The sequence below is a fragment of the Somniosus microcephalus genome, chromosome 1 (genome assembly GCF_052327205.1).
Source record: "Somniosus microcephalus isolate GS21.2 chromosome 1, FLI_Smic_1.0, whole genome shotgun sequence".
Classification (NCBI taxonomy): Eukaryota; Metazoa; Chordata; class Chondrichthyes; order Squaliformes; family Somniosidae; genus Somniosus; species Somniosus microcephalus.
In genome coordinates this window covers 405,557,551-405,629,639 of record NC_140987.1, presented here as the reverse complement: position 1 = coordinate 405,629,639, position 72,089 = coordinate 405,557,551, and positions in this window count along the sequence as shown.

Here is a 72,089-nt window from a genome sequence, read left to right as displayed (position 1 = left end):
GGTATAGTTTAGTCCTTTACTACATCTCTATGTGGAGAAGCTTCCTCCTCCATCCATAAAGTTTTGTGGCTGACCTTGAAAATTCTCTTTGCAGAATCAAAGGTAGAAAATGGAAAAAAAAAGAAAATAAAACTTATATTTGTATCATGTCTAAATACTTTGTTGAAACATCACAAAGGGCTTATGTAGTGAATTACATGGTACATTCTGTGCTCCCATGCTCCCAGTATGTGCTACACTTGAAGGAACAATGATGTACTCCCTTATTTCAATAGCATCATAATAACCCATGCCAAAATTTCTCAGAGCCAGAAATTCTGTGTTACTGAATTCCACCCCAATTGTCACTTCCACACACACAAATAACATTTGTTTTGTGCCCAGCATTTTAGGGCTAATGTCTCACCCAAATGATGTGACCTCTAACAATGCAATACTCCTTTAGTACTGTATGAGAGTGTCAGTCTAGGTTATGAGCTAAACTTCTGGTGTGGGGCACAAAACTACAACCTTTTAATGTACAGGCACGAATAATAGAAACTGCACCAAGCTGGCAGATGTAGCACCAACAAAGAGCTAGATAAATATTCTTTTCCGGATTCATTGGCACCAAAATTATCTAATTAAACACAATTGCAATTTTGGCACAGGGTTCAACACTAAGTGCTAGTAACAGTGAGACACTCCCTGCCTCACTTCCTTCCCAAGCCTCCAATTTACAGTCACAGAGATGCAATCTAGTTTTGTGACAGATTAGTAAAATAGCCGTGTTTGGAGCATTGACAGGCGTCATTCTGAGGAACTGAGTGGGGGAGAAATTCGGTGGAGCCGCAAACGGGGCGCCAAGCTCGCCTGGGCGCCGGAATTAGCGCAGCGATCGGAGCAGTTGCGACCGCAGGAAATTCAGCTTGAATGCCCCAAGAGGGACACGGGGTGAGGCTCGAGGCGCTCCGCGTCCCTCTTAGGGCGCTGAAACTGAATATCGCAGCGCAACGTGCCGCAGCGCCACATGCTGCAGCACGGCACGCTGCAGTACTGCAGGCCTTCCTCCCATTCTTAAGGGGGAGGGCCAGCGCGATCGGAGATAGCGAGTGCCAGCAAAAGAGCCCGGCACCGAGGAGAAGTGCCGGGCTCTCGGAAAACAACCAGCACTGCCGCGGGGGGAGATCAGGAGGCCGGGGACGGAGGTGCTGGCAGGCGGCCGTCGAAAAAAACGGCCGCCCCGCACCTCCACCTTAATTTGCGCCACTGCCGCCACAGGTAGGCCCCGTGAACCGGGCGCGATTTGCAAACGATGCTACAGAGGTGGGCGCTACCGAATATCGAGATCGGGGCGGTAGCGGGGCGCTGCGTACACCGATGACGTCATCGGTGGCGGCGCAGCGCAACAGGCTAACGCCGCCATTAGCACCCCAGCTAAATATCGCGGGAGGCGTGGCCAGTGGCGCTAAACCCACTGAGTGCCCTCTTTAGGTGCTAACTGGTGGCACAGCCCACCGAATTTCTAGGCCTATGGCATTTAGTAAATAAATCTAACTTCCCTGTATGAATAAATTATATGATTGAGACACCAAATGATCTGTACCTGCACATGAGTGATATATAACCTGTCAAACAGATGCTGCCTACAGTTCTCTGATTTCCCGCAGGTGGAATTTCCACTTTTTTATTCGGAACTGAAGTTTTTTTTATGTTATTTGGCTTCAGAACCTGTAATATTCTTAGACTTGCATGCAGCAAGACCTGGACAACATTCAGGCTTGGGCTGATAAGTGGCAATTAACATTTGTGCCATACACGTGACAGACAATGATCATCTCCAACAAGAGAAAGTCTAACCATCTCCCCTTGACATTCAATGGCATTACCATCGTCATATCCCCCACCATCAATATCCTGGGGGTCACCATTGACCAGAAACTTAACTGGACCAGCCACAAAACTACAGTGGCTACAAGAGCGGCGAGTGACTCACCTCATGACACCCCAAAGTCTTTCCACCATCGACAAGGTACAAGTCAGGAGTGTGAAGGAATACTCTCCACTTGCCTGGATGAGTGCAGCTCCAACAAGACTCAAGAAGCTTGACGCCATCCAGGGCAAAGCAGCCCACTTGATTGGCACCTTATTCACCACCTTAAACATTCACTCCCTCCACCACCGGCGTACCGTGGCTGCAGTGTGTACAATCTACAAGATGCACTGCAGCAACTCGCCAAGGCTTCTTCAGCAGCACCTCCCAAACCTGCGACCACTACCACCTAAAAGGAAAAGGGCAGCAGGCGCATGGGAACATCACCACCTCCAAGTTCCCCTCCAAGTCACACACCATCCTGACTTGGAAATATACCGCTGTTACATCATCATCACTGGATCAAAATTGTGGAACTCCCTATCTAACAGCACAGTGGGAGAACCTTCACCAGTCCTACAGCAGTTCAAGAAGGCAGCTCACTGCTACCTTCTCAAGGGCAATAAATGCTGGCCTTGCCAGCAACACCCACATCCTGTTAATAAAAAAAAAAATTCTAGTCTCGCCTGGCAGTCAACGAACACCAATATATATCTTCTATCATAAAAACAGAAAATGCTGGAAATATTCAGCAGATCAGGCAGCAACTGTGGAGAGAGAAACAGAGTTAACATTTCAGGTCACTGACCTTTCTTCAGAACTGGCAAACGTTTGAGATGTAACAGGTTTTAAACAAGTAGAGACGCAGGGAAAGGGGAGTGGGGAGGAAAGAACAAAATGGAAGGTCTGTGATAGGGTGGAAGGCAGGAGAGATGAAATGACAAAAGGAATGATGAGTCAAGGCATAAGGGGGTGGTAATGGGACAAATAAAGAAACTTAAGATGGGTCTAGAGGAGCTGTAAATGGCAACAGCAGAATCATTGGGGCAGTAATTCCTCCCCAAACGTGTGAGCACGGAAGGGGTACTCACGTGTCTGGCCGGAGGAAATGCCGGTTTTCAGCATGCACAGCGCATGCGCTGAAAACCGGCATTTCCTCTCCTCTAACCCAAGAGGTGAAGAGGCTAGCGCGTGCGCTGTAGGGGGCAGTGCGTGCGTCTTGGATTTCCTCTGTTTTGGGGGATTTGCGCATGTGTAAAGGCCTCCGGTCTTTACGCTTGTAAAAAGCACACGTAAGTATTTATTTTTACAGGTAAGTGGTGTTTTAGTGCAATTTAGAATTTTTTTCCACAGGTTTATTATTTTAAAGAATCTACAATAAGGTAAGTTTAGCTTTTGGCCCTTTTTATTAAAAATTTATTTTTTTCAAAAAAAAAAATTATTGTTTAAATTATTTTTTTAAACTTATTTATACTTAATTTAATGATTGGGATGTTTTTTTAAAATTTTATTTAAAGTTTAAGTAGTGTTTTGGGGTGCAGTACTTTTCATGAGTTTGACAGTTCTTACTCTCAAACTTATGAATGAAGTTTCCCCTCCCCTGATTGGCTGAACAGTGCTCACCTGATCCCAGCCGGCACATCGCACTAACTACGCCGCTGGGTCAGGTTAGCACAGCGCGCCGACATCAGAACCGGGCCACTGACAGGAAATCCACTGCGGGCCAGGTTTCAGATGTTGGCGCGCCGGGTAAGTGCACATCGGGGGCTTGCACGCGAGGCAAGCCCCCGACACCAAGTTCTGGGCCATTATCAGCACTTGCTATCTAAAAAAATGGGGGCAGAGGTATGATCTGAAATTGTTCAACTCAATGTTGAGTCTGGAAGGCTGAAAAGTACCTAATCGAAAGATGAGGTGCTGTTCCTCGAGCTTCCGTTGAGCTTCAATAGAACAGTGTAGGAGGCCGAGGGCAGAGAGGTCAGAGTGGGAGTGGGGCGGATAATTAAAATGGCAAGCAACCAGAAGCTCAGGGTCATGCTTATGGATGGTACAGCAAAGCAGAGATTGGACACAGTCCTTACACAAACAGGGAACGTAATCTGCTCTTACACCAGCAGGGATTGGACACTGTACTTACAGCAGCAGGGATTGTACACTGTTCTCACACCAGGAGGGATCAGATACCATCCTTACACAAGCAAGGATTGGACACTTTTCTCACACCAGCAGGGATTGGACACTGCCCTCACACCAGGAGGGATCAGATACTGTCCTTACACTAACATGAATTGTACACTGTCCCTTACCCAGTAGGGATCGGACATTGTCCTTATACCAGCAGGTATCGGACACTGTTCTCATAACAACAGGGGTCAGGCAGTGTCCTTTCATCATCATGGATCGGACACTGTCCTTACACCAGCAGGAATTGGAAGCTGTCCTTACACCAGCAGGAATTGGACATTGTCCTTACACCAGCAGGGATTGGACACTGTCCTTACACCAGCAGGAATAGGACAACGTCCTTACACCAGCAAGAATTGGACACTGTCCTTACACCAGCAGGGATCAGACACTGTCCTTACATCAGCAGGGATTGGACACTGTCCTTACACCAGCAGAGATCAGACACTGTCCTTACACCAGCAGAGATCAGACACTATCCTTACATCAGCAGGGATTGGACACTGTTTTCACACCAGCAGAAATCGGACACTGTCCTTACACCAGCAGGGATCAGACACTGTTCTCACACCAACAGGAATCAGACACTGTCCTTACATCAGCAGGGATTGGACACTGTCCTTACTCCAGCAGGAAGTGGACAATGTACTTACACCAGCAGAGATAGGACACTGTCCTTACACCAGCAAGGTTTGGACACTGTCCTTACACCAGCAGGGATCAGACACTGTTCTCACACCAATAGGAACAGACACTGTCCTTACACCAGCAGAGATTGGACACTGTTCTCACACCAGCAGAAATCCGACACTGTCCTTACACAAGCAGGGATCGGACACGATTCTCACACCAGCAGGGATCAGACCATTAGATCAGCAGGGATTGGACACTGTCCTTACACCAGCAGGAATTGGACACTGTCCTTACACCAGCAGGAATTGGACACTGCCCTTACACTAGCAGGAATTGCATGCTGTCCTTACACCAGCAGGAATTGGACACTGCCCTTACACCAGCAGGAATTGGACACTGCCCTTACACCAGCAGGAATTGCACGCTGTCCTTACACCAGCAGGAATTGGACACTGCCCTTACACCAGCAGGAATTGCACGCTGTCCTTACACCAGCAGGAATTGGACACTGCCCTTACACCAGCAGGAATTGCACGCGGTCCTTACACCAGCAGGAATTGGACACTGTCCTTACACCAGCAGGGATTGGACACGGTCCTCACACCAGCAGACATCGGACACTGTCCTTACACCAGCAGGGATTGGACACTGCCCTCACACCACCAGACATCGGACACTGTCCTTACACCAGCAGGGATTGGACACTGTCCTTACAGCAGCAGGGATTGGACACTGTCCTTACACCAGCAGCGATTGGAGACTGTCCTCACACCAGCAGACATCGGATACTGTCCTTACACCAGCAGGGATTGGACACTGTCCTTACACCAGCAGGGATTGGACACTGTCCTCACATCAGTAGGGATTGGACACTGTCCTTACACCAGCAGGAATTGGACAATGTCCTTACACCAGCAGGAATTGGACAATGTCCTTACACCAGCAAGAATTGGACACTGTCCTTACACCAGCAGACATCGGACACTGCCCTTACACCAGCAGGGATTGGACACTGTCCTCACACCAGCAGACATCGGACACTGTCTTTACACCAGCAGGGATTGGACACTGTCCTTACACCAGGAGGGATCAGATTCCGTCCTAACACCAGCAATCATTGGACAGTGTTCTCACACCAGCAGGGACTGTACACTGTCCTCATACCAGCAGGGATTGGACAATGTCCTTACACTAACATGAATTGTACACTGTCCCTTACACCAGTAGGGATTGGACATTGTCCTTATACCAGCAGATATCGGACACTGTCCTTGTACCAGCAGGTATCGGACACTGTTCTCATACCAACAGGGATCAGACAATGTTCTTTAATCATTATGGATCGGACACTGTCCTTACATCAGCAGAGATTGAAAACTGTCCTTACATCAGCAGGGATTGGACACTGTCCTTACACAAGCAGGAATTGGACAATGTCCTTACACCAGCAGGAATTGGACACTGTCCTTACACCAGCAGGGATTGGACACTGTCACTTACAGCAGCAGGAACTGGACAATGTCCTTACACCAGAAAGGTTTGGATACTGTTATTGCACCAGCAGGCGTCGGACACTGTTCCCACACAAACAGAGATCAGACACTGTCATAGAAACATAGAAGATAGGAGCAGGAGTAGGCCATTCGGCCCCTCGAGCCCGCTCCGCCATTCAATGCGATCATGGCTGATCATCCAAATTCAGTACCCGGTCCCTGCTTTCTCCCCATACCCCTTGATCCCTTTAGCCTTGAGAAATATATCCAACTTCTTCTTGAATATATTTAATGAATTGGCCTCTACTGCCTTCTGTGGTAGAGAATTCCACAGGTTCACCACTCTCTGGGTGAAGTCCTAAATGGCCTACCCCTTATCCTTAGACTGTGACCCCTGGTTCTGGACTCCCCGACCATCGGGAACATCCTTCCAGCATCTAGTCTGTCTAGTCCTGTTAGAATTTTATAAGTTTCGATGAGATCCCCTCTCATTCTTCTAAACTCCAGCGAGTACAAGCCCAATCGATCCAATCTCTCCTCATACGTCATTCCTGCCATCCCAGGTATCAGCCTGGTGAATCTTCGCTGAACTCCTTCCATGGCAAGAACATCCTTCCTCAGATAAGGCGACCAAAACTGCACACAATACTCAAGATGTGGTCTCACCAAGGCCCTGTACAACTGCAGCAAGACATCCTTGTTCCTGTACTCAAACCCTCTCGCTACGAAGGCCAACATACCATTTGCCTTCTTAACCGCCTGCTGTACCTGCATGCTTACCTTCAGTGACTGGTGCACAAGGACACCCAGGTCCCGTTGCACTTCCCCTTCTCCCAATCTATTGCCATTCAGATAATAATCTGCCTTCCTGTTTTTGCTACCAAAGTGGATAACCTCACAATTATCCACATTATATTGCATCTGCCAAGCTTTATAACAGTCCTTACATCAGCAGGGATTGGACACTGTTCTCACACCAGCAGAGATCGTACACTGTCCTTACATCAGCAGGGATTGCACACTGTCCTTACACCAACAGGGATTAGGCACTGTTCTCACACCAGCTGGAATCAGACATTGTATTGATTTGTATGTGGGTTCAATGACGACACATTCATGAAAGAGAATGTTTTTTAATCTAAAGCTTGTTCATCTCAGTTAACAGCATTACAGGAGACACCATCTTAGAGATCCATGTAAAACGAAACTAAAACTAAACTGCTTGGCCTAGAAATTGAGTGGGGTTAGCGCCCATTTTGAGGCGCTAGAGGGCCTAGCGCCGCAAGTACAGCCGATTGAGAAATTCACTTGGGCGCTGCCATCGGCGTTAGCCGGTTGCGCTGCGCCGGCACCGATGACGTCATCGGTGTGCGCAGCGTCCCGGTTGCCGTGGCAATGCGCCCGAACGCCGAAATTGAGTTGCGGCCGCCTCGCCCGTGGCAGCCGCAACCAACGATTTTTCAAAAGTTCGCTACGGGTCTTAGCGCCGGCGCATTAAGGTCGCGCGGCGGCCGGCCGCTTTCCCGGCGGCCGCCTGCCCGCACCTCCCTCCCCGGACTCCTCCAACACCCTCCCGCGGCACAGATGCGTGTGGGCCGCGAGCCCGGCACTTCTCCGAGGTGCCGGGCTCATTTTTCTCCACAGATCAACGGCCAGCGGTCGGGTGCAGGCAGCTCCTCCTTAACGGAAGGAGGAGGCCTGCACTTCCCCAGCCTGCCGCACCGCATCGGGTGCCGCAGCGGCGGATTAGCGCCGCAATGCGGCAGTCAGCGCCCATTGCGAGGCGCTGACACCCTCCAGTAGCGCCGGCAGCCGTCTGGGCGCGGCGCTACTGAATTTTTGGCGCGCGCAGGGGGACTTAGCGCCGGCGCTAAATTTCCGGCGCTAAAGCCCTGGCGCGGCGCCAACTCAATTTCTAGGCCCTTGTCTCTCACATGCCCTCTGCTGGTCAGGCATAAATAATCAATCAGGCAAATATGCTGGTAAGGCATAAATAATCAAACAGGCAAATACCATCACTATTTGCTGATATCATTACATCTCGCTTTCTTAAAACAAAAGTATTTTACTTTTATCTAACAACATGTTTTCTTTGTATTACTCTGCATTTTAACTGTAACAATTAATGAACTTACATTATCATTATCATTATCAAAGTTTTTTAACCTTGTTTTGTGTGTTCACATGAAATATGTAAATGCACTAGAACTTGAAGAAAGAATAAGATAACATTACTTCCTTCTATAACAATAGTCCTTAAATTTGCTCAATGAGTCTCTCAGGAGGCTGCACGCGTCTTGAGGATTTTCTGATTGATTGTCCTTGAATCTGAGTTGTTACCTCAGATGATGATTTCTCAGCTGTGTGATCAGGTTGTTCACCAGTATCAGTCTCTTGACTTGCTGTGGCTGGTCCCATGAGAAGATCTCGACGATTTCTTCTCAGAACAGCACCCTCATCTGTCTGAATGGTGTATGATCTTGGTTGAACTTCACTCAGGACAGTTCCCTTCTGAGTCCATGTGTTTGTTTTGTCTTTGAACCTTACTTGGTCACCAGTGTGGAGTTCAGGTAGGTTTTGTGTTCCTCTGTCATAGTAGTACTTTTGCTTTTCTTTCTGTTGTTCTTTGAACTTCCTCACTTTCTCCCCCTCTTTTGTTTTCAGGAGGTTCTCTGGGATGGGTAGGTTTGACCTTAGCAGACGTCCCATAAGGAGTTGGGCTGGTGACATACCACACTCAAGCGGCGTTGTGCGGTATACAAGCATGCTCTGGTAGAAGTCAGTTCCACTGTCTTTTGCCTTGTACATCAGTCTTTTCACTGTCTGGACCGATTTTTCCACTAGTCCATTGGACTGTGGAAAGTGAGGACTTGACGTTGTGTGTACAAAGTCCCACTCTTTGGCAAAGTGTCGGAAACTTGCATTGTAAAACTGGGGTCCGTTGTCTGTGAAGACCTCGCTTGCCACGCCATGTCTGGAGAATATGGCTTTCATACATGTTATCACAGCATCTGCAGTGGTGGTGTACAGTCTACCAACCTCTGGATACAGGGAGTAATAGTCTGTGACTACAAGATAGTCCTTCCCTTGACATACGAATAGGTCAGCGCCTACCTTCTGGTAAGGTCTGTCTGGCGCTGGGTGTGGCTTTAGTGGTTCTACCGGATAGTTTGCTCGATATTTCAGGCATATTGTGCAGTTTGACACCTCATTTGTCACATCTTGGTTGATTCGTGGCCAGTACATCACCTCTCGTGCTCTTTTCTTACACTTTTCGATTCCCAGATGTCCTCCATGGATCCTTTTTAGCATCTCTTTTCTCAGACTCTTTGGGATAACTATTTTACTTCCTTTGTAGATGATGTCTTCGACCACTGATAGTTCCGCCCTGCAGTTCCAGTACTCTGCCATGTCAGGTGAGCAGTCTTGCTTCATGTTGGGCCATCCATCCAAGATGCTTTTCCTCAGTCGTCTCATTGTTTCATCTTTGTTTGTCTCAGTCTTTATGAGCTCCATTTTTGCATCTGCTATGGGCAGTGCACTTGTGAGCATGTCCACGTAGGCGTTCACTTTTTCATCCATTTTGGTGTTTGCGGGCTCACTTGCGTCAACAGCTCTGGACAACGTGCCTGCTGTATACATCAGCTTACCCGGTGTGTATGCAACATTCAGTGTATAGCGTTGCAGCCTGATCATCATTCTTTATATTCTAAGTGGACAGCTATTTAGTGGCTTTTGGAACAATGCAATCAAGGGCTTATGGTCAGTCTCTACACTGATTGCTTGTCCTGACACAAACTGGTGAAATCTTTCACAGGCGTATGTGATGCTGAGCAGCTCCTTTTCTATTTGAGCATATCACGTCTCCGCGTCTGTGATTGAGCGCGATGCATATGCAATAGGTTGCCAGTAGTCATATTTTTGCAGAAGAACAGCACCGAGCCCACTCTGTGATGCATCTGATGATATCTTGATGGGTCTCGCTGGGTCATAAAACCTCAGAACTGGTTCCTCTGTGAGCAGTTTCTTTAGATCGCTCCATGACTTCTCATGCTCATGATTCCATTCCCATTCTATGTTCTTTTCAGTTAGTCTTCTCAGTGGCGCCATCTTTTCTGAGAGGTTGGATATGAATTTACCCATGTAGTTGATCATTCCATTAAACCTCTGCACGTCCTTTTTGCATTGTGGCTTTGGCATATTCTCAATGGCGGACACCTTTCTGGGATCTGGTCTGATGCCCTCACTGCTAAGGATATCTCCCACGAATGTCAGTTCTGTCACCCCGAGCTGGCATTTCTCTCTATTCAGCTTCAGGTTTGTTTTCCTTGTTGCTTCCAGCACTTTTTTCAGTCTCTCGTCATGCTCAGCTCTCGTGGTTCCCCATACTATGATGTCATCCATTGATGTATCAACTCCCTCCAGGTGCTCATAGATCATATGGATAGTTTTGTGATACACTTCAGGAGCTGAGGCAATGCCAAATGGTAACCTTAGGAATCTGTATCTGCCAAATGGACTGTTGAACGTGCACAGTCTTGAACTTGCCTCGTCCAATTTCATCTGCCAAAATCCTGAAGATGCATCTAACTTGCTGAAATACTTTGCATTTGCAAACTGTGACATGATTTCCTCACGTGTAGGAAGCTTGAAGTGCTCTCTCTTTATTGCTCTGTTTAGATCTCTTGGATCCAGGCAAATTCTGAGCTTTCCATTCTTTTTGTCCACAACAGCAAGGGAACTCACCCACTCAGTTGGCTCATCTATCTTCTGAATCACGTTCAGGCTTTCCATCCTGTCCAACTCTGCCTTCAGTTGCTTTTGAAGAGCAAACAGGACTTTTCTGCATGGATGTATGACCGTTGGCATACTTTTACCTACTCTGATCGTGTGTTCTCCTGGAAGGCAGCCTAGACCCTGAAATAGGTCGTTGTACTCTTTCATGAGTTCATCATAGACTGTCTCTCCTTCGCTTTCCACAACGAGGACACTCTTTACCAGGTTCAGTCTCTCACAGGCTATTAAACCTAGTATGGCTTGCACATCCTTTGGCACCACGATTAATGCTAGCGTGTGCTCTCTGTCCTTGTGTGTCACTTTGACAATGCATTTTCCTTTCACTGGTATATCAGTACCTGAGTATCCTGTCACTTTCACTTTTATTCCATGTATCTTTGGTCTGGGTCTAATTTTCTTAAAATCAGTCTCTGATATCACATTAACTTGTGCTCCAGTATCCAATTTAAATGGAATGTGATGTAACAAAGGAGTCTCACACATCAAGGAACTTTAAAGTAAGCTTTAAGCAACTTATAATTAAACTATATACAAGAGCGGTCTTCACCATGCCTCTAGGTGAAGCCCTTTTACCATACTGAGCAGTTCAGTATTTATACTAGTCCAAACACAGGAAGTGACGTATGCACAGGAAGTGATGTATGCACAGAGTTCACAGTTCACAGGAAGTGATGTGCACATAACTTCCCAGAAGTTATTATTATTATCACATTCTTCCCTCCTGCGAGATTAGAAGGCTGTGGTCTTCCTTTTATTCTGCAGCCGCCGAACGAGGAAGAGTCGCACCCGTTTGGGTTCCCGTCGTAGAGGGTCGCTGGTCCGCTTACATGCTGTTGGCCATTGGTCAGAGTCTGTGTGGCCTGGATTACCCTGTGAAGGGTCGGGGAGATCATGGCTTCGTGTACGAGTCCCAATAGGTGCAGAGTCGGTCTGTCTCTGTTCAGAGGGAGGTGCAGAGCTGGTCTGTGGCGGATCAGTACTTTGGTGCGCGGTACTGGGAGGGTCGCAACTTTGAGTACGGGGTTCTACCGGCACCAAGCTAGTTGGTGTCAGATCAGGATCCTGGGGAGGGGTACCCGGTAGGTTCCAAGAGGCTCCTGGTAAAATACCATCACTCGATGTCCCACTAGGTCCTGGTGGGCAGGGAGCCAGATCCCGTAATGATACGGTAGATTCTCGGCCGTCGGGATATCGTATGTATGCATAGGTGGGGTTGGCATCGGTTAGTTCGACCTCATCTACGAGGGGGTCATTTTTTGACGTCCGAACGTATCTTCGGAGTAGTACAGGTCCAGGAGTAGTTAGCCATGACGGGAGGGATGTCCCATAAGATGAGCGATGCTGGAATCCAAAGAACCGCTCATGAGGTGTAGTATTTGTGGCTGTAGAAAGAAGGGACCGTATAGAGTGCAATGCATCCGGAAGCACTGTTTCCCATTGCTGGTTTGGTAGGCCCCGAGATCTTAAAGCAAGATGTACGGAATTCCAGATGATACCGTTATACCTCTCTACCTGCCCATTTCCGATGGGATGATATGGCGTCGTTTTGCTTGTAGCAATTCCCCGTTCTGAGAGGTAGTCCTTGAGTTCCCTTGACATAAAGGATGGACCCCGATCCGAGTGAATGTAAGCCGCCATGCCACAGAGAGAAAATACCTGCTCAAGGCAGCAGATTACTGTGGACGCCAGCACATTGGAGCAGGGGAAGGCAAACGGAAAACGTGAATATTCATCAATCATGGTGAGCAAATATGTGTTCCGAGTTGAAGCGGGTACTGGGCCCTTAAAAGCGACGCTAAGTCGTTGCATCGGTTGGGTTGCGTGTATGAGCATACCATCTGAGGGGCGGAAGAACTGAGGTTTTAATTCTGCACAAAGCCGGCATTCTGAGCACATTTTCTTTACATCTCCAGTAGAAAAAGGGAGATTCCGTGATCGTACGAAATGTAGCATGCGCGTAACGCCAGGATGACACAATCCATTATGGACATCTATGAGAGTAGAGGACGACATAGTGGAGCAGAATGCTCGTGTGAGGGTATCTGGGGCCACATTCTCCTTGCCAGGTCGATAGTGAATGGTGTAACCAAAAGAGGCCAGTTCCATCCTCCAAAGCTGTATTTTATTATACTTAATTTTGGTTCGTTTTCGATTATCGAGCATGAAGGCGACTGATCGCTGGTCCGTGATTAATGTAAAGTGTTGGCGAGCTAGGAAATGGTTCCACTTCCGTACCGCCTCTATGATGGCTGTGGCTTCCTTCTCAACCGGAGGATAATGTAGCTCGGCACCTTGCAAGGTCCTGGACATAAATGCTACAGGACGACCTTCCTGATTTAGAGTAGCCGAGATCGCCACCTCCGAGGCATCACATTCGACTATGAAAGGGAGATTCTCATCGATGGAGTGAAGAGCCGCTTTCTCCAACTGTTTTTTGAGAAGGTTAAAGGCTGCAACAGCCGCTGTTTCCAATGGAAATGATCGAGCATGCAGCAAGGGTTGGATTTTGTCTGAAAAATGAGGAATCCATTTAGCGTAGTATGCAAACAGACCGAGAGCCCGACGTAAAGAAGCCGGATTCTTAGGTGACGGGAGCTCTTGGAGCGGGCGAAGTCTTTCTGGGTCTGGCTTAATGATACCATTGCCTACGCAGTAGCCAAGGATGTTGATGGTCGGTTGCGACTCAACAGATTTAGATTCATTCAAAGTTAAGTTACGGTGATGGAGGGCATCCCGAAATTTTTGGAGGTTGGCGTCGTGTTCCTGTTGATCGTGACCTGCAATAGTAATGTTATCAAGATAGGGAAAAGTGTCCCTTAAGTTTTCCTGCTTAACCAGGCCATCCATTGCCCGTTGGAAGACAGCCACTCCATTAGTAACCCCGAATGGGAGGCGACGAAATTGGTACAGCCGTCCATTAGCCTCAAAGGCCGTGTACTGCTTATCTGAGACCTTCAAGGGTACCTGATGATAGGTACTTTTTAAATCGTAAGTTGAGAACACTTTGTATTCGGCCAGTTTATTAACCATATCATCAATGCGTGGCAATGGGTAGGCGTCCAAGTCAGTATATTGATTGATGGTTTGCGAATAATCAATGCATAGTCGTTGTTTGTGAGGTTTTAGAGGGTTCTTGACGATGACGATTTGAGCCCGCCAGGGCGACGAACATGGTTCGATGATATCCTCTGCTAAAAGTCGAGAGATTTCAGCCTCAATAAAAGATTGGTCTTCCTGACTAAAGCGCCGCGATTTCGTTATTATTGGTTTGCATCGAGGAGGAATACTGGCAAATAATGAGGGTTCATCAAGTGAAGCTGCTGATAATGCACAAAACGGTAATTTAGACAGTATATTAGAAATAGTAAGTCCAGGTTTGGATCCGCCGAACTCAATGGTGAGTTTCTTATGCTGTTTTTGAAAATCCAGCCCTAAGATGAGATCACTACATAAGTCCTTGAGCACCGAAAGTCGGGTGGAGGGATACATGCGACCATTAAGTGTCATATCAATAATACAAAAGCCGGAGATTCTGGTATTAAGTGATGACTGAGCCATCGCAATTGCCTGGTCCGATGGGAAGATATGTAGTTTCAATTTCGCAACAATCTGTTCTCTATTAAAACTATCAGTACTTCCTGAGTCAATTAAGGCATCTAAGGTATGCCCATTAATTGAAACTTTTGTAGCTGCATGAAACAGGTTCTGTGGGCAAGCAGCTGTAATTGGTGTGGTTGCACAGAGAGTGGCTGAAACTCTAGGTGTGCTTCTTCGGGAGAGAGCTCGAGATGAAGCTTGATAGGTCCTAGCCGGAGCATCTTGATAGGCCCTAATTGGGGCAGTTCGGTAGGCCTTAGCTGGATAAGCCCTCGTAGAGGCTCTTGATTGGCAAACTTTTGCAAAGTGTCCCTTTTTATCGCAATGACTGCAGATCGCATTGCGAGCAGGGCAGAATTTCCTAGGGTGAAAAGAATCTCCACAAAAGAAGCATTCCTTCCTAGATTGCCGAGAGGCTGCTAAAGTGGGGTCATACTCCTCTTCTTCATCAGAAGTATCATCAGGGTTAGATTCCTCCATGATAGGGTTCACCTGAGGCCACTTGAATCGTCTGGTTGCAGTTACAGCAGCAGATCTAGATCTGGGCAGCTGATAGAGGTTTGCATTTTTCTTTGCCAAATCCAGAGAACAAGCCAGGTCAAAAGCCTTTTGTAGCTCGTGTTTTACTTTCTAGTAGACGCTGGCGTATAAATGGAGAGGCAATCCCGCAGATGAAAGCATCACGAATCATTTCTTCGCGGTACAGCTCAGCCGAGGCTGCCTGAAAGTTACAATCTACGCTGAGCCTGCGAAGTTCTTGAAGGAATTCATTAATCGATTCCCCTGGCCCTTGTCGTGCTGTGGCCAGTAGATGTCTAGCATAGACCTCATTTGCGGTCTTGGCATATAGTTTTTTAAGTGCCCGGATCACCTCATCGTAATTATCCCATTCATCAACATATTCAAACACTGTTGGGGTCACATAGTTGATAAGTATCCTCAGTTTAGTAGAAGCATCCGCTTTACATTCATCAAGAAAATTCTCAAAAGTACGGTACCAATGCTTCCATACCCTGCCAGCTGCTGGTGCGTTTGGGTCCAAGTCCAGATGAGTAGGTTTAAGGATGTTTTCCATGATGGGTGGTTCCCTGGATCCTTAACTCCGAGTTTGTCCGAAGGTCTAGTATTTGTGAGTGTAAATACTAAGTTGCTTAAATTGTTGTAACAAAAGAGTCTCACACATCAAGGAACTTTAAAGTAAGCTTTAAGCAACTTATAATTAACTATATACAAGAGCGGTCTTCACCATGCCTCTAGGTGAAGCCCTTTTACCATACTGAGCAGTTCAGTATTTATACTAGTCCAAACACAGGAAGTGACGTAAGCACAGGAAGTGATGTATGCACAGAGTTCACAGTTCACAGTTCACAGGAAGTGATGTGCACATAACTTCCCGGAAGTTATTATTATTATCACAGAATGTGTATGTCATTCACTTTTAGTGTCAACATCCAGTCTCTTTTTTCTTTTTTGTTTTCAGACACGACATCCACATAGAACTCCTCTATCTCGCTCTCATCTACTGCATGGACCTTGCTTTGTTGCGCTTGGTTCTTACAGCAACGGGCATAATGGTTGTTTTTGTTGCAACTATTGCATGTTTTACCATATGCTGGACACTTTTTTGGTGTATGCTGTGTACCGCATCGACTACATGACTTTCGATTGCCCCTTTCATTTTTGCTCGCTGGCCATGCCTCTTTTTTCACATTGGCGCTCTTTTTGTTAAACGGTTTGTGTCCGTTCTTACTCACTGCATCCACGTTGCAGCTACTGTCACTGAACAGCTCTTTTGCCTGCGACTTCACAGTCTCTGTAGCCCTACACAGTGCTATGGCTTTTCCCAGGTCTAGATCTTGCTCTCTTAGCAGTCTTTCCCTTAGACCATTATCTGGAATACCACACACCAGTCTGTCTTTTATCAGCGAGTCTGTCAGTCCCCCAAATTCATATGTTTTGCTTCGGTTTCTCAGTTCAGTCACATACTGATCAATAGTCTCTCCCGTTTTCTGTACACATGTGAGAAATCTGTGCCTCTCAAACGTCACGTTACGTTTAGGTATGCAGTAGGCCTCAAACTGTTCCATTATTTTATCTAGCTTCATTTTGTCTCCATCAGCAGCGAATGTGAAGTTATTATACACCTCCAGCGCTTCATCACCCACGACATGCAAGAACACTGACGCTTTCATTTTATCACTTTTCTCGTCAGCTCCGATTGCCGCTAAATACAACTCCAAACGTTGTTTGAATCTCCTCCAATTTTCAGCCACATTACCTGTGAACTGAAGCTTCGCCGGTGGGTGTAAACCTTCCATTTTTTCACTTCGTTAGCTATTCTCCAATGGTAAGTAACGATGTTCTCTTTTGGCTTGCTAATATGTGGAGAGCTGATTTAACTTCAGATTTTTCCCTTTCATCTCTTTCAATCACTTCTGACACCATGTATTGATTTGTATGTGGGTTCAATGACGACACATTCATGAAAGAGAATGTTTTTTAATCTAAAGCTTGTTCATCTCAGTTAACAGCATTACAGGAGACACCATCTTAGAGATCCATGTAAAATGAAACTAAAACTAAACTGCTTGTCTCTCACATGCCCTCTGCTGGTCAGGCATAAATAATCAATCAGGCAAATATGCTGGTAAGGCATAAATAATCAAACAGGCAAATACCATCACTATTTGCTGATATCATTACAGACATGACTCTTACACAAGCCGGGATTGGACACGGTTCTCACACCAGCAGGGATCGGACACGGTTCTCACACCAACAGGGATCGGACATGGTTCTCACACCAGCAGGGATCGGGCACGGTTCTTACACCAGCAGGGATTTGAAAACTCTCCTTACACCAGCAGGGATTGGAAACTCTCCCTACATCAGCAGGGATTGAACACTGTACTCACACCAGCAGGGATTGGACTCTGTCCTTACATCAGCAGGGACTGGTCACTTACACCAGCAGGATTTGGACACTGTCACTTACACCAGCAGGGATTGGGCACTGTCATTGCACCAGGAGGGATTGGATACTGTCCTTATACCAGCAGGGATCGGACACGGTTCTCACACCAGCAGGGATGGGACACGGTTCTTATACCAGCAGTGATTGAACACTGTCCTTACACCAACAGGGATTGGACACCATCCTTACATCAGCAGGGATTGGACACTGTTCACACACCAGCAGGGATTGGACAATGTCCTTACACTAACACGAATTGTACACTGTCCTTATACCAGCAGATATCGGACACTGTCCTCATACCAACAGGGGTCAGATAGTGTCCTTTAATCATCATGGATCGGACACTGTCCTTACACCAGCAGGATTGGACACTGTCCTTATACCCGCAGGCATCGGACACTGTTCTCATACCAACAGAGATCAGAAAGTGTCCTTTAATCATCATGGATCAGACACTGTCCTTACACCAGGGGGGATTGGAAACTGTCATTTTACCAGCAGGCATCGAACACTGTTCTCATACCAACAGGGATCAGACACTGTCCTTTAATCATCAAGGATCGGACTCTGTCCTTACAACAGCAGGGATTGGACACTGTCATGACACCAGCAGGGATTGGACACTGTCCTAACACTAGCAGGAATTGGACACTGTCCTTACTCCAGCAGGAATTGGACACTGTCGTTTTACCAGCACGGTTTGGACACCGTCCCTACGTCATCAGGGATTGGATATTGTCCTTACACCAGGGAGGATTGGACATTGTTCTCTCACTAGCAAAGATCGGACACTGTCCTTGCACCAGCAGGTATCAGACACTGTCCTTACACCAGCAGGGACCAGACACGGTCCTTACACTAGCAGGGACCAGACACTGTCCTTACACCTGCAGGGACCAGACACCGTCTTTACACCAGCAGGGATCAAACACTGTCCTTACATCAGCAGGGATTGGACACTCTTCTCACACCAGCAGGGATTGGACTCTGCCCTTACATCAGCAGGGATTGGACATTGTCCTTACACCAGCAGGGATTGGACACTGTTCTCACACCAACAGGGATTGGACACTCTTCTCACACCAGCAGGAATTGGACACTGTTCTCACACCAGCAGGGATTGGAAACTCTTCTCACACCAGCAGGGATTGGACTCTGTCCTTACATCAGCAGAGATTGGACACTGTCCTTACACCAACAGGGATTGGACACTCTTCTCACACCAGCAGGGATTGGACTCTGTCCTTACACCAGCAGAGATCGGACACTGTCCTTACAACAGCAGGGATCAGACACTGTTCTCACACCAGCAGGAATCAGACATTGTCCATACATCAGCAGGGATTGGACACTGCCCTCACACCAAGAGGGATCAGATACCGTCATTACACCAGCAAGGATTGGCACTGTTCTCACACCAGCAGGGATTGTATACTGTTCTCATACCAGCAGGGATTGGACACTGTCCTTACCTCAGCAGGGATTGGACAATGTCCTTACACAGCAGGTATCGGAGACTGTTCACATACCAACAGGGATCAGACACTGTCCTTTAATCACCATATATCAGACATTATCCTTACTTCAGCAGGAATTGGACACTGTCCTTTCACCAGCAGAATTGGACACTGTCCTTACACCTGCAGGAATTGGACACTGTCCTTACACCAGCAGGAATTGGACACTGTTCTTACACCAGCAGGAATTGGACGCTGTCCTTACACCAGCAGGGATTGGACACTGTCCTTACACCGGCAGGAATTGGACAATGTCCTTATTCCATTAGGGATTGGACACTGTCCTTACACCAGCAGGAATAGGATGCTGTCCTTACAGCAGCAGGAATTGGACACTGTCCTTACACCAACAGGTATTGGACACTGTCCTTACAGCAGCAGGAATTGGACACTGTCCTTACACCAACAGGGATTGGGCACTGTCCTTACACCAGCAGGGATTGGACACTGTCCTTACAGCAGCAGGAATTGGACACTGTCCTTACACCAACAGGGATTGGACACTGTCCTTACAGCAGCAGGATATGGACACTGTCCTTACAGCAGCAGAGATTGGACACTATCCTTACACCAGCAGGAATTGGACACTGTCCTTACACCAGCAGGGATCAGACACTGTTCTCACACCAGCAGGAATCAGACACGGTTCTCACACCAGCAGGGATCGGACACTGTTCTTACACCAGCAAGAATTGGACATCGTCCTTACACAAGCAGGGATCGGACATGGTTCTAACACCAGCAGGGATCGGACACGGTTCTCACACCAGCAGGGATCGGACACTGTTCTTATACGAGCAGGGTTTGGACACTGTTCTTACACCAGCAGGGTTAGGACACCATTCTTATTCCAGCAAGAATTGGACACTGTCCTTACACCAGCAGGGATTGGACACTGCCCTTACACCAACAGGGATTGGGTGCTGTCCTTACACCAGCAGAGATCAGACACTGTCCTTACACCAGCAGGGATTAGACACTGTTCTCACACCAGCAGGAATCAGACACTATCCTTACATCAGCAGGGATTAGACACTGTTCTCACACCAGCAGGGATTGAACTCTGTCCTAACACCGGCAGGTGTCGGACACTGTCAATTACAACAGCAGTGATTGCACAGTATCCTTACACCAGCAGGTATCGGACACTGTTCTCATACCAACAGGGATCAGACACCGTCTTTAAATCATCCTGGATCGGACACTGTCCTTACATCAGCAGGGATTGGACACTGTTACTTACACCAGCAGGAACTGGACGCTGTCCTTACACCAGCAGGAATTGGACACTGTCCTTACACCAGCAGGGATTGGACACTGTCCTTACACCAGCAGGGATTGGACACTAAGAACATAAGAACATAAGAAATAGGAGCAGGAGCAGGCCAATCGGCCCCTCGAGCCTGCTCCGCCATTCAATCAGATCATGGCTGATCTGATCCTAACCGCCAATCCACTATCACAGAACCATCTCCTGAATCTAACAGAATTAGACACACAAAATAGGAGCAGGATCAGGCTACACGGCCCCTGGGCCCGCTCCGCTACCCACAGGGCCATGACCGATCCGAACCTAGACTCATGTCCAAATTCCTGCCCGCTCCCCGTAACCCTTAATTCCCTTTACTTCTAGGAAACTGTCTATTTCTGTTTTAAATTTATGTAATGATGTAGCTTCTACAGCTTTTTGGGGCAACATATTCCATGGACCTACCACCCTCTGAGTGAAGTAGTTCCTCCTCATCTCAGTTTTGAAAGAGCAGCCCCTTATTCTAAGACTATGCCCCCTAGTTCTAGTTTCACCCATCATCGGGAACATCCTCCCCGCATCCACCCGATCCAACCCCTTCACAATCTTATATGGTTCAATAAGATCGCCTCTCATTCTTCTGAACTCCAATGAGTAGAGTCCCAATCTACTCAACCTCTCCTCATATGTCCATCCCCTCATCCCCGGGATTAACCGAGTGAACCTTCTTTGTACTGACTCGAGAGCAAGTATGTCCTTTCTTAAGTATGGACACCAAAACTGTACGCAGTATTCCAGGTGCAGTCTCACCAATACCTTGTACAACTGAAGCAATACCTCCCTATTTTTATATTCTATCCCCCTAGCAATGAAAGCCAACATTCCGTTGGCCTTCTTAATCACTTGCTGCACCTGCAAATCAAATCAAATCAAATCAAATCAACTTTTATTGTCATTGTTAGTGCACAAGTGCAGTACAACGAAATGTAGGCTTACAGCTCCCGAGAGTGTACAATTTGGATTAGGACACTTAAACATTCAACATATATTTATACATTTGGCTTGCAGTATATTAGCATAAATATGACCATAATAAAGTGCATTGGCAGATGTGCAGGCTTTAGTGTTTATTTGTGGAGTTCAGTAGGATGACAGCCCTGGGAAAGAAGCTGTTCCTAAATCTGGTCGTACGGGTGCGAATGCATCTGTAGCGTCTTCCAGATGGTAGGAGGGCGAACAGACTGTGGCTGGGGTGGGTAGGGTCTTTGATGATGGACCGTGTCCTCCGTAGGCAGCGTTTCTGATATATATGCTCTATGGTCGGTAGCCGGGTGCCGGTAATGCGTTGGGCAGTTTTGACTACCCGCTGCAGGGCTTTCCGGTCATGGTAGCTACAGCTGCCATACCATACCGTGATACAATTTGTCAGGATGCTCTCTATAGTGCAGCGGTAGAAGTTAGAGAGGATCAGGGGTGACAGATTACATCCCTTCAGCCTCCTTAGGAAATATAGGCGCTGCTGGGCCTTCTTCACCAGAGAGGAGGTGTTGAGGGACCAGGAGAGGTCTTCCGTGATGTGGACTCCGAGGAACTTAAAGCTGGCCACCCTTTCCACCTCCGCCCCATTGATGTGGATGGGGGTGTGACTTCCGCTTTTGGACTTCCTGAAGTCCACGATTATTTCTTTTGTTTTCTTGGTGTTAAGGGCCAGGTTGTTGTCGGCGCACCACTTCACGAGATGCTGGACCTCCTCCCTGTAGGCTGACTCATCGTTGTTGGTGATCTGGCCTACTACCGTGGTGTCATCTGCAAACTTGATGATGGTGTTGGAACCATTAACAGCCACACAGTCGTGGGTGAAGAGGGAGTAGAGGAGAGGGCTCAGCACACATCCTTGTGGGGCCCCCGTGTTCAGGGTCGGGGGGGGAGGTGTGGTTACCTAATTTGACAGACTGGGGTCTGTTTGTTAGGAAGTCCAGGGTCCAGTTGCAGAGGGAAGTGTTCAGGCCAAGAGTTTGGAGTTTGGTGGCCAGCTTGTTGGGGACGATAGTGTTGAATGCTGAGCTGTAGTCTATAAACAGCATTCTGATGTAGGTCTCCTTACCATCTAGGTGATTCAGTGCCGAGTGTAGAGCAGTTGTGATTGCATCCTCCGTTGATCTGTTTGCACGATAGGCAAACTGGTGTTGGTCAAGGGAGGCATGAACACTGGCTTTGATGTCGGCTAAGACCAGTCTCTTGAAACACTTCATTATGATGGGTGTGAGTGCGACAGGTCGATAGTCGTTCAGACACGTCACAGCCGCTTGTTTAGGCACAGGAATGATGGTGGCGGTCTTGAAGCATGTAGGGACTACTGCCTGGGCCAATGACAGATTGCAGATGGCGGTGAAGACATCAGCCAGCTGATCAGCACATTCCTTGGGTACCCGTCCAGGGATGCTATCCGGTCCAGCAGCCTTTCGTGTGTTCACTCTGCGTAGAGCGCCCCTTACGTCGGAGGTCGACAGAGTGAGCACCTGGTCTTCCGGGGGTGGCAAGGCTTTGGTAGCCGGCTCCTTGTTGTCCCTGTCGAAGCGAGCGTAGAAGTTGTTAAGCTCCTCCGGAAGGGAGGCGTCGCTGACCGGGAGACTGGTGTTTTTGCCCTTGTAGTCAGTGATGGACTGGATGCCTTGCCACATGCGCCGGGGGTCCGAGTTGTTGCGGAAGTGATCCTCTATCCGCAGTGTCTGTTTCCTTTTGGCAGTCCTGATACCCTTTTTTAGGTTGGTCCTAGCTGCACTGTAAGCCGCCGCGTCGCCAGATTTAAATGCTGCGTCGCGTGCTTTCAACAGTGCGCGGACCTCTCCGTTCATCCAGCGTTTCTGGTTGGGGTATGACCTGATATTTTTGTGGGTCGTGATGACCTCGACGCAGCTGTTGATGTAGAATAGCACTGTGGATGCGTATTCCTCGATGTCATTATGGGCAAACATGCCCCAATCAGTGCGTTCGAAGCAATCCTGAAGCTCCGATACTGCCCCCTCTGGCCATACTTTCACTGCTCTCATTGATGTTCTCTCTCTTTTGAGTTTCGTGCACCAGGACCCCCAGATCCCTTTGTACTTCAGTACTTTCCAGTTTCTTGCCATTAAGATAATAACTTGCTCTACGATTTTTCCTGCCAAAGTGCATAACCTCACACTTTCCAGTATTGTATTCCATCTGCCAAATCTCTGCCCACTTACTTAGCCTGTCTATGTCCCCTTGCAGGATTTTTATGTCCTCCTCACTCACTACTTTCCCTCCCATCTTAGTATCATCTGCAAACTTTGATATGTTACACTCGGTCCCCTCCTCCAAATCATTAATATAGATTGTAAAGAGTTGGGGACCCAGCACTGGCCCCTGCGGAACAGCACTAGTTACTGATTGCCAGTCTGAGAATGAACCATTTATCCCAACTCTCTGCCTTCTGTTAGATAGCCAATCCTCTATCCATGCCAGAATATTACCCCCAATCCCGTGATTTTTTTATCTTAAGCAATAATCTTTTGTGTGGCACCTTGTCAAATGCCATTTGGAAGTCTAAATACACTACGTCCACTGGTTCCCCTTTATCCACCCTATATGTTACTTCCTCAAAGAACTCAAGCAAATTTGTCAAACATGACTTCCCCTTCATAAAACCATGCTGACTTTGTCCTATTAAATTATGATTGTCCAAATGTCCTGTTACTGTCTCCTTAATAATGGACTGCAAAATTTTACCTACCACAGATGTTAGGCGAACCGGTCTATAGTTTCCAGCCTTCTGTCTACTGCCCTTTTTAAATAAGGGTGTTACATTAGCAGTTTTCCAGTCTGCCGGGACCTTTGCCAAGCCCAGGGAGTTTTGGAAAATTATTACCAATGCATCCACAATCCCTACCGCCACTTCCCTCAAGACCCTAGTATGTAAGCCATCAGGTCCAGGTGATTTATCTGCCTTGAGTCCCATTATTTTACCGAGTACCACTTCCTTAGTGATTTTGATCGTGTTTAGCTCCTCCCCCCCTTTAGCCCCCTGTTTGTCCAGTGTTGGGATATTCTTAGTGTCTTCTACTGTAAAGACTGATATAAAATATTCATTCAGTGTTTTTGCCATCTCCATATTTCCCACCATTAATTTCCCGGTCTCATCCTCCAAGGGACCAACATTTACTTTAGCCACCTTTTTTCTTTTTATATAACTATAAAAACTCTTACTATCTGTTTTTATATTTTTTGCTAATTTACTTTCATAATCTATCTTCCCTTTCTTAATCAATCTTTTTGTTATTTTTTGCTGTCTTTTAAAGTTTTCCCAATCCTCTATCCTCCCACTAGATTTGGCTGCCTTATATGCCCTTGTTTTTAGTCGAATACTATCCTTAATTTCTTTACTTAGCCACGGATGGCTGTCTTTTCTTTTACACCCTTTTCTTCTCAGTGGAATATATATTTTTTGGAAGTTGTAAAATAACTCCTTAAATGTACACCACTGATCATGTATCATCTTACCCTTTAATCTATTTTCCCAATCCACTCTACTCAATTCCACTCTCATACCTTCATAGTCTCCTTTATTCAAGCTTAGCACGCTTGTTTGAGATCCAACCTTCTCACCCTCTAATTGAATATGGAATTCAACCATGTTATGGTCACTCATTCCAAGGGGATCCTTTACTAGGACATTTTTTATTAATCCTGACTCGTTACACAGGACCAGATCTAAGGTTGCTTGCCCCCTGGTCGGTTCAGTTACATACTGCTCAAGAAACCCATCCCTAATACACTCAATGAACTCATCCTCAAAGCAGCCCTGCCCAATTTGAGTTGTCCAATTAATATGATAGTTAAAATCCCCCATAATTATACATGTTCCTTTATTACAAGCCTCAACTATTTCCTGATTGATACTCCGTCCAACAGAGTTGCAACTGTTCGGAGGCCTATAGACTACGCCCACTAGTGTTTTTTTCCCCTTATTATTCCTTACCTCCACCCAAACTGTTTCATTATCCTGATCTTTTGACCCAATATCATTTCTCTGTATTACAGTGATTCCTTCCTTTATTAACATAGCCACCCCACCTCCCCTTCCTTCCTGCCTGTCCTTCCTGATCGTTAAATAACCTGGTATGTTTAATTCCCAGGCATTATCACCCTGCAGCCATGTTTCTGTAATGGCCACAAGATCATACCCATATGTGGTTATTTGTGCCATTAACTCGTCTATTTTGTTATGAATGCTACGTGCATTCAGATAGAGAACTTTCAAATATGTTTTGTGACACTTAGTTCCTGCTTTTGCCCTTTTTATTACTTTACCTTTTACTCCATACCTTCTGCCCCTTCCTGACATGCTCTGGTTTTTAATTTCCCCACTGCTACCTAAGTCTATGACCATCTCTGTTGTCATTTTTATTATTTGCTCTCTAGGAACCTCCCCCCCACTAGTTAGTTTAAAGCCCTCTCTACAACCCTAGTTATATGATCCGCCAGGACTCTAGTCCCAGCACTGGTCAAGTGAAGCCCATCCCAACGGAACAGCTCCCTCCTGCCCCAGTACTGGTGCCAGTGTCCCAGGAAGCAAAACCCATTTCTCCCACACCAGTCTTAGAGCCACGCATTTAACTCTCTAATTTTATTTGTCCTAGCCAAATTCGCTCGTGGCTCCTTACACTGTCCTTACACCAGCAGTGATTGGACACTGTCCTTACACCAGCAGGAATTGGATAATGTCCTTACACCAGCAGGAATTGGATGATGTCCTTACACCAGCAGCGATTGGACACTGTCCTTACACCAGCAGGAATTGGATGATGTCCTTACACCAGCAGCGATTGGACACTGTCCTTACACCAGCAAGAATTTGACACTGTCCTTACACTAGCAAGGATTGGACACTTTCCTTACATCAGCAGGGATCGGCCACTGTCCTTACACCAGCAAGAATTGGACACTGTCCTTACTCCTGCAGGGATTGGACACGGTCCTTACACCAGCAGGAATTGGACACTGTCTTTACACCAGCAGAGATTGGACACTGCCCTTACTCCTGCAGGGATTGGACACTGTCCTTTCACCAGCAGGGATTGGACACTGTCCTTACACCAGCAGGAATTGCACACTGTCCTTACACCAGCAGGCATCAGACACTGTTCTCAAACCAGCAGGATTTGGACATTGTCCTTACACTAGCAGGAATTGGACACTGTCCTTACTCCTGCAGGGATTGGACACTGTCCTTACACCAGCAGGGATCAGACACTGTTCGCAAACCAGCAGGAATTGGACACTGTTCTCACACCAGCAGGAATCAGACACGGTTCTCACACCAGCAGGAATCAGACACGGTTCTCACACCAGCAGGGATTGGACACTGTTCTTACACCAGCAGGAATTCGACACTGTCCTTACACCAGCAGGAATTGGACACTGTCCTTACACAGGCAAGAATTGGACATTGTTGTTATTCCAGCAGGGATCAGACACTGCCCTTACACCAACAGAGATTGGGCAATCTCCTTACACCAGCAAGGATTGGGCACTGTCCTTATACCAGCAGGGATAAGACACTGTTCTCACACCAGTAGGAATCAGGCACTGTCCTTACATCAGCAGGGATTGTAAACTGTTCTCACAACAGCAGGGATTGGACTCTGTCATAACACCAGCAGGGATTGGACACTGTTGTCACACCAGCAGGAATCAGACACTGTCCTTACATCAGCAGGGATTGGACACTGTCCTTACTCAAGCAGGAAGTGGACAATGTACTTACACCAGCAGAGATTGGACACTGTCCTTATACCAGCAGGAATTGGACAATGTCCTTACGCCTGCAGGGATTGGACACTGTCCTTACACCAGCAGGAATTGGACGCTGTCCTTACACCAGCAGGGATTGGACACTGTCCTTACACCAGCAGGAATTGGACAATTTCCTTACACCAGCAGATATCGGACACTGTCCTTACACCAGTAGGGATTAGACAATGGCCGAGAAATTCAGTTGCGTTCGCCAGCCATTAACGCCATAAGAGGGGTAGATTTCCAGCGCTAGGCACTTAGCGCCCGGGCGCAGGCCGATCTGCGCCTACGCCCAACTTCAGTTGACATTTAGCGCCGGCGCAAAGTGTTTGCGCCCGCTCAGCTGCGCGCGCAGCTTATGACGTCATTTCGTCGTGCAACGCTGTTTGTGCGCCCCAAACCGGAAATTCAGTGGCGCCCGCCCAATGTGGGCGTGGCGCTGTTAAGAACTGTGAACTGGAACGCAGCAGAGGCCCTGCGGGCCTCGGGGAGCGCTAATTAAAGGGCACTTAGACTGAACTATAAAGGCCAGCCATTTTGCTGCAATGACTTTAGTGCTTTGGATTTCTGGACAGAGACCAAGGAACAGACCTTACTGATTTGGGACAACATAGGAGAGGTATTTTTGGCTTCTGGCCAGAGCTTGGAAATTTCACTCATTGTGATTTCACTGTTTGCAAGTTTATTATGGGGGCTGCATGGGGTTCCAACCCTCAGTTCCAGCATTATGTGCGAAGGGCTCGCAGACGCTGTGTGAGAGGGCCAGCCATGCCTAGACGCAGAGGGGCCATCAGGCGTCGGCAACGTAGGCCTTACCCACTCAGGGAATACCGGCAGCAGGTGTCCAATCTCACCATGACTGCCGCGCATTGTGTTAAGAGGCTGCGCTTCAGAAGGGAGGTGGTTGCAGAGATCTGCCAGCTGCTTCACAGAAATCTGCGTCCACAGCTGATGTGCAGGACGTCTCTGTCAGTGGAAGTGAAGGTCACGGTGGCTCTGAACTTTTATGCAAGCGGCTCCTTCCAAGCCGCTGCTGGGGACATAGCGAACATCTCCCAGTTCGCCGTGCATCGCTGCATCCGGCAGGTCACCGATGCCCTTTTCGCAAGGAGACACCAATTCATCTCCTTCCCCATGACCCTAGAGAGGCAGGAGCAGCGTGCAGTCGGATTTGGCAGGATCGCGGACTTCCCCATGGTGCAGGGCGCCATTGACTGCACGCATGTGGCTATGCGGGCACCTATCGACAATGCCGAGGATTACCGCAACCGGAAGGGCTACCATTCCCTCAATGTACAGCTGGTGTGTGACCACAGGCAGCGCATCCTAGCTGTCAATGCCCGCTTTCCAGGAAGCAGCCACGATGCATTTATCCTGCGCCAGACTACTGTGGCTGACATGTTCGAGGCACAGCCTCCACCAAGGGGATGGCTTATTGGGGACAAGGGCTACCCTTTGTGTACATGGCTCATGACCCCGCTCCGCGCGCCCAGGACCCCTGCGGAGGAGGCATACAACGAAAGCCATCAAGCCACAAGGAACATCATAGAGCAAACGATTGGCGCCCTCAAGCAACCTCCACTGCCTGGATCGTTCCGGCGGATCTCTACAGTATTCGTCGGATAGAGTCTCCCAGTTCGTCGTCGTTTGCTGCATGCTGCACAACCTTGCTATCCGCAGGACTCAGGCACTGCCACCTCGCGTTGGACCACCACCTCAGGAGGACGAGCAGGAGGACCATGAGGAGGAGGAGGAGGAGGAGGAGTACCAGCCCAGGAGGGAGCCACAAGGTCCAAGGGCCGTCCGCCGGCGGCTTATTGAACGACACTTCTAGGCCCCCTGTCAGGGAATGGCTTGTGGCAATGAACGCACCTGAATGCAGCCGCTCCGCAAGCCCTCAGCCAGTTAACGCAACAACCACTTGAAACATGACACCTGGACAAGCTGAATAAATAAAAAGCTTTATTTAACAAACTCAGGGCCCTTCCCACATGAAACAGAAAAACAGACAAGACCCCCAAAAAACAGTCAAAAACATATCTCACTCCCACAACCTGGGGAGGAATAACAAAAATTGTCCTTCCAATTGGCCTTCATCCTCGGCCTTACCAAAATAAGCCCCCCCCTCCAGAACACAAACACCCCCACATAAAAAAAACAGTTGGCAACACACTCTACTTGGTGTGCCGAGAGGGCGAGTCCTTGTGCAGGCTTCTCCGGCCCCTGCCCGACCTGTTGCTCCGCCTCAACCTGGGCCCTGTGGGTGTTGCAAGGCTGGGGGAAGGCTCCTGAGGGGCACAATGCGTGACGGCAGATGCCCTTGGGGGTCGGCCTAGACGAGGTCCGGCCCTGGAGGGGCCGGCTGCTGACTGCTGCAGCTGTGGCTGGCCAGCATCAGTCTCTCCAGCAGCTCGTCGCACCTTGGCTGGGGGAGTGGCAGTGGCGGCTGCAGCAATGGGGGCAAGCTGGCTGATGCCAGGCGCTCGCTGGTCGCCAGAGACACTGGCACTCGGCCGGGCTGGCACTGCAGCAAGCGCAGCAATCTGGTGAAGGCCAGACCGCTGTGCTGCAGCAGGGCGGCGGGTGCCCTGGCGATGCTTCCGTGACACAGCGAGTGTGGCAGAAGTGAGTGCGTGAACTGCCCTGGTCTGTGCCCGCATCAGATCAGCCAGTGTCTGGACGGCACCACTCATGAACTCGCGACTCGCGTCCTGTGCTGCCGCGAGTTGGTCGACACCCCTGGCCTGTGCTGCCGCGAGTTGCTCGACACCCCTGGCCTGTGAGTCCCCGAAATTGGCCACACTATGAGCCAGGGACTCAATGGCCTGAGGCAACTGTCCCACAACCCCCATGAACTCGTTGTGGCGCCGCTCCGAGGCCGCGGACATTTCATCAAGGAGGCGCACCTCCTGGGCGAGGACCGTCTCCGGACTGGAGGGCGGGCTCTCCCTCTGGGGAGAAGGCCGCCGAGCTGCCCGACCCTTCCCGCGTGCCTGGACGCCACTGGGCCCAGCAACTGCCCTCCCCTGCAACACTTCCCCCCTCTGGGGAGAAGGCAGCCGTGCTGCCCGACCCTTCCCGCGTGCCTGGACGCCACTGGGCCCAGCAACTGCCCTCCCCTGCAACACTTCCCCCCTCTGGGGAGAAGGCAGCCGTGCTGCCCGACCCTTCCCGCGTGCCTGGACGCCACTGGGCCCAGCAACTGCCCTCCCCTGCAACACTTCCCCCCTCTGGGGAGAAGGCAGCCGTGCTGCCCGACCCTTCCCGCGTGCCTGAACGCCACTGGGCCCAGGAACTGCCCTCCCCTGCAACACTTCCCCCCTCTGGGGAGAAGGCAGCCGTGCTGCCTGACCCTTCCCACGTGCCTGGACGCCACTGGGCCCAGGAGCTACACCCCCCTGCAACACTTCCCCCTGGCTCTCCTCCAGGCAAGACGTGTCCCCTCCATTGCCATCCCCTGGCGCGGATGAGGGTTCCCCCGATGTGCCGCCTTCCTCTTGGTCCTCGTCGTCCTCCTCTTCCGAGGGACTGGCACTCTCAGCTTCAGGGACCTCCTCCTCACCAGCTGAAAGCAGGAAGGCACAAGAGTAGCTTTAGAGTGAGGACAGGGCGTCAGCGAGGGAGGCATGAGTGGTGCCATTATGCGCATTGGTGGGACAGTGGCAAAGGATGTAGATCTGAAGCGCAAGGGGAACCAGAGAGGTCCAAACGGTCATGTCCTTACGATTGGGTCCCAGCACAGGGTCGGCATCTCCAATAGCAACGGGGCCAGTCACCCGGCCACGCATGAGTCGAGCCACGCTCTCCTCCAGCTGACTGAGCTCCTGGAACTGGGCACGGCCTCCCCCGGTGACAGTCTGGCTCTTCAAATTCCGCGCCAGCTTGGCCTGCAAGAGAAAGGACGGCCTCTAAGTACAGTGTGGTGCCCTGTTGTTGTGTGCACTGCCTCCCATGGTGGAATAGCTTGGCCAGTGTGGTGCCCTGTTGTTGTGTGCACTGCCTCCCATGGTGGAATAGCTTGGCCAGTGTGGTGCCCTGTTGTTGTGTGCACTGCCTCCCATGGTGGAATAGCTTGGCCAGTGTGGTGCCCTGTTGTTGTGTGCACTGCCTCCCATGGTGGAATAGCTTGGCCAGTGTGGTGCCCTGTTGTTGTGTGCACTGCCTCCCATGGTCGAATAGCTTGGCCAGTGTGGTGCCCTGTTGTTGTGTGCACTGCCTCCCATGGTCGAATAGCTTGGCCAGTGTGTTAAGTGCAGAGAGTGCTATTGATGATCATGCCAGTGCCATAGCTGCGGGAGGAGGGCTGGCCATTAGGCCTTTGAGGTCCCTTTGCCCATAATGTGAGGTGCACATGCAAGGATGAGGAGGACACTGGAAAGGGTACTCACCCTGACCAACCGACTGAGGTCGTTGTACTTCTTGCGGCATTGGTCACCAGTCCTGGGGACATCGCTGTTGGCTGACACCCTCTGGGCGATTTCCCTCCAGGCTCTCCTGTACTGCCTCCTGGGAGCCTTCTTGCCACTGTCCAGGCACAAGGTCTCTCTGTTCTTTTCCAACCCCCTAAGCAGCACCCTCAAAGCATGCTCTGAGAAGCGCTGCGCTCGTTCACGGGCCTTCTGCATGGCTTCAGGCGCTATTTGGGTCCACCAGCAGTGTTCAGGCCTAGCTGCAGGGCTCCATTATCCAGGGCGTGGCTGCAGACAAAGTCGACCCTTCCCCCTTTAAGAGCTGGCCGGCGTCAGGGTGTCTGCTGTCAATCAAAACATGACCGCACCTGCGCTGCGCCCGGCCTCGGCGTTATCGGTCCGCACCGCCGGCTTAGCGCCTAAAGATAGGAGTGCAACGCCAGTTTCAGCGCTCGCCCAAACTCCTTGGCCAAAGCTACTGAATTTCGGCGAAGTGGCCTCCACTTTCCGGCGGGCGCTAACTTTAGCGCCCGCCCGACTTTACCGCCCCAAAAGTGGCTATACTGAATTTCTAGGCCAATGTCCTTACACCAGCAGGGATTGGAAACTGTCCTTACACCAGCAGGAATTGGACAATTTCCTTACACCAGCAGATATCGGACAATGTTCTTACACCAGTAGGGATTAGACAATGTCCTTACACCAGCAGGGATTGGACACTGTCCTTACATCAGCAGGAATTGGACACTGTCCTTACACCAGCAGGGATTGGACACTGTCCTTACACCAGCAGGGATTGGACACTGTCCTTACACCAGCAGGGATTGAACACTCTCCTTACATCAGCTTGGATCAGACACTGTCCTTACACCAGCAGGGATGGGACACTGTCCTTACTCCAGCAGGAATAGGATACTGTCCTTACAGCAGCAGGAATTGGACACTGTCCTTACACCAGCAGGGACTGGACACTGTCCTTACACCAGCAGAGATTGGACACTGCCCTTACTCCTGCAGGGATTGGACACTGTCCTTACACCAGCAGGAATTGGACACTGTCCTTACTCCTGCAGGGATTGGACACTGTCCTTACACCAGAAGAGATCGGACACTGTTCTCAAACCAGCAGGAATTGGACACTGTCCTTACACTAGCAGGAATTGGACACTGTCCTGACTCCTGCAGGGATAGGACACTGTCCTTACACCAGCAGGGATCAGACACTGTTCTCAAACCAGCAGGAATTGGACACTGTCCTTACACCAGCAGGGATCAGACACTGTTCTCACACCAGCAGGAAGTGGACACTGTTCTTAAACCAGCAGGAATTGGAGACTGTCCTTACACAAGCAGGAATTGGACATGGTTCTAACACCAGCAGGTATCGGACATGGTTCTCACACCAGCAGGGTTTGGACACTGTTTTTGCACCAGCAGGATTTGGACACTGTTCTTACACCAGCAGGGTTTGGCCAATGTCCTTACACCAGCAGGGATTGGACACTGTCCTTACACCAGCAGGAATTGGGCAATGTCCTTACACCAGCAGGGCTTGGACACTGTCCTTACACCAGGAGGTTTTGGACAATGTCCTTACACTAGCAAGAATTTGACACTGTCCTTACACCAGCAAGGATTGGACACTGTAGTTACATCAGCAGGGATCGTCCGCTGTCCTTACACCAGCAGGATTGGACACTGTCCTAACTCCTGCAGGGATTGGACACGATCCTTAAACCAGCAGGAATTGGACACTGTCCTTACACCAGCAGAGATTGGACACTGCCCTTACTCCTGCAGGGATTGAACACTGTCCTTACATCAGCAGGAATTGGACACTGTCCTTACACCAGCAGGCATCAGACACTGTTCTCAAACCAGCAGGATTTGGACATTGTCCTTACACCAGCAGGAATTGGACACTGTCCTTACTCCTGCAGGGATCGGACACTGTCCTTACACCAGTAGAGATCGGACACTGTCCTTACACCAGCAGGGATCAGACACTGTTCGCAAACCAGCAGGAATTGGACACTGTCCTTACACCAGCAGGGATCAGACACTGTTCTCACACCAGCAGGAATCAGACACGGTTCTCACACCAGCAGGGATTGGACACTGTCCTTACACCAGCAGGAATTGGACACTGTCCTTACACAAGCAGGAATTGGACACTGTCCTTACACAAGCAGGGATCAGACACGGTTCTAACACCAGCAGGGATCGGACACGGTTCTTACACCAGCAGGGTTTGGACACTGTTCTTCAACCAGCAGGGTTTGGACACTGTTCTTACACCAGCAAGATTTGGACACTGTTGTTATTCCAGGAGGGATCAGACACTGCCCTTACACCAACAGGAATAGGGCAATCTCATTACACCAGCAAGGATTGTTCACTGTCCTTATACCAGCAGGGATCAGACACTGTTCTCACACCAGTAGGAATCAGACACTGTCCTTACATCAGCAGGGATTGGACACTGTTCTCACACCAGCCGGGATTGGACTCTGTCATAACACCAGCAGGGATTGGACACTGTTATCACACCAGCAGGAATCAGACACTGTCCTTACATCAGCAGGGATTGGACACTGTCCTTACTCCAGCAGGAAGTGGACAATGTACTTACACCAGCAGAGATTGGCCACTGTCCTTATACCAGCAGGAATTGCACAATGTCCTTACGCCTGCAGGGATTGGATGCTGTCCTTACACCAGCAGAGATTGGACACTGTCCTTTCACCATTAGGGATTAGACAATGTCCTTACACCAGCAGGGATTGCACACTGTCCTTACACCAGCAGGGATTGGACAATGTCCTTACACCAGCAGGGATTGGACACTGTCCTTACACCAGCAGGGATTGAACACTCTCCTTACATCAGCTTGGATCAGACAGTGTCCTTACACCAGCAGGGATGGGACACTGTCCTTACACCAGCAGGAATAGAATGCTGTCCTTACAGCAGCAGGAATTGGGCACAGTCCTTACACCAGAAGGGATTGGACACTGTCCTTACACCAGCAGGTATTGGACACTGTCCTTACACCGGCAGAGATTGGACACTGCCCTTACTTCTGCAGGGATTGGACACTGTCCTTACACCAGCAGGAATTGGACACTGTCCTTAATCCTGCAGGGATTGGACACTGTCCTTACACCAGCAGAGATCGTACTCTGTTCTCAAACCAGCAGGAATTGGACACAGTCCTTACGCTAGCAGGAATTGAACACTGTCTTTACTCCTGCAGGAATTGGACACTGTCCTTACACCAGCAGAGATCAGACACTGTTCTCAAACCAGCAGGAATTGGACACTGTCCTTACACCAGAAGGGATCAGACACTGTTCTCACGCCAGCAGGAATCAGACACGGTTCTCACACCAGCAGGGATTGGACACTGTTCTTACACCAGCAGGAATTTGACACTGTCCTTACAAAAGCAGGAATTGGTTACGGTTCTAACACCAGCAGGGATCGGACACGGTACTCACACCAGCAGGGTTTGGACACTGTTCATGCACCAGCAGGGTTTGGACACTGTTCTTACACCAGCAGGGTTTGGACACTGTTGTTATTCCAGCAGGGATCAGACACTGCCCTTACACCAACAGGGATTGGGCAATCTCCTTACACCAGCAAGGATTGGGCACTGTCCTTATACCAGCAGGGATCAGACACTGTTCTCACACCAGCAGGGATTGAACTCTGTCCTAACACCGGCAGTTGTCGGACACTGTCAATTACAACAGCAGTGATTGGACAATATCCTTACACCAGCAGTTGTCGGATACTGTTCTCATACCAACAGGGATCAGACACTGTCTTTTAATCATCCTGGATCGGACACTCTCCTTACATCAGCAGGGATTGGACACTGTCACTTACACCACCAGGAATTGGACACTGTCCTTACACCAGCAGGAATTGAACACTGTCCTTACACCAGCAGTGATTGGACACTGTCCTTACACCAGCAGGGATTGGACACTGTCCTTACACCAGCAGGCATCAGACACTGTTCTCAAACCAGCAGGATTTGGACACTGTTCTTACACCAGCAGGAATTGGACACTGTCCTTACACAGGCAAGAATTGGACACTGTTGTTATTCCAGCAGGGATCAGACACTGCCCTTACACCAACGGAGATTGGGCAATCTCCTTACGCCAGCAAGGATTGGGCACTGTCCTTATAGCAGCAGGGATAAGACACTTTTCTCACATCAGTAGGAATCAGGCACTGTCCTTACATCAGCAGGGGTTGTAAACTGTTCTCACAACAGCAGGGATTTGACCCTGTCATAACACCAGCAGGGATTGGACACTGTTGTCACACCAGCAGGAATCAGACACTGTCCTTACCTCAGCAGAGATTGGACACTGTCCTTACTCCAGCAGGAAGTGGACAATGTACTTACACCAGCAGAGATTGGACACTGTCCTTATAACAGCAGGAATTGGACAATGTCCTTACACCAGAAGGGATTGGACACTGTGCTTACACCAGCAGGAATTTGACGCTGTCTTTACACCAGCAGGGATTGGACACTGCCTTACACCAGCAGGAATTGGACAATTTGGTTACACCAGCAGATATCGGACACTGTCCTTACACCAGTAGGGATTAGACAATGTCCTTACACCAGCAGGAATTGGACAATTTCCTTACACCAGCAGATATCGGACACCGTCCTTACACCAGTAGGGATTAGACAATGTCCTTACACCAGCAGGGATTGGACACTGTCCTTACACCAGCAGGAATTGGACACTGTCCTTACACCAGCAGGGATTGGACACTGTCCTTACACCAGCAGGGATTGAACACTCTCCTTACATCAACTGGGATCAGACACTGTCCTTACACCAGCAGGGATGGGACACTGTCCTTACACCAGCAGGAATAGGATACTGTCCTTACAGCAGCAGGAATTGGACACTGTCCTTACACCAGCAGGGATTGGACACTGTCCTTACACCAGCAGAGATTGGACACTGCCCTTACACCAGCAGGTATTGGACAATGTCCTTACACCAGCAGGGATTGGACACTGTCCTTACGCCAGCAGGGATTGAACACTCTCCTTACATCAGCTTGGATCAGACACTGTCCTTACACCAGCAGGGATGGGACACTGTCCTTACACCAGCAGGAATAGAATGCTGTCCTTACAGCAGCAGGAATTGGACACTGTCCTTACACCAGAAGGGATTGGACACTGTCCTTACACCAGCAGGAATTGGACACTGTCCTTACACCGGCAGAGATTGGACACTGCCCTTACTCCTGCAGGGATTGGACACTGTCCTTACACCAGCAGGAATTGGACACTGTCCTTACTCCTGCAGGGATTGGACACTGTCCTTACACCAGCAGAGATCGTACATTGTTCTCAAACCAGCAGGAATTGGACACTGTCCTTACACCAGAAGGGATCAGACACTGTTCTCACGCCAGCAGGAATCAGACACGGTTCTCACACCAGCAGGGATTGGACACTGTTCTTACACCAGCAGGAATTGGACACTGTCCTTACACAAGCAGCAATTGGTTATGGTTCTAACACCAGCAGGGATCGGACACGGTACTCACACCAGCAGGGTTTGGACACTGTTCATGCACCAGCAGGGTTTGGACACTGTTCTTACACCAGCAGGGTTTGGACACTGTTTTTATTCCAGCAGGGATCAGACACTGCCCTTACACCAACAGGGATTGGGCAATCTCCTTACACCAGCAAGGATTGGGCACTGTCCTTATACCAGCAGGGATCAGACACTGTTCTCACACCAGCAGGGATTGAACTCTGTCCTAACACCGGCAGTTGTCGGACACTGTCAATTACAACAGCAGTGATTGGACAATATCCTTACACCAGCAGGTAACGGTCACTGTTCTCATACCAACAGGGATCAGACACTGTCTTTTAATGATCCTGGAACGGACACTCTCCTTACATCAGCAGGGATTGGACACTCACTTACACCACCAGGAATTGGACACTGTCCTTACACCAGCAGGATTTGGACACTGTCCTTACGCCAGCAGGAATTGGACACTGTCCTTACTCCTGCAGGGATTGGACACTGCACTTACACCAGCAGGGATCGGACACTGTTCTCAAACCAGCAGGAATTGGACACTGTCCTTACACCAGCAGGGATCAGACACTGTTCTCACACCAGCAGGAATCAGACACGGTTCTCATGCCAGCAGGGATTGGACACTGTTCTTACACCAGCAGGAATTGGACACTGTCCTTACACAGGCAAGAATTGGACATTGTTGTTATTCTAGCAGGGATCAGACACTGCCCTTACACCAACAGAGATTGGGCAATCTCCTTACACCAGCAAGGATTGGGCACTGTCCTTATAGCAGCAGGGATTAGACACTGTTTTCACACCAGTAGGAATCAGGCACTGTCCTTACATCAGCAGGGATTGTAAACTGTTCTCACAACAGCAGGGATTGGGCTCTGTCACACACACAGAATCACACAGAATCACACAGTGCAGATAGAGGCCATTTCGGCCCATCGAGCCTGCACCGACACATATCCCACCCGATCCCCGTAACCCCTGCACCAACACATATCCCACCCTATCCCCGTAACCCCACGTATTTAATCCCCCTAACACTAAGGGTCAATTTATCATAGCCAATCAATCTAACCTGCACATCATAACACTGTCATAACACCAGCAGGGATTGGACACTGTTGTCACACCATCAGGAATCAGACACTGTCCTTACATCAGCAGAGATTGGACACTGTACTTACTCCAGCAGGAAGTGGACAATGTACTTACACCAGCAGAGATTGGACACTGTCCTTATACCAGCAGGAATTGGACAATGTCCTTACACCAGAAGGGATTGGACACTGTGCTTACACCAGCAGGAATTGGACGCTGTCTTTACACCAGCAGGAATTGGACAATTTGCTTACACCAGCAGATATCGGACACTGTCCTTACACCAGTAGGGATTAGACAATGTCCTTACACCAGCAGGAATTGGACAATTTCCTTACACCAGCAGATATCGGACACTGTCCTTACACCAGTAGGGATTAGACAATGTCCTTACACCAGCAGGGATTGGACACTGTCCTTACACCAGCAGGAATTGGACACTGTCCTTACACCAGCAGGGATTGGACACTGTCCTTACACCAGCAGGGATTGAACACTCTCCTTACATCAACTTGGATCAGACACTGTCCTTACACCAGCAGGGATGGAACACTGTCCTTACACCAGCAGGAATAGGATACTGTCCTTACGGCAGCAGGAATTGGACACTGTCCTTACACCAGCAGGGATTGGACACTGTCGTTACACCAGCAGAGATTGGACACTGCCCATACACCAGCAGGGATTGGACAATGTCCTTACACCAGCAGGGATTGGACACTGTCCTTACACCAGCAGGGATTGAACACTCTCCTTACATCAGCTTGGATCAGACACTGTCCTTACACCAGCAGGGATGGGACACTGTCCTTACACCAGCAGGAATAGAATGCTGTCCTTACAGCAGCAGGAATTGGACACTGTCCTTACACCAGAAGGGTTTGGACACTGTCCTTACACCAGCAGGAATTGGACACTGTCCTTACACCGGCAGAGATTGGACACTGTCCTTACTCCTGCAGGGATTGGACCCTGTCCTTACACCAGCAGAGATCGTACACTGTTCTCAAACCAGCAGGAATTGGACACAGTCCTTACGCTAGCAGGAATTGAACACTGTCTTTACTCCTGCTGGGATTGGACACTGTCCTTACACCAGCAGAGATCGGACACTGTCCTTACACCAGCAGGGATCAGACACTGTTCTCAAACCAGCAGGAATTGGACACTGTCCTTACACCAGAAGGGATCAGACACTGTTCTCACGCCAGCAGGAATCAGACATGGTTCTCACACCAGCAGGGTTTGGACACGGTACTCACACCAGCAGGGTTTGGACACTGTTCATGCACCAGCAGGGTTTGGACACTGTTCTTACACCAGCAGGGATTGGACACTGTGCTTACACCAGCAGGAATTGGACGCTGTCTTTACACCAGCAGGGATTGGACACTGTCCTTACACCAGCAGGAATTGGACAATTTGCTTACACCAGCAGATATCGGACACTGTCCTTACACCAGTAGGGATTAGACAATGTCCTTACACCAGCAGGAATTGGACAATTTCCTTACACCAGCAGATATCGGACACTGTCCTTACACCAGTAGGGATTAGACAATGTCCTTACACCAGCAGGGATTGGACACTGTCCTTACACCAGCAGGAATTGGACACTGTCCTTACACCAGCAGGGATTGGACACTGTCCTTACACCAGCAGGGATTGAACACTCTCCTTACATCAACTTGGATCAGACACTGTCCTTACACCAGCAGGGATGGGACACTGTCCTTACACCAGCAGGAATAGGATACTGTCCTTACAGCAGCAGGAATTGGACACTGTCCTTACACCAGCAGGGATTGGACACTGTCCTTACACCAGCAGAGATTGGACACTGCCCTTACTCCTGCAGGGATTGGACACTGTCCTTACACCAGCAGGAATTGGACACTGTCCTTACTCCTGCAGGGATTGGACACTGTCCTTACACCAGAAGAGATCGGACACTGTTCTCAAACCAGCAGGAATTGGACACTGTCCTTACACTAGCAGGAATTGGACACTGTCCTTACTCCTGCAGGGATTGGACACTGTTCTCACACCAGCAGGAATCAGACACGGTTCTCACACCAGCAGGAATTGGACACTGTTCTTAAAGCAGCAGGAATTGGAGACTGTCCTTACACAAGCAGGAATTGGACACGCTTCTAACACCAGCAGGGATCGGACATGGTTCTCACACCAGCAGGGTTTGGACACTGTTCTTGCACCAGCAGGAATTGGGCAATGCCCTTACACCAGCAGGGATTGGACACTGTCCTTACACCAGCAGGAATTGGACAATGTCCTTACACTAGCAAGAATTTGACACTGTCCTTACACCAGCAAGGATTGGACACTGTACTTACATTAGCAGGGATCGTCCGCTGTCCTTACACCAGCAGGATTGGACACTGTCCTTACACCAGCAAGAAGTGGACGCTTCTTCACACCAGCAGGAATTGGACACTGTCCTAACTCCTGCAGGGATCGGACACTGTCCTTACACCAGTAGAGATCAGACACTGTTCTCACACCAGCAGGGATCAGACACGGTTCTCACACCAGCAGGAATTGGACACTGTTCTTAAAGCAGCAGGAATTGGAGACTGTCCTTACACAAGCAGGAATTGGACACGCTTCTAACACCAGCAGGGATCGGACATGGTTCTCACACCAGCAGGGTTTGGACACTGTTCTTGCACCAGCAGGAATTGGGCAATGCCCTTACACCAGCAGGGATTGGACACTGTCCTTACACCAGCAGGAATTGGACAATGTCCTTACACTAGCAAGAATTTGACACTGTCCTTACACCAGCAAGGATTGGACACTGTACTTACATTAGCAGAGATCGTCCGCTGTCCTTACACCAGCAGGATTGGACACTGTCCTTACACCAGCAAGAAGTGGACGCTTCTTCACACCAGCAGGAATTGGACACTGTCCTAACTCCTGCAGGGATCGGACACTGTTCTTACACCAGTAGAGATCAGACACTGTTCTCACACCAGCAGGGATCAGACATGGTTCTCACACCAGCAGGGATTGGACACTGTCCTTCCACCAGCAGGAATTGGACACTGTCCTTACACAAGCAGGAATTGGACACCGTCCTTACACAAGCAGGGATCAGAGACGGTTCTAACACCAGCAGGGATCGGACACGGTTCCTACACCAGCAGGGTTTGGACACTGTTCTTGCACCAGCAGGGTTTGGACACTGTTCTTACACCAGCAAGATTTGGACACTGTTGTTATTCCAGCAGTGATAAGACACTGCCCTTACACCAACAGGAATAGGGCAATCTCATTACACCAGCAAGGATTGTTCACTGTCCTTATACCAGCAGGGATAAGACACTGTTCTCACACCAGTAAGAATCAGACACTGTCCTTACATCAGCAGGGATTGGACACTGTTCTCACACCAGCCGGGATTGGACTCTGTCATAATACCAGCAGGGATTGGACACTGTTGTCACACCAGCAGGAATCAGACACTGTCCTTACATCAGCAGGGATTGGACACTGTCCTTACTCCAGCAGGAAGTGGACAATGTACTTACACCTGCAGAGATTGGCCACTGTCCTTATACCAGCAGGAATTGCACAATGTCCTTACGCCTGCAGGGTTTGGACACTGTTCTTACACCAGCAGGGATTGGACACTGTGCTTACACCAGCAGGAATTGGACGCTGTCTTTACACCAGCAGGGATTGGACACTGTCCTTACACCAGCAGGAATTGGACAATTTGCTTACACCAGCAGATATCGGACACTGTCCTTACACCAGTAGGGATTAGACAATGTCCTTACACCAGCAGGAATTGGACAATTTCCTTACACCAGCAGATATCGGACACTGTCCTTACACCAGTAGGGATTAGACAATGTCCTTACACCAGCAGGGATTGGACACTGTCCTTACACCAGCAGGAATTGGACACTGTCCTTACACCAGCAGGGATTGGACACTGTCCTTACACCAGCAGGGATTGAACACTCTCCTTACATCAACTTGGATCAGACACTGTCCTTACACCAGCAGGGATGGGACACTGTCCTTACACCAGCAGGAATAGGATACTGTCCTTACAGCAGCAGGAATTGGACACTGTCCTTACACCAGCAGGGATTGGACACTGTCCTTACACCAGCAGAGATTGGACACTGCCCTTACTCCTGCAGGGATTGGACACTGTCCTTACACCAGCAGGAATTGGACACTGTCCTTACTCCTGCAGGGATTGGACACTGTCCTTACACCAGAAGAGATCGGACACTGTTCTCAAACCAGCAGGAATTGGACACTGTCCTTACACTAGCAGGAATTGGACACTGTCCTTACTCCTGCAGGGATTGGACACTGTTCTCACACCAGCAGGAATCAGACACGGTTCTCACACCAGCAGGAATTGGACACTGTTCTTAAAGCAGCAGGAATTGGAGACTGTCCTTACACAAGCAGGAATTGGACACGCTTCTAACACCAGCAGGGATCGGACATGGTTCTCACACCAGCAGGGTTTGGACACTGTTCTTGCACCAGCAGGAATTGGGCAATGCCCTTACACCAGCAGGGATTGGACACTGTCCTTACACCAGCAGGAATTGGACAATGTCCTTACACTAGCAAGAATTTGACACTGTCCTTACACCAGCAAGGATTGGACACTGTACTTACATTAGCAGGGATCGTCCGCTGTCCTTACACCAGCAGGATTGGACACTGTCCTTACACCAGCAAGAAGTGGACGCTTCTTCACACCAGCAGGAATTGGACACTGTCCTAACTCCTGCAGGGATCGGACACTGTCCTTACACCAGTAGAGATCAGACACTGTTCTCACACCAGCAGGGATCAGACACGGTTCTCACACCAGCAGGAATTGGACACTGTTCTTAAAGCAGCAGGAATTGGAGACTGTCCTTACACAAGCAGGAATTGGACACGCTTCTAACACCAGCAGGGATCGGACATGGTTCTCACACCAGCAGGGTTTGGACACTGTTCTTGCACCAGCAGGAATTGGGCAATGCCCTTACACCAGCAGGGATTGGACACTGTCCTTACACCAGCAGGAATTGGACAATGTCCTTACACTAGCAAGAATTTGACACTGTCCTTACACCAGCAAGGATTGGACACTGTACTTACATTAGCAGAGATCGTCCGCTGTCCTTACACCAGCAGGATTGGACACTGTCCTTACACCAGCAAGAAGTGGACGCTTCTTCACACCAGCAGGAATTGGACACTGTCCTAACTCCTGCAGGGATCGGACACTGTTCTTACACCAGTAGAGATCAGACACTGTTCTCACACCAGCAGGGATCAGACATGGTTCTCACACCAGCAGGGATTGGACACTGTCCTTCCACCAGCAGGAATTGGACACTGTCCTTACACAAGCAGGAATTGGACACCGTCCTTACACAAGCAGGGATCAGAGACGGTTCTAACACCAGCAGGGATCGGACACGGTTCCTACACCAGCAGGGTTTGGACACTGTTCTTGCACCAGCAGGGTTTGGACACTGTTCTTACACCAGCAAGATTTGGACACTGTTGTTATTCCAGCAGTGATAAGACACTGCCCTTACACCAACAGGAATAGGGCAATCTCATTACACCAGCAAGGATTGTTCACTGTCCTTATACCAGCAGGGATAAGACACTGTTCTCACACCAGTAAGAATCAGACACTGTCCTTACATCAGCAGGGATTGGACACTGTTCTCACACCAGCCGGGATTGGACTCTGTCATAATACCAGCAGGGATTGGACACTGTTGTCACACCAGCAGGAATCAGACACTGTCCTTACATCAGCAGGGATTGGACACTGTCCTTACTCCAGCAGGAAGTGGACAATGTACTTACACCTGCAGAGATTGGCCACTGTCCTTATACCAGCAGGAATTGCACAATGTCCTTACGCCTGCAGGGATTGGACGCTGTCCTTACACCAGCAGAGATTGGACACTGTCTTTACACCATTAGGGATTAGACAATGTCCTTACACCAGCAGGGATTGGACACTGTCCTTACACCAGCAGGGATTGGACAATGTCCTTACACCAGCAGGGATTGGACACTGTCCTTACACCAGCAGGGATTGGACACTGTCCTTACACCAGCAGGGATTGAACACTCTCCTTACATCAGCTTGGATCAGACACTGTCCTTACACCAGCAGGGATGGGACACTGTCCTTACACCAGCAGGAATAGCATGCTGTCCTTACAGCAGCAGGAATTGGACACTGTCCTTACTCCTGCAGGGATTGGACCCTGTCCTTACACCAGCAGAGATCGTACACTGTTCTCAAACCAGCAGGAATTGGACACAGTCCTTACGCTAGCAGGAATTGAACACTGTCTTTACTCCTGCTGGGATTGGACACTGTCCTTACACCAGCAGAGATCGGACACTGTCCTTACACCAGCAGGGATCAGACACTGTTCTCAAACCAGCAGGAATTGGACACTGTCCTTACACCAGAAGGGATCAGACACTGTTCTCACGCCAGCAGGAATCAGACATGGTTCTCACACCAGCAGGGTTTGGACACGGTACTCACACCAGCAGGGTTTGGACACTGTTCATGCACCAGCAGGGTTTGGACACTGTTCTTACACCAGCAGGGATTGGACACTGTGCTTACACCAGCAGGAATTGGACGCTGTCTTTACACCAGCAGGGATTGGACACTGTCCTTACACCAGCAGGAATTGGACAATTTGCTTACACCAGCAGATATCGGACACTGTCCTTACACCAGTAGGGATTAGACAATGTCCTTACACCAGCAGGAATTGGACAATTTCCTTACACCAGCAGATATCGGACACTGTCCTTACACCAGTAGGGATTAGACAATGTCCTTACACCAGCAGGGATTGGACACTGTCGTTACACCAGCAGGAATTGGACACTGTCCTTACACCAGCAGGGATTGGACACTGTCCTTACACCAGCAGGGATTGAACACTCTCCTTACATCAACTTGGATCAGACACTGTCCTTACACCAGCAGGGATGGGACACTGTCCTTACACCAGCAGGAATAGGATACTGTCCTTACAGCAGCAGGAATTGGACACTGTCCTTACACCAGCAGGGATTGGACACTGTCCTTACACCAGCAGAGATTGGACACTGCCCTTACTCCTGCAGGGATTGGACACTGTCCTTACACCAGCAGGAATTGGACACTGTCCTTACTCCTGCAGGGATTGGACACTGTCCTTACACCAGCAGGAATTGGACACTGTCCTTACACAAGCAGGAATTGGACACTGTCCTTACACAAGCACGGATCAGAGACGGTTCTAACACCAGCAGGGATCGGACACGGTTCCTACACCAGCAGGGTTTGGACACTCTTCTTGCACCAGCAGGGTTTGGACACTGTTCTTACACCAGCAAGATTTGGACACTGTTGTTATTCCAGCAGTGATAAGACACTGCCCTTACACCAACAGGAATAGGGCAATCTCATTACACCAGCAAGGATTGGTCACTGTCCTTATACCAGCAGGGATAAGACACTGTTCTCACACCAGTAAGAATCAGACACTGTCCTTACATCAGCAGGGATTGGACACTGTTCTCACACCAGCCGGGATTGGACTCTGTCATAATACCAGCAGGGATTGGACACTGTTGTCACACCAGCAGGAATCAGACACTGTCCTTACATCAGCAGGGATTGGACACTGTCCTTACTCCAGCAGGAAGTGGACAATGTACTTACACCTGCAGAGATTGGCCACTGTCCTTATACCAGCAGGAATTGCACAATGTCCTTACGCCTGCAGGGATTGGACGCTGTCCTTACACCAGCAGAGATTGGACACTGTCCTTACACCATTAGGGATTAGACAATGTCCTTACACCAGCAGGGATTGGACACTGTCCTTATACCAGCAGGGATTGGACAATGTCCTTACACCAGCAGGGATTGGACACTGTCCTTACACCAGCAGGGATTGGACACTGTCCTTACACCAGCAGGGATTGAACACTCTCCTTACATCAGCTTGGATCAGACACTGTCCTTACACCAGCAGGAATGGGACACTGTCCTTACACCAGCAGGAATAGCATGCTGTCCTTACAGCAGCAGGAATTGGACACGCTTCTAACAGCAGCAGGGATCGGACATGGTTCTCACACCAGCAGGGTTTGGACACTGTTCTTGCACCAGCAGGATTTGGACACTGTTCTTACACCAGCAGGGTTTGGCCGATGTCCTTACACCAGCAGGGATTGGACATTGTCGTTACACCAGCAGGAATTGGGCAATGTCCTTACACCAGCAGGGATTGGACACTGTCCTTACACCAGCAGGAATTGGACACTGTCCTTACACTAGCAAGAATTTGAAATTGTCCTTACACCAGCAAGGATTGGACACTGTACTTACATCAGCAGGGATCGTCCGCTGTCCTTACACCAGCAGGATTGGACACTGTCCTTACACCAGCAAGAAGTGGACGCTTCCTTACACCAGCAGGAATTGGACACTGTCCTAACTCCTGCAGGGATTGGACATGGTCCTTACACCAGCAGGAATTGGACACTGTCCTTACACCAGCAGAGATTGGACACTGTCCTTACACCAGCAGGAATTGGACACTGTCCTTACACCAGCAGGCATCAGACACTGTTCTCAAACCAGCAGGATTTGGACATTGTCCTTACACTAGCAGGAATTGGATGCTGTCCTTACACCTGCAGGGATCAGACACTGTCCTTATACCAGTAGAGATCGGACACTGTCCTTACACCAGCAGGGATCAGACACTGTTCTCAAACCAGCAGGAATTGGACACTGTCCTTACACCAGCAGGGATCAGACACTGTTCTCACACCAGCAGGAATCAGACACGTTTCTCACACCAGCAGGAATTGGGCAATGTCCTTACACCAGCAGGGATTGGACACTGTCCTTACACCAGCAGGAATTGGACAATGTCCTTACACTAGCAAGATTTTGACACTGTCCTTACACAAGCAAGGATTGGACACTGTACTTACATCAGCAGGGATCGTCCGCTGTCCTTACTCCAGCAGGATTGGACACTGTCCTTACACCAGCAAGAGGTGGACGCTTCTTCACACCAGCAGGAATTGGACACTGTCCTAACTCCTGCAGGGATTGGACAGGGTCCTTACACCTGCAGGAATTGGACACTGTCCTTACACCAGCAGAGATTGGACACTGTCCTTACACCAGCAGGAATTGGACACTGTCCTTACACCAGCAGGCATCAGACACTGTTCTCAAACCAGCAGGATTTTGACATTGTCCTTACACTAGCAGGAATTGGACACTGTCCTTACTCCTGCAGGGATCGGACACTGTCCTTACACCACTAGAGATCGGACACTGTCCTTACACCAGCAGAGATCGGACACTGTCCTTACACCAGTAGAGATCGGACACTGTCCTTACACCAGCAGGGATCAGACACTGTTCGCAAACCAGCAGGAATTGGACACTGACCTTACACCAGCAGGGATCAGACGCTGTTCTCACACCAGCAGGGATCAGACACGGTTCTCACACCAGCAGGGATTGGACACTGTCCTTAGACCAGCAGGAATTGGACACTGTCCTTACACAAGCAGGAATTGGACACTGTCCTTACACAAGCAGGGATCAGACACGGTTCTAACACCAGCAGGGATCGGACACGGTTCTTACACCAACAGGGTTTGGACACTGTTCTTGCACCAGCAGGGTTTGGACACTGTTCTTACACCAGCAAGATTTGGACACTGTTGTTATTCCAGCAGGGATGAGACACTGCCCTTACACCAACAGGAATAGGGCAATCTCATTACACCAGCAAGGATTGGTCACTGTCGTTATACCAGCAGGGATAAGACACTGTTCTCACACCAGTAAGAATCAGACACTGTCCTTACATCAGCAGGGATTGGACACTGTTCTCACACCCGCCGGGATTGGACACTGTCCTTACACCAGCAGGGATCAGACACTGTTCTCACACCAGCAGGAATCAGACACGGTTCTCACACCAGCAGGAATTGGACACTGTTCTTAAACCAGCAGGAATTGGAGACTGTCCTTACACAAGCAGGAATTGGACACGCTTGTAACATCAGCAGGGATCGGACATGGTTCTCACACCAGCAGGGTTTGGACACTGTACTTGCACCAGCAGGATTTGGACACTGTTCTTACACCAGCAGTGTTTGGCCGATGTCCTTACACCAGCAGGGATTGGACACTGTCCTTACACTAGCAGGAATTGGGCAATGTCCTTACACCAGCCGGCATTGGACACTGTCCTTACACCAGCAGGAATTGGACAATGTCCTTACACTAGCAAGAATTTGACACTGTCCTTACACCAGCAAGGATTGGACACTGTACTTACATTAGCAGGGATCGTCCGCTGTCCTTACACCAGCAGGATTGGACACTGTCCTTACACCAGCAAGAAGTGGACGCTTCTTCACACCAGCAGGAATTGGCCACTGTCCTAACTCCTGCAGGGATTGGACACGGTCCTTAAACCAGCAGGAATTGGACACTGTCCTTACACCAGCAGAGATTGGACACTGTCCTTTCACCAGCAGGAATTGGACACTGTCCTTACACCAGCAGGCTTCAGACACTGTTCTCAAACCAGCAGGATTTGGACATTGTCCTTACACTAGCAGGAATTGGACACTGTCCTTACTACTGCAGGGATCGGACACTGTCCTTACACCAGTAGAGATCGGACACTGTCCTTACTACTGCAGGAATTGGAGACTGTCCTTACAGCAGCAGGAATTGGACATGGTTCTCACACCAGCAGGGTTTGGACACTGTTCTTGCACCAGCAGGATTTGGACACTGTTCTTACACCAGCAGGGTTTGGCCGATGTCCTTACACCAGCAGGGATTGGACACTGTCCTTACACCAGCAGGAATTGGGCAATGACCTTACACCAGCAGGGATTGGACACTGTCCTTAAACCAGCAGGAATTGGACACTGTCCTTACACTAGCAAGAATTTGACACTGTCCTTACACCAGCAAGGATTGGACACTGTACTTACATCAGCAGGGATCATCCGCTGTCCTTACACCAGCAGGATTGGACACTGTCCTTACACCAGTAAGAAGTGGACGCTTCCTTACACCAGCAGGAATTGGACACTGTCCTAACTCCTGCAGGGATTGGACATGGTCCTTACACCAGCAGGAATTGGACACTGTCCTTACACCAGCAGAGATTGGACACTGTCCTTACACCAGCAGGAATTGGACACTGCCCTTACACCAGCAGGCATCAGACACTGTTCTCAAACCAGCAGGATTTGGACATTGTCCTTACACTAGCAGGAATTGGATGCTGTCCTTACACCTGCAGGGATCGGACACTGTCCTTACACCAGTAGAGATCGGACACTGTCCTTACACCAGCAGGGATCAGACACTGTTCTCAAACCAGCAGGAATTGGACACTGTCCTTACACCAGCAGGGATCAGACACTGTTCTCACACCAGCAGGAATCAGACACGGTTCTCACACCAGCATGAATTGGACACTGTTCTTAAACCAGCAGGAATTGGAGACTGTCCTTACACAAGCAGGAATTGGACACGCTTCTAACACCAGCAGGGATCGGACATGGTTCTCACACCAGCAGGGTTTGGATACTGTTCTTGCACCAGCAGGATTTGGACACTGTTCTTACACCAGCAGTGTTTGGCCGATGTCCTTACACCAGCAGGGATTGGACACTGTCCTTACACCAGCAGGAATTGGGCAATGTCCTTACACCAGCAGGGATTGGACACTGTCCTTACACCAGCAGGAATTGGACAATGTCCTTACACTAGCAAGAATTTGACACTGTCCTTACACAAGCAAGGATTGGACACTGTACTTACATCAGCAAGAAGTGGACGCTTCTTCACACCAGCAGGAATTGGACACTGTCCTAACTCCTGCAGGGATTGGACACGATCCTTACACCAGTAGAGATCGGACACTGTCCTTACACCAGCAGGGATCAGACACTGTTCGCAAACTAGCAGGAATTGGACACTGTCCTTACACCAGCAGGGATCAGACACTGTTCTCACACCAGCAGGGATCAGACACCGTTCTCACACCAGCAGGGATTGGACACTCTCCTTACACCAGCAGGAATTGGACACTGTCCTTACACAAGCAGGAATTGGACACTGTCCTTACACAAGCAGGGATCAGAGACGGTTCTAACACCAGCAAGGATTGGACACGGTTCTTACACCAGCAGGGTTTGGACACTGTTCTTGCACCAGCAGGGTTTGGACACTGTTCTTACACCAGCAAGATTTGGACACTGTTGTTATTCCAGCAGAGATAAGACGCTGCCCTTACACCAACAGGAATAGGGCAATCTCATTACACCAGCAAGGATTGGTCACTGTCCTTATACCAGCAGGGATAAGACACTGTTCTCACACCAGTAAGAATCAGACACTGTCCTTACATCAGCAGGGATTGGACACTGTTCTCACACCAGCCGGGATTGGACTCTGTCATAACACCAGCAGGGATTGGACACTGTTGTCACACCAGCAAGAATCAGACACTGTCCTTACATCAGCAGTGATTGGACACTGTCCTTTACTCCAGCAGGAAGTGGACAATGTACTTACACCAGCAGAGATTGGCCACTGTCCTTATACCAGCAGGAATTGGACACTGTCCTTACACAAGCAGGGATCAGACACGGTTCTAACACCAGCAGGGATCGGACACGGTTCTTACACCAGCAGGGTTTGGACACTGTTGTCACACCAGCAGGAATCAGACACTGTCCTTGCATCAGCAGGGATTGGACACTGTCCTTACTCCAGCAGGAAGTGGACTAATGCGCCTCAATAACTTCAAGGCTCAAAGTTAACTGGATAAAACAAGGCTTTTATTAGCAATGAAAGATGCCTGTGTCTTCACCTAGCTTCACCTAGCATTCTGCTGTTCTGCTGCAAGGCAAGCCTGGGCTTGTCTTAAGTAGGGCCAGGTATGGGTGGAGCCGACACACCCAATGGGGAGAAAGGGGGCGGTGCACTATATACAATACAAGGTAAAAACACGGGAGCAGGCAATACAAACACAGGAGCAGGCAATACAATATATGTAGTTAAATACAGAGTCTGATGAATGACATATTTCATCACATTCACCCCTTCTACAGATTTAGTCTGTCCGGGGCTGTGATAGTCCTCTGTGACCGACGTAACGCTTGCGGTGCCGCGGGTGCCGGCTGGGTGTCCCAGGTGACCTCCTGGGTCTCTGCCGGGGGCGCCACTGGGGTTGTTGAAGGAGTAGGTGGTGGGGGTACCGTTGGCTGGTGTTCTTCCGGAGGTGATGAAAGAATAGTGGGTGGAGTGGGTGGGTAATAGTTGTTGTGGTTGTTGTTGTTGTTGCTGTTGTTGTTGTAGTCGTTGTCGTTGTTGCTGTTGTTACCGGCTGGGGCGAGGTCCTTTATGGACACAGTGTCCTCCCGTCCGTCGGCGTGCCGGACATACGCATATTGTGGGTTGGCGTGGAGCAGGTGCACTGGCTCCACGAGGGGGTCCGTCTTGTGGCCCCTCACATGCTTCCGCAAAAGTACCGAACCTAGGGTGGAGAGCCATGATGGTATGGATACGCCTGAGGTGGATTTCCGGGGAAACACAAACATTAGCTCATGAGGCGTGGCATTAGTGGCGGTACACAATAGTGACCGTATTGAGTGGAGAACATCTGGGAGGACTTCCTGCCAGTGGGAGATAGGGAGGCCCTTGGTCCTTAGAATTAGAGTGACTGCCCTCCATAATGTCCCGTTCTCTCGCTCCACCTGACCGTCACCCCGGGGGTTGTAGCTGGTGGTACGGCTCGTGGCAATCCCCTTGGACAGCATGTACTGGCATAGCTCTTCACTCATGAAGGACGCCCCCCTATCCGTGTGGATAAAGCTTGGCATACCGAACAGGCAGAACAGGCTGTTGAGGCATTTAATGACCGTGGCGCTGGTCATGTCTGGGCAGGGGAAGGCGAATGGGAAACGGGAGTATTCGTCCACAATGTTCAGGAAGTAAACATTGCGGTCGACGGACGGGAGGGGGCCCTTGAAATCTAAGCTAAGCCGCTCAAAGGGCCGTGTAGCTTTGATTCGGTGGGCTCTATCAGGGTGGTAGAACCGAGGCTTGCACTCAGCGCAAGTGCGGCAGTTCCTGGTCAGAGACCGAACTTCCTCAATCGAGTAGGGTAAGTTGCGGGACTTTATGAAGTGGAACAGCCGTGTGACCTCTGGGTGGGAGAGGTCGTTGTGGAGGGTCTGTAGCCGATCCCCGGTGGCATTGGCAAACATCCCTCATGAGAGGGCATCGGGGGATTCGTTAAGGGCCCCCGGCCGGTATATGATGTCGTACTCGAAGGTGGAGAGCTCGATCCGCCACCTAAGAATCTTATTATTTTTAATGTTCCCCCTCTGTTTATTATTGAACATAAATGCTACCGACCGCTGGTCGGTAAGTAGGGTGAAGCGTTTGCCGGCTAGGTAGTGCCGCCAGTGGCGCACTGCCTCCACGATGGCTTGGGCCTCCTTTTCCACGGAGGAGTGTCTGATCTCGGGCCCCTGGAGGGTCCTCGAGAAGAAAGCTACGGGCCGCCCCGTCTGGTTGAGGGTGGCCGCCAAGGCAAAGTCAGACGCATCACTTTCCACTTGAAAGGGAGTGTTCTCGTCCACTGCCTGTAGCGTGGCCCGCTCAATATCCTGCTTAATGCTTTTGAAGGCAGCATGGGCCTCAGCAGAGAACGGAAAAGAGGATGCTTTCAAGAGGGGGCGGGCTTTATCGGAGTAGTTAGGGACCCATTGGGCATAATACGAGAATAACCCCAGGCACCTTTTCAGGGCTTTGGGAGTGTTGGGCAGGGGCAGCTCCCGTAGGGGGCGCAATCAGTCGGGGTCTGGTCCGATTTCCCTATTCTCCACCACGCTGCCTAGTATGCAGAGGCGCGTGGTGTTGAAAACACACTTGTCCTCGTTGTAAGTGAGGTTGAGTTTTTGTGCGGTTTTCAGAAACCTCGCGAGGCTTGAGTCGTGGTCCTGTTGGTTGTGGCCGCAGATGGTGACGTTGTCGAGATAGGGGAAGGTTGCCTGCAAGTGGTGGTCATCGACCATGCGGTCCATCTCCCTCTGAAAGACCGAGACCCCATTCGTCACCCCAAAGGGGACTCTGAGGAACTGGTAGAGGCGTCCGTTTGCCTCGAAGGCGGTGTACGAACGGTCCTCTGGTCTGATAGGGAGCTGGTGGTACGCTGACTTGAGGTCGATAGTGGAGAACAACCGGTATTGGGCGATTTGGTTCACCATCTCGGATATGTGGGGTAGCGGGTAGGCGTCTAGTTGGGTATAGATGTTGACTGTTTGACTATAGTCAATCACCATCCGCTTCTTCTCGCTACCCCTCACCACCACCACTTGGGCGCGCCACGGGCTGTTGCTGCGTTCAATAATGCGCTCCCTCAGGAGCCTGTCTACCTCGGTCGTGATAAACCGCCTGTCCTCCCAGCTGTACCTCCTGCTTTTGGTCGCTATTGGCCGGCAGTTAGGGGTAAGGTTCGCGAATAGCGAAGGCGGCTTTGCCTTCAGGGTAACCAGACCGCACACTGTGAGGGGCGGCTGGGTCCCACCGAAATTGAGCGTGATGCTTTGGTGGTGGCACTGAAAATCCAGGCCCAGGATCACGCTCACACATAAATCCTTCATAATTAACAGTTTAAAATGATTATATACAGTGCCTTTAACGGACAATCGTACCGCGCAGTAACCCGCAATAGTCGATATCTGGGTTTTGTCGGCCATAGAGATCGTGCCCTGAGTAGGGACTATAGTTAGAGGGAGTCGTTGTACCAGACCACGGTGAATGAAGCTCTCCGTGCTCCCGCTGTCAATTAAACATTTAACCTTGCACCCGTTTACCTCGATGTCCACCATCGATTTGGATAGTGGGTGCGGTCTGGACTGGCCCACTGTGATCGACGCCACTGTAGGGCCCTGATCGGGACAAGATGGTGGGCCACACGAGGCCGGGTAAGATGGCGTCCACGATGTCTGCTCGCGAGATGGCGGACCCCACGTCCAAGATGGCCGCTCCCACGGCGCGCACGTGGCGGTGGCGGGTTTGCCTGCGGGGTTCCCTCTGCACACCTTCCCAAAGTGCCCCTTCTTACCGCACTTACAGCAGGTGGTGCCTTTCGTCGGGCACAGGTTCCTGGTGTGCTTCGGCTGCCCGCAGAAGTAGCATTTGGGGCCCCGATGCGTCGCGGCGGTCGTAGGGCTTCTGGGGGGAGAGCAGGGCCCCGACAGTGTTGGGCTACCGGGCGGGGAAGCAGAGGCGGCGTGGGCCGCGTGGCCTGAAGAGTAGGAGTCAGAGTTCTTCTGAGCCACATCCAGCGATCGCGCTGTGTCCACAGCCTGTGTCAGATCTAGGCCCGTTTTCTCCAGCAGTCTCTGCCGGATGTAATTAGAGCTAAGGCCTACGATAAAGGCATCCCGAATAAGCTCGTCTGTGTATACCGTGGCTTTCACGTCTTTGCATTTGCAGTCTTTGCCAAGCACTTTTAGGGTGACTAGAAAGTCCTCTAGCGACTCTCCGGGTCGCTGTGTGCAGGTAGCAAGCAGATGCCTGGCGTACACCTCGTTGGTAGGCCGCTGATAGTGGGCCTTTAGAATGTTGCAGGCATCCAGGTAGGTGGCGGCGTCTTGGATGAGCGGAAAAACCCAGTGGCTTACCCGATTCTGCAGGATCCCGAGTTTCACATCTCCGGTGGCTTTAGAGGCTGTGACGGCTTCGGAGTTGGCCATAAAAAATTCCAAGCACTGGAACCAGTGTCCAAACCATGCCGATGCATCCGAAGCATGCGGGTCCAAATCCAAGCGTTCCGGTTTCAAAAGTTGATCCATCGTTGAAAGTTTGCTAATAAAATTGATGCGCCTCAATAACTTCAAGGCTCAAAGTTAACTGGATAAAACAAGGCTTTTATTAGCAAAGAAAGATGCCTGTGTCTTCACCTAGCTTCACCTAGCATTCTGCTGTTCTGCTGCAAGGCAAGCCTGGGCTTGTCTTAAGTAGGGCCAGGTATGGGTGGAGCCGACACACCCAATGGGGAGAAAGGGGGCAGTGTACTATATACAATACAAGTTAAAAACACGGAAGCAGGCAATACAAACACAGGAGCAGGCAATACAATATATGTAGTTAAATACAGAGTCTGATGAATGACATATTTCATCACATGGACAATGTACTTACACCAGCAGAGATTGGCCTCTGTACTTATACCAGCAGGAATTGCACAATGTCCTTACGCCTGCAGGGATTGGACGCTGTCCTTACACCAGCAGAGGTTGGACACTGTCCTTACACCATTAGGGATTAGACAATGTCCTTACACCAGCAGGGATTGGACACTGTCCTTACACCAGCAGGGATTGGACAATGTCCTTACACCAGCAGAGATTGGACACTGTCCTTACACCATTAGGGATTAGACAATGTCCTTACACCAGCAGGGATTGGACACTGTCCTTACACCAGCAGGGATTGGACACTGTTCTTACACCAGCAGGAATTGGACACTGTCCTTACACAGGCAGGAATTGGACACTGTCCTTACACAAGCAGGGATCGGACATCGTTCAAACACCAGCAGGGATCGGACACGGTTCTCACACCAGCAGGGTTTGGACACTGTTCTTGCACCAGCAGGGTTTGGACACTGTTCTTACACCAGCAGGGTTTGGACACTGTTGTTATTCCAGCAGGGATCAGACACTGCCCTTACACCAACAGGGATTGGGCAATCTCCTCACACCAGCAAGGATTGGGCACTGTCCTTATACCAGCAGGGATAAGACACTGTTCTCACACCAGTAGGAATCAGGCACTGTCCTTACATCAGCAGGGATTGGACACTGTTCTCACAACAGCAGGGATTGGACTCTGCCATAACACCAGCAGGGATTGGACACTGTTGTCACACCAGCAGGAAACTGACACTGTCCTTACATCAGCAGGGATTGGACACTGTCCTTACTCCAGCAGGAAGTGGACAATGTACTTACACCAGCAGAGTTTGGACACTGTCTTTATCCCCGCAGGAATTGGACAATGTCCTTACGCCTGCAGGAATTGGACACTGTCCTTACACCAGCAGGAATTGGACACTGTCCTTACACCAGCAGGGATTGGACACTGTCCTTACACCAGTAAGAAGTGGACGCTTCCTTACACCAGCAGGAATTGGACACTGTCCTAACTCCTGCAGGGATTGGACATGGTCCTTACACCAGCAGGAATTGGACACTGTCCTTACACCAGCAGAGATTGGACACTGTCCTTACACCAGCAGGAATTGGACACTGCCCTTACACCAGCAGGCATCAGACACTGTTCTCAAACCAGCAGGATTTGGACATTGTCCTTACACTAGCAGGAATTGGATGCTGTCCTTACACCTGCAGGAATCGGACACTGTCCTTACACCAGTAGAGATCGGACACTGTCCTTACACCAGCAGGGATCAGACACTGTTCTCAAACCAGCAGGAATTGGACACTGTCCTTACACCAGCAGGGATCAGACACTGTTCTCACACCAGCAGGAATCAGACACGGTTCTCACACCAGCATGAATTGGACACTGTTCTTAAACCAGCAGGAATTGGAGACTGTCCTTACACAAGCAGGAATTGGACACGCTTCTAACACCAGCAGGGATCGGACATGGTTCTCACACCAGCAGGGTTTGGACACTGTTCTTGCACCAGCAGGATTTGGACACTGTTCTTACACCAGCAGTGTTTGGCCGATGTCCTTACACCAGCAGGGATTGGACACTGTCCTTACACCAGCAGGAATTGGGCAATGTCCTTACACCAGCAGGGATTGGACACTGTCCTTACACCAGCAGGAATTGGACAATGTCCTTACACTAGCAAGAATTTGACACTGTCCTTACACAAGCAAGGATTGGACACTGTACTTACATCAGCAAGAAGTGGACGCTTCTTCACACCAGCAGGAATTGGACACTGTCCTAACTCCTGCAGGGATTGGACACGATCCTTACACCAGTAGAGATCGGACACTGTCCTTACACCAGCAGGGATCAGACACTGTTCGCAAACTAGCAGGAATTGGACACTGTCCTTGCACCAGCAGGGATCAGACACTGTTCTCACACCAGCAGGGATCAGACACCGTTCTCACACCAGCAGGGATTGGACACTCTCCTTACACCAGCAGGAATTGGACACTGTCCTTACACAAGCAGGAATTGGACACTGTCCTTACACAAGCAGGGATCAGAGACGGTTCTAACACCAGCAAGGATCGGACACGGTTCTTACACCAGCAGGGTTTGGACACTGTTCTTGCACCAGCAGGGTTTGGACACTGTTCTTACACCAGCAAGATTTGGACACTGTTGTTATTCCAGCAGAGATAAGACGCTGCCCTTACACCAACAGGAATAGGGCAATCTCATTACACCAGCAAGGATTGGTCACTGTCCTTATACCAGCAGGGATAAGACACTGTTCTCACACCAGTAAGAATCAGACACTGTCCTTACATCAGCAGGGATTGGACACTGTTCTCACACCAGCCGGGATTGGACTCTGTCATAACACCAGCAGGGATTGGACACTGTTGTCACACCAGCAAGAATCAGACACTGTCCTTACATCAGCAGTGATTGGACACTGTCCTTTACTCCAGCAGGAAGTGGACAATGTACTTACACCAGCAGAGATTGGCCACTGTCCTTATACCAGCAGGAATTGGACACTGTCCTTACACAAGCAGGGATCAGACACAGTTCTAACACCAGCAGGGATCGGACACGGTTCTTACACCAGCAGGGTTTGGACACTGTTGTCACACCAGCAGGAATCAGACACTGTCCTTGCATCAGCAGGGATTGGACACTGTCCTTACTCCAGCAGGAAGTGGACTAATGCGCCTCAATAACTTCAAGGCTCAAAGTTAACTGGATAAAACAAGGCTTTTATTAGCAATGAAAGATGCCTGTGTCTTCACCTAGCTTCACCTAGCATTCTGCTGTTCTGCTGCAAGGCAAGCCTGGGCTTGTCTTAAGTAGGGCCAGGTATGGGTGGAGCCGACACACCCAATGGGGAGAAAGGGGGCGGTGCACTATATACAATACAAGGTAAAAACACGGGAGCAGGCAATACAAACACAGGAGCAGGCAATACAATATATGTAGTTAAATACAGAGTCTGATGAATGACATATTTCATCACATTCACCCCTTCTGCAGATTTAGTCTGTCCGGGGCTGTGATAGTCCTCTGTGACCGACGTAACGCTTGCGGTGCCGCGGGTGCCGGCTGGGTGTCCCAGGTGACCTCCTGGGTCTCTGCCGGGGGCGCCACTGGGGTTGTTGAAGGAGTAGGTGGTGGGGGTACCGTTGGCTGGTGTTCTTCCGGAGGTGATGAAAGAATAGTGGGTGGAGTGGGTGGGTAATAGTTGTTGTGGTTGTTGTTGTTGTTGCTGTTGTTGTTGTAGTCGTTGTCGTTGTTGCTGTTGTTACCGGCTGGGGCGAGGTCCTTTATGGACACAGTGTCCTCCCGTCCGTCGGCGTGCCGGACATACGCATATTGTGGGTTGGCGTGGAGCAGGTGCACTGGCTCCACGAGGGGGTCCGTCTTGTGGCCCCTCACATGCTTCCGCAAAAGTACCGAACCTAGGGTGGAGAGCCATGATGGTATGGATACGCCTGAGGTGGATTTCCGGGGAAACACAAACATTAGCTCATGAGGCGTGGCATTAGTGGCGGTACACAATAGTGACCGTATTGAGTGGAGAACATCTGGGAGGACTTCCTGCCAGCGGGAGATAGGGAGGCCCTTGGTCCTTAGAATTAGAGTGACTGCCCTCCATAATGTCCCGTTCTCTCGCTCCACCTGACCGTCACCCCGGGGGTTGTAGCTGGTGGTACGGCTCGTGGCAATCCCCTTGGACAGCATGTACTGGCATAGCTCTTCACTCATGAAGGACGCCCCCCTATCCGTGTGGATAAAGCTTGGCATACCGAACAGGCAGAACAGGCTGTTGAGGCATTTAATGACCGTGGCGCTGGTCATGTCTGGGCAGGGGAAGGCGAATGGGAAACGGGAGTATTCGTCCACAATGTTCAGGAAGTAAACATTGCGGTCGACGGACGGGAGGGGGCCCTTGAAATCTAAGCTAAGCCGCTCAAAGGGCCGTGTAGCTTTGATTCGGTGGGCTCCATCAGGGTGGTAGAACCGAGGCTTGCACTCAGCGCAAGTGCGGCAGTTCCTGGTCAGAGACCGAACTTCCTCAATCGAGTAGGGTAAGTTGCGGGACTTTATGAAGTGGAACAGCCGTGTGACCTCTGGGTGGGAGAGGTCGTTGTGGAGGGTCTGTAGCCGATCCCCGGTGGCATTGGCAAACATCCCTCATGAGAGGGCATCGGGGGATTTGTTAAGGGCCCCCGGCCGATATATGATGTCGTACTCGAAGGTGGAGAGCTCAATCCGCCACCTAAGAATCTTATTATTTTTAATGTTCCCCCTCTGTTTATTATTGAACATAAATGCTACCGACCGCTGGTCGGTAAGTAGGGTGAAGCGTTTGCCGGCTAGGTAGTGCCGCCAGTGGCGCACTGCCTCCACGATGGCTTGGGCCTCCTTTTCCACGGAGGAGTGTCTGATCTCGGGCCCCTGGAGGGTCCTCGAGAAGAAAGCTACGGGCCGCCCCGTCTGGTTGAGGGTGGCCGCCAAGGCAAAGTCAGACGCATCACTTTCCACTTGAAAGGGAGTGTTCTCGTCCACTGCCTGTAGCGTGGCCCGCTCAATATCCTGCTTAATGCTTTTGAAGGCAGCATGGGCCTCAGCAGAGAACGGGAAAGAGGATGCTTTCAAGAGGGGGCGGGCTTTATCGGAGTAGTTAGGGACCCATTGGGCATAATACGAGAATAACCCCAGGCACCTTTTCAGGGCTTTGGGAGTGTTGGGCAGGGGCAGCTCCCGTAGGGGGCGCAATCAGTCGGGGTCTGGTCCGATTTCCCTATTCTCCACCACGCTGCCTAGTATGCAGAGGCGCGTGGTGTTGAAAACACACTTGTCCTCGTTGTAAGTGAGGTTGAGTTTTTGTGCGGTTTTCAGAAACCTCGCGAGGCTTGAGTCGTGGTCCTGTTGGTTGTGGCCGCAGATGGTGACGTTGTCGAGATAGGGGAAGGTTGCCTGCAAGTGGTGGTCATCGACCATGCGGTCCATCTCCCTCTGAAAGACCGAGACCCCATTCGTCACCCCAAAGGGGACTCTGAGGAACTGGTAGAGGCGTCCGTTTGCCTCGAAGGCGGTGTACGAACGGTCCTCTGGTCTGATAGGGAGCTGGTGGTACGCTGACTTGAGGTCGATAGTGGAGAACAACCGGTATTGGGCGATTTGGTTCACCATCTCGGATATGTGGGGTAGCGGGTAGGCGTCTAGTTGGGTATAGATGTTGACTGTTTGACTATAGTCAATCACCATCCGCTTCTTCTCGCTACCCCTCACCACCACCACTTGGGCGCGCCACGGGCTGTTGCTGCGTTCAATAATGCGCTCCCTCAGGAGCCTGTCTACCTCGGTCGCGATAAACCGCCTGTCCTCCCAGCTGTACCTCCTGCTTTTGGTCGCTATTGGCCGGCAGTTAGGGGTAAGGTTCGCGAATAGCGAAGGCGGCTTTGCCTTCAGGGTAACCAGACCGCACACTGTGAGGGGCGGCTGGGTCCCACCGAAATTGAGCGTGATGCTTTGGTGGTGGCACTGAAAATCCAGGCCCAAGATCACGCTCACACATAAATCCTTCATAATTAACAGTTTAAAATGATTATATACAGTGCCTTTAACGGACAATCGTACCGCGCAGTAACCCGCAATAGTCGATATCTGGGTTTTGTCGGCCATAGAGATCGTGCCCTGAGTAGGGACTATAGTTAGAGGGAGTCGTTGTACCAGACCACGGTGAATGAAGCTCTCCGTGCTCCCGCTGTCAATTAAACATTTAACCTTGCACCCGTTTACCTCGATGTCCACCATCGATTTGGATAGTGGGTGCGGTCTGGACTGGCCCACTGTGATCGACGCCACTGTAGGGCCCTGATCGGGACAAGATGGTGGGCCACACGAGGCTGGGTAAGATGGCGTCCACGATGTCTGCTCGCGAGATGGCGGACCCCACGTCCAAGATGGCCGCTCCCATGGCGCGCACGTGGCGGTGGCGGGTTTGCCTGCGGGGTTCCCTCTGCACACCTTCCCAAAGTGCCCCTTCTTACCGCACTTACAGCAGGTGGTGCCTTTCGTCGGGCACAGGTTCCTGGTGTGCTTCGGCTGCCCGCAGAAGTAGCATTTGGGGCCCCGATGCGTCGCGGCGGTCGTAGGGCTTCTGGGGGGAGAGCAGGGCCCCGACAGTGTTGGGCTACCGGGCGGGGAAGCAGAGGCGGCGTGGGCCGCGTGGCCTGAAGAGTAGGAGTCAGAGTTCTTCTGAGCCACATCCAGCGATCGCGCTGTGTCCACAGCCTGTGTCAGATCTAGGCCCGTTTTCTCTAGCAGTCTCTGCCGGATGTAATTAGAGCTAAGGCCTGCGATAAAGGCATCCCGAATAAGCTCGTCTGTGTATACCGTGGCTTTCACGTCTTTGCATTTGCAGTCTTTGCCAAGCACTTTTAGGGTGACTAGAAAGTCCTCTAGCGACTCTCCGGGTCGCTGTGTGCAGGTAGCAAGCAGATGCCTGGCGTACACCTCGTTGGTAGGCCGCTGATAGTGGGCCTTTAGAATGTTGCAGGCATCCAGGTAGGTGGCGGCGTCTTGGATGAGCGGAAAAACCCAGTGGCTTACCCGATTCTGCAGGATCCCGAGTTTCACATCTCCGGTGGCTTTAGAGGCTGTGACGGCTTCGGAGTTGGCCATAAAAAATTCCAAGCACTGGAACCAGTGTCCAAACCATGCCGATGCATCCGAAGCATGCGGGTCCAAATCCAAGCGTTCCGGTTTCAAAAGTTGATCCATCGTTGAAAGTTTGCTAATAAAATTGATGCGCCTCAATAACTTCAAGGCTCAAAGTTAACTGGATAAAACAAGGCTTTTATTAGCAATGAAAGATGCCTGTGTCTTCACCTAGCTTCACCTAGCATTCTGCTGTTCTGCTGCAAGGCAAGCCTGGGCTTGTCTTAAGTAGGGCCAGGTATGGGTGGAGCCGACACACCCAATGGGGAGAAAGGGGGCGGTGTACTATATACAATACAAGTTAAAAACACGGGAGCAGGCAATACAAACACAGGAGCAGGCAATACAATATATGTAGTTAAATACAGAGTCTGATGAATGACATATTTCATCACATGGACAATGTACTTACACCAGCAGAGATTGGCCTCTGTACTTATACCAGCAGGAATTGCACAATGTCCTTACGCCTGCAGGGATTGGACGCTGTCCTTACACCAGCAGAGATTGGACACTGTCCTTACACCATTAGGGATTAGACAATGTCCTTACACCAGCAGGGATTGGACACTGTCCTTACACCAGCAGGGATTGGACAATGTCCTTACACCAGCAGAGATTGGACACTGTTCTTACACCATTAGGGATTAGACAATGTCCTTACACCAGCAGGGATTGGACACTGTCCTTACACCAGCAGGGATTGGACACTGTTCTTACACCAACAGGAATTGGACACTGTCCTTACACAGGCAGGAATTGGACACTGTCCTTACACAAGCAGGGATCGGACAGCGTTCAAACACCAGCAGGGATCGGACACGGTTCTCACACCAGCAGGGTTTGGACACTGTTCTTACACCAGCAGGATTTGGACACTGTTGTTATTCCAGCAGGGATCAGACACTGCCCTTACACCAACAGGGATTGGGCAATCTCCTCACACCAGCAAGGATTGGGCACTGTCCTTATACCAGCAGGGATAAGACACTGTTCTCACACCAGTAGGAATCAGGCACTGTCCTTACATCAGCAGGGATTGGACACTGTTCTCACAACAGCAGGGATTGGACTCTGCCATAACACCAGCAGGGATTGGACACTGTTGTCACACCAGCAGGAAACTGACACTGTCCTTACATCAGCAGGGATTGGACACTGTCCTTACTCCAGCAGGAAGTGGACAATGTACTTACACCAGCAGAGTTTGGACACTGTCTTTATCCCCGCAGGAATTGGACAATGTCCTTACGCCTGCAGGAATTGGACACTGTCCTTACACCAGCAGGAATTGGACACTGTCCTTACACCAGCAGGGATTGGACACTGTGCTTACACCAGCAGGAATTGGACGCTGTCCTTACACCAGCAGGGATTGGACACTGTCCTTATACCAGCAGGAATTGGACAATTTCCTTACACCAGCAGATATCGGACACTGTACTTACACCAGTAGGGAATAGACAATGTCCTTACACCAGCAGGGATTGGACACTGTCCTTACACCAGCAGGAATTGGACAATTTCCTTACACCAGCAGATATTGGACACTGTCCTTACACCAGTAGGGATTAGACAATGTCCTTATACCAGCAGGGATTGGTCACTGTCCTTACACCAGCAGGAATTGTGCAATTTCCTTACACCAGCAGATATCGGACACTGTCCTTACACCAGTAGGGATTAGACAGTGTCCTTACACCAGCAGGAATTGGACACTGTCCTTGCACCAGCTGGGATTGGACACTGTCCTTACACCAGCAGGGATTGGACACTGTCCTTACAGCAGCAGGGAATGAACACTCTCCTTACATCAGCTTGGATCGGACACTGTCCTTACATCAGCAGGCATTGGACACTGTCCCTATGCCTACAGGAATTGGATGCTGTCCTTATACCAGCAGCAATTGAACACTGTCCTTACACCAGCAGAGATTGGACACTGTCCTTACACCAGCAGGGATCAGACACTGTTCTCAAACCAGCAGGAATTGGACACTGTCCTTACACCAGCAGGGATCAGACACTGTTCTCACACCAGCAGGAATCAGACACGGTTCTCACACCAGCAGGGATTGGACACTGTCCTTACACCAGCAGACATCGGACACTGTCCTTACACCAGCAGTGATTGGACACTGTCCTTACACCAGCAGGGATTGGACACTGTTCTTACACCAGCAGGAATTGGACACTGTCCATACACAAGCAGGAATTGGACACGGTTCTAACACCAGCAGGGATCGGAGACGGTTCTCACACCAGCAGGGTTTGGACACTGTTCTTGCAGAAGCAGGGTTTGGATACTGCTCTTCCACCAGCAGGGTTTGAACACTGTTGTTATTCCAGCAGGAATCAGACACTGCCCTTACACCAACAGTAATTGGGCAATCTCCTTACACCAGCAAGGATTGGGCACTGTCCTTATACCAGCAGTGATCAGGCACTGTTCTCACACCAGCAGTGATTCAACTCTGTCCTAACACCGGCAGTTGTCAGACACTGTCAATTACTACAGCAGTGATTGGACAATATCCTTACACCAGCAGGTACCGGACTCTGTTCTCATACCAACAGGGATCAGACACTGTCTTTTAATCATCCTGGATCGGACACTGTCCTTACATCAGCAGGGATTGGACACTGTCACATACACCAGCAGGAATTGGACGCTGTCCTTACACCAGCAAGAATTGGACACTGCCCTTACACCAGCAGGGATTGGACAATGTCCTTACACCAGCAGGAATTGGACACTGTCCTTCCACCTGCAGGGCTTGGACACTGTCCTTACACCAGCAGACATCGGACACTGTCCTTACATCAGTAGGCATTGGACACTGTCCCTATGCCTGCAGGAATTGGATGCTGTCCTTACACCAGCAGGAATTGAACACTCTCCTTACACCAGCAGAGATCGGGCACTGTCCTTACACCAGCAGGGATCAGACACTGTTCTGAAACCAGCAGGAATTGGACACTGTCCTTACACCAGCAGGGATCAGACACTGTTCTCACACCAGCAGGAATCAGACACGGTTCTCACACCAGCAGGGATTGGACACTGTCCTTACACCAGCAGACATCGGACACTGTCCTTACACCAGCAGTGATTGGACACTGTCCTTACACCAGCAGGGATTGGACACTGTCCTTACACCAGCAGGAATTGGATGATGTCCTTACACAAGCAGGGATTGGACACTGTCCTTACACCAGCAGGAATTGGGCAATGTCCTTACATCAGCAGGGATTGGACACTGTCCTTACACCAGCAGAGATCGGACACTGTCCTTACACCGGCAGGAATCAGACATGGTTCTCACACCAGCAGGGATTGGACACTGTTCTTACACCAGCAGGAATTGGACACTGTCCTTACACAAGCAGGAATTGGACACGGTTCTAACACCAGCAGGGATCGGACACGGTTCTCACACCAGCAGGGTTTGGACACTGTTCTTGCAGAAGCAGGGTTTGGACACTGCTCTTCCACCAGCAGGGTTTGGACACTGTTGTTATTCCAGCAGGGATAAGGCACTGCCCTTACACCAACAGTGATTGGGCAATCTCCTTACACCAGCAAGGATTGGGCACTGTCCTTATACCAGCAGGGATCAGGCACTGTTCTCACACCAGCAGGGATTGAACTCTGTCCTAACACCGGCAGTTGTTGGACACTGTCAATTACAACAGCAGTGATTGGACAATATCCTTACACCAGCAGGTATCGGACTCTGTTCTCATACCAACAGGGATCAGACACTGTCTTTTAATCATCCTGGATCGGACACTGTCCTTACATCAGCAGGGATTGGACACTGTCACTTACACCAGCAGGAATTGGACGCTGTCCTTACACCAGCCGGAATTGGACACTGTCCTTACACCAGCAGGGATTGGACAATGTCCTTACACCAGCAGACATCGGGCACTGTCCTTACACCAGCAGTGATTGGACACTGTCCTTACACCAGCAGAGATCGGACACTGTCCTTACACCAGCAGGGATCAGACACTGTTCTCAAACCAGCAGGAATTGGACACTGTCCTTACACCAGCAGGGATCAGACACTGTTCTCACACCAGCAGGAATCAGACACGGTTCTCAAATAGCAGGGATTGGATACTGTTCTTACACCAGCAGGAATTGCACACTGTCCTTACACAAGCAGGAATTGGACACGGTTCTAACACCAGCAGGGATCGGACACGGTTCTCACACCAGCAGGGTTTGGACACTGTTCTTTCACCTGCAGGGTTTGGACACTGTTCTTCCACCAGCAGGGCTTGGACACTGTTGTTATTCCAGCAGGGATCAGACACTGCCCTTACACCAACAGTGATTGGGCAATCTCCTTACACCAGCAAGGATTGGGCACTGTCCTTATACCAGCAGGGATCAGGCACTGTTCTCACACCAGCAGGAATCAGACACTGTCCTTACATCAGCAGGGATTGGACACTGTTGTCATATCAGCAGGGGTTGGACTCTGTCATAGCACCAGCAGGGATTGGACACTGTTGTCACACCAGCAGGATTCAGACACTGTCCTTACATCAGCAGGGATTGGACACTGTCCTTACTCCTGCAGGGATTGGACACTGTTCTTACACCAGCAGAAATCGGACACTGTCGTTAAACCAGCAAGGATCAGACACTGTTCGCAAACCAGCAGGAATTGGACACTGTCCTTACACCAGCAGGGATCAGACACTATTCTCACACCAGCAGGAATCAGACACGGTTCTAATACCAGCAGAATACAGACACTGTTCTTACACCAGCAGGAATTGGACACTGTCCTTACACAAGCAGGAATTGGACACTGTCCTTACACAAGCAGGGATCGGAGACGGTTCTAACACCAGCAGGGATCAGACACTGTTCTCTCACCAGCAGGGTTTGGACACTGTTCTAGCACCAGCAGGGTTTGGACACTGTTCTTACACCAGCAAGATTTGGACACTGTCCTTACATCAGCAGGGATTGGACACTGTTCTCACACCAGCAGGGATTGGACCCTGTCATAACACCAGCAGGGGTTGGACACTGTTGTCGCACCAGCAGGAATTAGACACTGTCCTTACATCAGCAGGGATTGGACACTGTCCTTACTCCAGCAGGAAGTGGACAATGTACTTACACCAGCAGAGTTTGGCCACTGCCCTTATACCAGCAGGAATTGGACAATGTCCTTACACGAGCAGGAATTGGACAATTTCCTTACACCAGCAGGGATTGGACACTGTCCTTACACCAGCAGGATTTGGACAATTTCCTTACACCAGCAGATATCGGACACTGTCCTTACACAAGTAGGCATTAGACAATGTCTTGACACCAGCAGGGATTGGACACTGTCCTTACACCAGCAGGAATTGGACAATTTCCTTACACCAGCAGATATCGGACACTGTCCTTACACCAGTAGGGATTAGACAATGTCCTTACACCAGCAGGGATTGGATACTGTCCTTACACCAGCAGGAATTGGACAATGTCCTTACACCAGCAGGGATTGGACACTGTCCTTACAGCAGCAGGGATTGGACACTGTCCTTACACCAGCAGAGATTGGACACTGTCCTTACACCAGCAGGGATTGAACACTCTCCTTACATCAGCTTGGATCAGACTCTGTCCTTACACCAGCAGGAATGGGACACTAACCTTACAACAGCAGGAATAGGGTGCTGTCCTTACAGCAGCAGGAATTGGACACTGTCCTAACACCAGCAGGGATTGAACACTGTCCATACACCAGCAGGAATTGGACACTGTCCTTACAGCAGCAGGGATCAGACACTGTTCTCAAATCAGCAAGAATTGGACACGGCCCTTACACCAGCAGGGATTGGACAATGTCACTTACACCAGCAGGAATTGGACAATGTCCTTACACCAGCAGGAATTGGACACTGTCCTTCCACCTGCAGGGCTTGGACACTGTCCTTACACCAGCAGACATCGGACACTGTCCTTACATCAGCAGGCATTGGACACTGTCCCTATGCCTACAGGAATTGGATGCTGTCCTTATACCAGCAGGAATTGAACACTGTCCTTACACCAGCAGAGATCGGACACTGTCCTTACACCAGCAGGGATCAGACACTGTTCTCAAACCAGCAGGAATTGGACACTGTCCTTACACCAGCAGGGATCAGACACTGTTCTCACACCAGCAGGAATCAGACACGGTTCTCACACCAGCAGGGATTGGACACTGTCCTTACACCAGCAGACATCGGACACTGTCCTTACACCAGCAGTGATTGGACACTGTCCTTACACCAGCAGGGATTGGACACTGTCCTTACACCAGCAGGAATTGGGCAATGTCCTTACATCAGCAGGGATTGGACACTGTCCTTACACCAGCAGAGATCGGACACTGTCCTTACACTGGCAGGAATCAGACACGGTTCTCACACCAGCAGGGATTGGACACTGTTCTTACACCAGCAGGAATTGGACACTCCTTACACAAGCAGGAATTGGACACGGTTCTAACACCAGCAGGGATCGGACACGGTTCGCACACCAGCAGGGTTTGGACACTGTTCTTGCAGAAGCAGGGTTTGGACACTGCTCTTCCACCAGCAGGGTTTGAACACTGTTGTTATTCCAGCAGGAATCAGACACTGCCCTTACACCAACAGTGATTGGGCAATCTCCTTACACCAGCAAGGATTGGGCACTGTCCTTATACCAGCAGTGATCAGGCACTGTTCTCACACCAGCAGTGATTGAACTCTGTCCTAACACCGGCAGTTGTCAGACACTGTCGATTACAACAGCAGTGATTGGACAATATCCTTACACCAGCAGGTATCGGACTCTGTTCTCATACCAACAGGGATCAGACACTGTCTTTTAATCATCCTGGATCGGACACTGTCCTTACATCAGCAGGGATTGGACACTGTCACATACACCAGCAGGAATTGGACGCTGTCCTTACACCAGCAGGAATTGAACACTCTCCTTACACCAGCAGAGATCGGGCACTGTCCTTACACCAGCAGGGATCAGACACTGTTCTCAAACCAGCAGGAATTGGACACTGTCCTTACACCAGCAGGGATCAGACACGGTTCTCACACCAGCAGGGATTGGACACTGTCCTTACACCAGCAGACATCGGACACTGTCCTTACACCAGCAGTGATTGGACACTGTCCTTACACCAGCAGGGATTGGACACTGTTCTTACACCAGCAGGAATTGGACACTGTCCATACACAAGCAGGAATTGGACACGGTTCTAACACCAGCAGGGATCGGACACGGTTCTCACACCAGCAGGGTTTGGACACTGTTCTTGCAGAAGCAAGGTTTGGATACTGCTCTTCCACCAGCAGGGTTTGAACACTGTTGTTATTCCAGCAGGAATCAGACACTGCCCTTACACCAACAGTAATTGGGCAATCTCCTTACACCAGCAAGGATTGGGCACTGTCCTTATACCAGCAGTGATCAGGCACTGTTCTCACACCAGCAGTGATTAAACTCTGTCCTAACACCGGCAGTTGTCAGACACTGTCAATTACTACAGCAGTGATTGGACAATATCCTTACACCAGCAGGTACCGGACTCTGTTCTCATACCAACAGGGATCAGACACTGTCTTTTAATCATCCTGGATCGGACACTGTCCTTACATCAGCAGGGATTGGACACTGTCACATACACCAGGAGGAATTGGACGCTGTCCTTACACCAGCAAGAATTGGACACTGCCCTTACACCAGCAGGGATTGGACAATGTCCTTACACCAGCAGGAATTGGACACTGTCCTTCCACCTGCAGGGCTTGGACACTGTCCTTACACCAGCAGACATCGGACACTGTCCTTACATCAGTAGGCATTGGACACTGTCCCTATGCCTGCAGGAATTGGATGCTGTCCTTACACCAGCAGGAATTGAACACTCTCCTTACACCAGCAGAGATCGGGCACTGTCCTTACACCAGCAGGGATCAGACACTGTTCTCAAACCAGCAGGAATTGGACACTGTCCTTACACCAGCAGGGATCAGACACTGTTCTCACACCAGCAGGAATCAGACACGGTTCTCACACCAGCAGGGATTGGACACTGTCCTTACACCAGCAGACATCGGACACTGTCCTTACACCAGCAGTGATTGGACACTGTCCTTACACCAGCAGGGATTGGACACTGTCCTTACACCAGCAGGAATTGGATGATGTCCTTACACAAGCAGGGATTGGACACTGTCCTTACACCAGCAGGAATTGGGCAATGTCCTTACATCAGCAGGGATTGGACACTGTCCTTACACCAGCAGAGATCGGACACTGTCCTTACACCGGCAGGAATCAGACACGGTTCTCACACCAGCAGGAATTGGACACTGTTCTTACACCAGCAGGAATTGGACACTGTCCTTACACAAGCAGGAATTGGACACGGTTCTAACACCAGCAGGGATCGGACACGGTTCTCACACCAGCAGGGTTTGGACACTGTTCTTGCAGAAGCAGGGTTTGGACACTGCTCTTCCACCAGCAGGGTTTGGACACTGTTGTTATTCCAGCAGGGATAAGGCACTGCCCTTACACCAACAGTGATTGGGCAATCTCCTTACACCAGCAAGGATTGGGCACTGTCCTTATACCAGCAGGGATCAGGCACTGTTCTCACACCAGCAGGGATTGAACTCTGTCCTAACACCGGCAGTTGTTGGACACTGTCAATTACAACAGCAGTGATTGGACAATATCCTTACACCAGCAGGTATCGGACTCTGTTCTCATACCAACAGGGATCAGACACTGTCTTTTAATCATCCTGGATCGGACACTGTCCTTACATCAGCAGGGATTGGACACTGTCACTTACACCAGCAGGAATTGGACGCTGTCCTTACACCAGCCGGAATTGGACACTGTCCTTACACCAGCAGGGATTGGACAATGTCCTTACACCAGCAGACATCGGGCACTGTCCTTACACCAGCAGTGATTGGACACTGTCCTTACACCAGCAGAGATCGGACACTGTCCTTACACCAGCAGGGATCAGACACTGTTCTCAAACCAGCAGGAATTGGACACTGTCCTTACACCAGCAGGGATCAGACACTGTTCTCACACCAGCAGGAATCAGACACGGTTCTCAAATAGCAGGGATTGGATACTGTTCTTACACCAGCAGGAATTGCACACTGTCCTTACACAAGCAGGAATTGGACACGGTTCTAACACCAGCAGGGATCGGACACGGTTCTCACACCAGCAGGGTTTGGACACTGTTCTTTCACCTGCAGGGTTTGGACACTGTTCTTCCACCAGCAGGGCTTGGACACTGTTGTTATTCCAGCAGGGATCAGACACTGCCCTTACACCAACAGTGATTGGGCAATCTCCTTACACCAGCAAGGATTGGGCACTGTCCTTATACCAGCAGGGATCAGGCACTGTTCTCACACCAGCAGGAATCAGACACTGTCCTTACATCAGCAGGGATTGGACACTGTTGTCATATCAGCAGGGGTTGGACTCTGTCATAACACCAGCAGGGATTGGACACTGTTGTCACACCAGCAGGATTCAGACACTGTCCTTACATCAGCAGGGATTGGACACTGTCCTTACTCCTGCAGGGATTGGACACTGTTCTTACACCAGCAGAAATCGGACACTGTCGTTAAACCAGCAAGGATCAGACACTGTTCGCAAACCAGCAGGAATTGGACACTGTCCTTACACCAGCAGGGATCAGACACTATTCTCACACCAGCAGGAATCAGACACGGTTCTAATACCAGCAGAATACAGACACTGT